At 47.9% G+C, this 71,939-nt stretch overlaps 1 protein-coding gene, 1 long non-coding RNA gene and 1 other non-coding gene across 3 annotated transcripts; 2 read left to right on the top strand and 1 right to left on the bottom strand.

The window, feature by feature from the left end:
• The first annotated feature begins 23,469 nt into the window (after nt 1-23,469).
• Nucleotides 23,470-26,122, top strand: LOC109770600 (uncharacterized). Its single transcript, XR_012181748.1, has 3 exons — nt 23,470-24,056; nt 24,161-24,462; nt 25,251-26,122. It is a non-coding gene; the product is annotated as an uncharacterized protein (transcript).
• Nucleotides 26,123-31,424: 5,302 nt separating this feature from the next.
• On the top strand, nt 31,425-34,776 carry LOC109766201 (uncharacterized). The gene is made up of 2 exons (XR_012181747.1): nt 31,425-32,410; nt 33,199-34,776. It is a non-coding gene; the product is annotated as an uncharacterized lncRNA (long non-coding RNA).
• Nucleotides 34,777-39,972: 5,196 nt separating this feature from the next.
• LOC109770599 (mannose-6-phosphate isomerase 1) lies at nt 39,973-45,213 on the bottom strand. The gene is made up of 4 exons (XM_020329312.4): nt 44,467-45,213; nt 43,070-43,282; nt 41,022-41,288; nt 39,973-40,619 (listed from the first exon to the last, which is right to left on the bottom strand). Exons 1-4 carry the CDS (start codon nt 45,046-45,048, stop codon nt 40,299-40,301), a joined length of 1,383 nt encoding a protein of 460 aa, XP_020184901.1. The 5' UTR covers nt 45,049-45,213; the 3' UTR covers nt 39,973-40,298.
• Between the last annotated feature and the right edge of the window lie 26,726 nt (nt 45,214-71,939).

Raw genomic sequence — 71,939 nt, 5'->3', positions numbered from 1 at the left:
GATTATCTTTATTGACACCCGTCCTAATGGCGTGTCAAGCTAATAGGAAGTAGGTGGATAACAGGTGCATCACCCTTGTCGGGGTTCACCCTCCATGCGACACCTAGTAGTGCATTTAATGCGCTTTTGTCCTAACTAGCAGAGTTAGATATGATAGATCTGCATCAGTCTGATCACCCTGTAATGACCTTTTGCCATTGTGGTTACCCCTTGAGCTATAAAAGGAGGGCCAGGGCAACCTTTACGAGGGTTCGGAACCTTGCAACACACACGCATAGGTATCCGTGTAGCTGCTCACTCCTAGTGACTTGCCGGGAGAGAGTGCTCCATGTACTTTCTTCCACATTCACCCAATACATACAAGCAGGAGTAGGGTTTTACGCTTCTCTACAGCCCGAACCTGGGTAAAAATCATAGTGTCTCTTGTTGTGCTTCCTCTTCGCGCCAATCGACCCCCGCCGAACCAGAAAAGGGGCAGCCCTACCCCATAGATCGTCGGCTCCATGCCGACAGTTATATATATGGGATCAGATCATTTGTTGAACTCATATTTACACATGTGCTTTACAAATCTATCTTCTTCTAGGTGAACTTTTCAAATAATAAGGCGAGCCGTATGAAAGTGAAATTCCAACAGATGACCGGATCTCGTAGCTATATTGCACACTGCGAGGCTCTTGCAACTAGATGTTGTTTCACTCTTTTCGTTGTGCCATATTATCAAATCTATATTGACTTGTTCCAAATGCAAAGGAAATCCTGCAATGACCAAAAAGTACTTGGACCAAATGCGGTGGAAATCTTCAAGGATTGTCGCGCCAGCAAGACAAAGGGCATGACTACACCTGTCAAAGCCGCAGTTGTAAATCCTTAATCATCATGCCTTTGAACTACTAGTTACTCTGACTTGTGCATTAAACTGCGCGGTTTGCAGCCAATGTCTATTACTCTTTTCGGTTTTATACACAGTTGTCTTAACGTATCATTGCACCTTACAAGGTTTAAAAGAGAGGAGTGATGTTCCTTTGCTCTTGATCTGTAATCTAGTTCCGTGCTAGGCTTGCCCACACAATGTTACAATTGTTTGTTTGTCTGTTCTATGTTGTTTTGATATGAATGATGTCATACTATGCTTACCGTATTATAAACTTTTTCTCTTTATCCTTAGCTGTCAATGCAATGTGTAGAAGTGGACAATACATTAGCCATGGTACATGGTCATATGTTTGGAACATGGTTTTATTATGTACTTTGCAATAAAATACAACTAATATTTTACACGGGTTCACCAAATAAGTTTTGTATATAGACCAAAGATATTACGTTTGGTTTTGCTCCCTCATTAATAACTAATGTTCTGGTACTACTAATGTACAAAGTCAACTTTTCAGCAAGCTATGGAACAAATGGTGGAACCGCCACCTCCTGAAGATGACAAGGCAACCATAACCGCAATGTCACCTCTTGCTGCAGTGGGTTATCTCTCCACTAACAGTGCCAAAAGCACCTTCCTACGTAATACTGGGTTGGTTGTTAAGGAAACGTCATCCAAACTGCCTCATGATCAAGATCTGCAAGCTCAAAAGAATGATATATCTGCGCTCCAGACACAAGTCCAATCCCTAATAGATACCCTTTTTAAATAACGACATCCATTGTTCGATGTCGCCAAGATATGCATGGTTTTGAAACCAGACTATCAGGCATAAAATTTTCTATGTTGTTCAGGAGCCTAGCATAAATGAAGGCAAAGGTTATGGTGCTCCATCAGACACTACAGCATGAAAACGTAACATTCAAGTCAAATGAACTGAGCTTCTGAACTTCTGATGGTGCATTTATCCGCCGGACTGTTAACTTTTACGCCAACCCTCCTTTTGTTATATGGTTGTAATTTGTTTTGTTGCGATACAACATTTGTTCTTAACGGGTAGCGACCGGGTGAAGAAAACAGGAAGCAATTTTCATATAGTGTAGGGTGTTCCCTATATTTGCACTGGTGGCAAACTTTGATGCCAAGTCGATGTAATCTGTGCAATCGCGGTAATAGTCGAGCATTAGTTGCTTGCTTATTTATTTCCTTCACCTTTGTTTTCCTCTGTTTGCTAGTGGCCGCAATAACCATGGGCCACATACGAACCTTGGTAACCATGGGCCTGCTACCTGCTATAGTAACCATGGGCCATCTGTGTCCCGTAGGATCAATGGGCCTCCTACGGGCTATACAATCCAAAGGCCTTTTGTGGTCCAAAAGTGGACTGCAATATGGGCCGTAAATGGGCCAAATTGGTAACCGTCCATTTGTGAGCCCGCACTTTAATAAGCCATTAACTAGCTTGAAGACAGCAAATTTTTAATTCTATTGACATATATTATGGGCCGTTATTGGGCCGCAATATTTTTCGGGATGAAAACGACCCAATGGTTTAATGGGCCACAAATGGGACGAGTGTATCCACTGGCTGAATTTGGCCCATTAGCCGAGCAGGCCAGTAACGGACCATGAGTAATCAAGGCCGGAAATGATCCCAAGAATATATGGCCCGTAGAAGGCCGAAAGATAACACGGGCTGGAAACAGCCCAACTGAATCATGGGCCGTTAATGGGTATTGTTTATTATGGGCCGGGATCACAAAGGGTCGTTAAAGGGCCTAGAGATACAAAAGGCCTCATATGGGCCAAAAGACGACAAGGGCCAGACATGGGCCGAAAGTGACAATGGGCTGGAATTATATTGGAAGGCCCACATGACGCTACTGGACCGAATTCAAAAAGGTCATAATGGTCCGTGAGTTAACGGGCCGTAAATGGGCTATATGCGATCAGGCCGTTAACAGGCTTTCCATGGGCCGACCCTCTAACTTTTGACCAAGCCAAATGGACCGGCCTTATAAACTAATTGGGCCACTGTTGGGCCGTGTGTCACTTTTTCATAGGCCCGTCTCGTCCATTGAATGAATGACATCTGTCATGACTTCGAGTTGACACGTTCTAGGATCAAAAGTAGGTCTCGAGGGGGGTGATTAGATTACTTGACAAAATAAAAATCTAACATTTTCCCAATTTTAGTTGTGGGGAGATTTTAGCTATTAGCACAAGTCAAGCAATCAACCAACACATGCAATTCTAAGAGTGTAGCAGCAGAAAGTAAAACTTTGCATATGAAGGTAAAGGGAAGGGTTTAGAGAGTGCAAACGCAATGATGACACGGAGATTTTTGGCATGGTTTCGATAGGTAGTGCTATCATAACTCCACGTTGATGGAGACTTCAAACCATGAAGGGTAACGGTTGCGCGAGTCCACGGAGGGCTCTACCCATGAAGGGTCCACGAAGAAGTAACCTTGTCTATCCCACCATGGCCATCACCCACAAAGGACTTGCCTCACTCGGGTAGATCTTCACGAAGTAGGTGATCTCCTTGCCCTTACAAACTTCTTGGTTCAACTCCACAATTTTGTCGGAGGCTCCAAGCGACACCTAACACTACTAGGGAAAACCTTATACACAGAACTTTAGCAGTAGCGCTGGACCAAACAGGGCGCTACTGCTATTTAGTAGTAGCATTTTTAAATAGACCGCGCTACTGCTACTACTTTAGCAGTAGCGCGTTCTTCCAAAGCGCGCTGCTGCTATATTTGTACTGGGCGCAGATGGCTAGCCCCACTTAGCAGTAGCGCGTACCACTGACAAGCGCTACTGCTACGGAACGTAGCAGTAGCGTGTTTCTCTGAAACGCGCTACTACTTACTTACCTTATCCTGGAGCGGTTCACCCTCTCACACTCACTCCCTCTCGCTCGCTCTCGCCCGCGCCGAACCCGTACGTCGTCCGCCGCCGCCGCGCTGCTCCTCGCCGTGGTACTCCCTCCTCCCCTCCCTCTTCCCCCTCCTCCTCCTGCCGCCCTCCTCCCACCGCCCCTCCCTCCTCCTCCTCCGGCCATCCCCTCCCTCCTCCTCCTCCGGCCGCCCCCTCCCCCTCCACCCCCCGCCCCATCCCTCCTCCTCCTCCGACTGCCCCCTTCGCCTCGTCCCCCCGCCCCCTCCCTCCTCCTCCTCCCCCCCCCCCTCCACCCCCCGCCCCCTCCCTCCTCCTCCTCCTCCGGCCGCCCCCACCCTCTCTTTTTTTTCTATTTTTCACTGTAGTTTTTTACTATTGTATAATGTAGTTTTTTTACTGTTTTTAGTAAGTGTTTAAAATAATTAGTAAGTAAATTAATAAACTAGTTGAACTAGTTTAGTTTTAGTAAGAACTAGTTGAATTAATAGAACTAATGTATTTTTAGTAAGAAAATTAATATAACTAGTTGAACTAGTTTATTTTTAGAAAGAACTAGTTTATTTCTATTTATAGTAAGTTTATATTTAGTAAGAACTAGTTGAATTAATAGAACTAGTTGAACATGTCACATTTGTTGTTATTTCTTAGTCTAAGCAATTATTCCCGCATCGACGTCAACGATGCCTATCCCGCATCCTCGTCGTCGATACCCGTCGTTCGCTAGGGTTTTAGTTGTATTAGTGATGTTATATGTATGATGCTATTCAGGATGTATTAGTGATAACTTATAGGATTTTTGTTTTTGCAGAAATCAAGGAGCCCCTCCATCATCCCCGCCGTCATCCCCGTCACCGACCCCTTCCAGCCTCGAGGTGAGACCAGCCAAATCTCCATGTCAATATGAGTCCTATAAGATATGATGTAGATAAACTTGTGTTGCTCAAATAGGATATGTGGTTGCCCAAGTGGCCGGTCATGTTCAGGTTACACCTCCGAGTGGCCTATGTTTTGCTGGAGTGTTGATTAATTTCCGTTCCGACAAATCCGCGCTCGATATGTCCTGTTTTAGCAAAGGTCATGCCAGAATTTTCCGTGAATTTTGGCATGACTTGTGCTAGAATATGTAGGAAATATCGAGTGGCCTGGATTTTCTAGAAAGATAATTAAACGATATTTCGGGTTGACTTTAAGTCTGTCGAGTCTCCACCATATATGAGAGGACAAAGAATCCCGACTGTTGTCGTGCGGGTAACTTCTCCTTCGTTCCCGTGTGCTAGACAATTTGGTGTAATGCACTCGAGAACGAAAGGAGGAGCTACCATCACCGACGGTCGAATCTATCCACCACGTGAGCTGAGAGTTTTCAAGAAAAGACTCGACAGACCGATAGTCAACCCGTGATGAATAATGAACAAGCTGAGAGTTTTAATTGTACAAGTTTAATCTTTGAATTATGAACATAGGAAATGTCGTCGGACGAAGAAGGTCCCGGGGAGTGCTCCTGGTGCGGCGACAACCGGAGTTTCTGCGACAGGCCTCACCTGGAAGAAGGTCGGGGCTTCAGCATTAAGCTCAAGGAGGCCTTCGATTGTGATATGGTAAGCTACGACGCAAAGTGTTTTTTTCGTAATTAAGCTCGACTTCTACTACTTCAACATGTAATTTTCGTCTTTTACGATTCGACTAGCTTATCTCATGCCATGCAAGACGCTATGTCTTCGAGAGGATGGGTTTTGAAGATCGTGAGAGGAATGAAACAAAGAAAATTAACCTAAGGACCCATCATGGTATGGATTTTGAGGTAAATCTATACAATTCTGAGAGCGTATCCCATTTTGGTTGCCCGGGTTGGGAAGCACTTTGCAAGATGTATGATTTTCAAGAGGGTATGTTTGTCACCATGGATCTTGGTGATCCTGACATCGACCAAGACAATTTGGACATTTGGATCCTTGTTGATACGCTTCCAATTCTACCGCTATGTGAGTTCCTCAAACATAGTTATTAAGTAATTTATATTGTTTATTTCAAAATAGTTGACAGCTTATTTCCGTTGATAGCTTACTTTCATTCTTCAAAGAATGTGTGGAACATGGTAGACAGAACCAACTACACCGATGGCTCTGAGTTAACTTATCAGGAGAAAAGTCATCTGGTCGCATATTGTACTTATCTTGAGAATTACAATGCCTTTTATCGAACTCCTCCAAATTATGGTCAATACGTGCCACTAGTGCACGTGTTGAACCACGATAACTTCCATGGAGATATCCTGGTAAGATTTTATACTATTATGACATCCGTGCATCTTTTGCATACTTCTAAAACTAGTACATCATTGCTAACTACGAAGTTATTACTATGTTTTTCAACAGAGAATCCCGATGGATTGTGTGCCTCATTTGATGTATCAGAATGGTCGCCTTGATGTTTTGAGCATACAGCCAGGTCATCCTACGAATCTCACCTGTCCATACCGGATTTCTAAAACCGGTGAACACATGCTAAAATTGAAAAATGTATGGACAGTCGTAAGGAGGTTCTTGGAAGCAACATTGTGCGAAAGGCAAGAATTGGAGACAGGATAATCTCCATTCTCCATAATGGAGAGTCAGGGGCTATCTTGTTTTATGCTATTTTACCTCAGATAATATAGTAGGTCCTAAGAGAATGTAGTAGGTCCTATGAGGTACAATATGTTTATGAGAGTTGATAATGATGAGTAGTTGTGATTATGTCTAGTGACCAACTTGTATGTGATGTCTCATTGATGAAAACGATGATCATGAGGAGGTGTTATATGACAATGATGTATTATGATGATAAGTTGTTAATGATATGATGATGATGATATATTATATCATTGGATGAAAGAACCGCGGATTAGTTTCAAGTGGATGTCTATCCACTTGAAACTAGTCCACGGTTCTTTCTCCCAGTGATGTAATAACTCATTATGATGTAAAACCATTCTCTAAATTGCTGCGGTATGAAAACTTGTATAAAAGTGTATGAATACAACATGAAATAAAAAAGAAATACGGAATAATAGTAGTAGCGCGTGCTAGGAGAAGCGCTACTACTAATTACAAGTAGCGCTCATAGTATAAAGCGCTGCTACTAAGTCGATATAGCAGTAGCGTGGTCCAACCCACGCTACTGTTAACCTTTAGCTGTAGCGCCTTACTAGTAGCGCCGCACCCCGCGCTACTGATAGGCTTTAAATACGCGCTACTGCTAGGGTTTTCCCTAGTAGTGTAACCAATCTAGGAGACACCACTCTCCAAGAGGAAATAGATGTTGTGTTGATGATGAACTCCTTGCTCGTGTGCTTCAAATGATAGTCTCCCCAATACTCAACCCTCTCTCGCAGATTTAGATATGGTGGAAAGATGATTTGAGTGGAAAGCAACTTGGGGAAGGCTAGAAATCAAGAATCTTGTGGAAGGATTGGAATTCCTTGATCTCAACACATGGGTAGGTGGTTCTCTCTCATAAAATGTAACTTGGAACTGTAGGCACGTTCTGATGGCTCTCTCACTTATGGAGAAGGGGCTGGAGGGGTATATATAGCCTCCACACAAAATCCAACCGCTACACACATTTGACCCAACTCGGTCAGAACGAATAGAAGAACTCGGTGAGACCGATTTAGTTCAAAATGTGAACGTTAGGAATCTCGGTGGGACCGACTGGAACAACTCGGTGGGACCGACTGGAACAACTCGGTGGGACCGATGTGCTAGGGCTTAGGGAAAACATCAACTCGGTGGCGCCAATTGCATCAACTCAGTGAGACCAAAGTGAAGCAATAAGGCAATAGAGAACATGTCAAGCCAACTCGGTGTGACCGATCGCAATTTCGGTGAGACTGGAATAAATGCAATAGGTAATAGAGAGTTTGTAAGGCCATCTCAGTGAGACCGAGATCTGTATCGGTGTGACCGAAGTGTTAGGGTTTCTGGCAGTGGCTATGCCATATGAACTCGGCGGCGCCGAATAGGAAATATCGGTGGGGCCGAGTTTGACTATGGGTTTTGGACATATTTGGAATGAGAAAGTGGTTGAGGGCTTTGGAGCAATATCACTAAGCAATTTGAGAAAGTAGATCATTAAGCAACACCTCATCCCCTTTTAATAGTATTGGCTTTCCTATGGACTCAATGTGATCTTGGATCACTAAAATAGAAATGAAGAGTGTTGAGCTTTTGCCAATATGTGTCCTTAGCATTTTAAGGGGTCCACATCTCTAGTCCATGACATGACATTCATTGAAGTTTTGAAATATTAGATTTGAATGGATATTAGTTCAATGAGTTATATGTTCTTATGAATTACCAAAACCACCCAGGGATTAGTTGCACTTTCAATCTCCCCCTTTTTGGTAATTGATGACAACATATAGATCAAAGCTTCGACAAATGATAATATGAATTAAATACATCATCGCTTTGAGAAGTATGTGATAAGTAAGATCTCCCCCTAAATTTGTGCATTATTTAAAATTTGCGTTTGAATGCAAATGCACAATCGATTAGGATCATGGGTCACTCTTCCATGTCACATACATCTTGGTGGAGCGCCCAAAATGATAAGAATTAAGTAACATGCACTCATCACCAAGGATACAAGTGATTGATCATACATAAACATGCAAGGATATAATCATGCAAGCACACATTAAGCATAATATGATCAAACACATGATCAAATAAGTATCTCATGAGCATAACTCAAATTGTAGCAAAGGAAGACAACCAAAGTAGCAAGAGTAGCAAGGCAAATGAAACAAACAAAAGGCAAAAGGCAAAAGGCACTCTCTCTCGAAGCCTATGATCTATACACTTTCTCTCCCTTTGGCAACAAGTTACCAAAAAGTTCGAAAACGTATAGTGCTATATGGCACTCTAAGCACGATCTTCGGGAGCTCCTAAAGGGGTCTTCTGGCTTGTCGCTCCGGTGTGCGTAGACGGCATGGAGACGAGTCCATCTACAAATGCCTTTGAGGAAGTATGTGGAGCTGGAGGAGTTGACACTCGAAGGGCAACTGTGGCAGTGGCTGCAGGTGCTGAGATGGTAGTCCTGGGTCTCTCACAACTGGCACAACTGATGATCTTTGTGCCCTTGGCACTCTCTGGAATGTATCTATTGTGGGTCTATCATCACGGTCTCGGCATCATCCCTAAGATTCTCCACAACTGTCTGAATCTCAGTGACCTTCACAATAAGGTCATGTATCTTTGTCTCAATGATCCTTTCAAGACTCTCCTGATTTTGAGACAAGGTGGCCAAGCTCTTCTCAGTTCTCACGGTAGCCTCAAGTAGATAACTGAGTTGATCTTGCTTGGTCTTGAGATTCACAACTGAAGCATCTGAGGCACTTGCTACCTTTGCTGCTTTTGCAGCCTTAGCTCTCTCAATCTTCTCCTGGGCTAAATAGTACACTACATTGTCTCTTGAGTTGAAGCTCTGGCTTTGGACATTGGAGTCCTCTTTGCAGGACCCTTTTTGGAAAGGCCTGGCTTGGTAGCAGCAACAGTAGTAGCATACTCCTTCTTGAGCACCTTTTTCTTGGAGGTCACTTCCTCCTCAATCACAAAGTCTTCATCTTCACTGACAGAGTTTCTCCAGAAAGCATTTTGGAGCTACGGATTTGACAAACTAGGTGACACCAAAGCACTAACAGAGTCTAAACATGCAGTTTCGGTCAGACTAAGACACAGTTCGGTGACTCCGAGATGCTAGGGTTTCACCGAGAAAGCGATTTCGGTCTCACCGATTTGTACACTTCGGTCAGACCAAGTTGTACTTAGTGCAACGGCCAGGGCCAATCGGTGTGACCGAAATCTTCAGATCGGTTGGTCCGAGATGGGTTCGGCGGAAACCTAAACCTAAGTTTTTGCATCAAATCTATTCTAAAGGATTTCTTTGCTGGATAGATTGATTGCATACGTGGGAGGAATACATGCAATGTACTTTGTGCAAGAATTGGAGTAAAGGATAGCACAAAGGGGTCGAATCCGTACCCTAACTCGGTGACGGTTCGCTACGGTGGTGAAGATACCCGTTGACGGCGGCAGAGACCAGTGGCGGAGGCTCACTAGCGGAGATGGCGACGATCCGAAGACCAAGGGGCGGCAGTGCTGGGGAGGCGTGAGCGAGAGTGTTTGAAGAAATTTCCAAACTTCGAGCCGCGGTATATATATACCTAGACGCTGTCGGTGGCGCCGAGTGGAACGTCTCGGTGGCACCGAGATGCAAAACTGCTAGTAGTTGCTGCAGCTCGGTGAGACCGAATTGTTCTAATCGGTGGCACTGAGATGAAAACCTAGATCAACTTACTGATTTCGGTGAGACCGAGTAGGATGAGTTGGTCTGACCGAAAATCGCTAAGATGTTTTGGAAGTTAGCCCTTGACGGATCGGTGGCTCCGAGTGCTCCTCACCCGGAGGGTCCGAAAGTGACTTGTTCAAATTTTTTGATGTAGCATGAATAGAGTTTGAGACGAGAAAAAGCATAGATAGCTAGAGGGAGTACTTAGGCATTCTTGTCCATCCATTTGGCAAAAGAAGAACCAAACAATCAAAACTACAAATGGATGTCCTCGAATGGATAAAATTATGCAACCAACATGCTCACACAATAAGATAGCAAACAAAACATGTGGCAAAGCATGCACATATACTCTAGCATCTATCAAGCAATTGGCGATGACTAGGTCATCTATATATGAGTATATTGACTTAGGAGTCAAATGAAATCATTTGATCATAGGTCATACTGATTATTGTTTAAGCACAAGTGGGGTTACCACTTTTACGTAAAGCATTGTTGTGTTCACATCATTAGAGTTGCTTCAGCTCAATTTTTAGAGCAAAGCTCCCCCTAGATGTGATATCCCCCCTAAGAGTGATGAACTAACCTTGGGTTTTGTCGATGATGACTTCATGTAGATGTTGAAGATGTGGATTCTTAATGTTGATGTAGATCTTTTGGAGCAATCCATAGGAGTGTTGCACTTTTCCATACCTACATGGGTTAGTCCCACAAGGAACATACAACGATATCCATAGACATAGAGTGAAACACACATATGATGATGCCCGTGAAAGCATTAGGTTACCTTGTCCCTTGTCTTACAAACAAGAGGGTTTGTGACTCCATGAACTAGTGCAAGATATGAAAGTTGATTGCACTTGTCCTCGCCAAAATGAATACGAGTGAAGTATGTTGGCAGAGTCACCCTCAAGAACATTCTGGTTCTTCTTCTTTGGGATCCACATCAACTTGATGGGAATCCTTGGAGTTGTAGTCGTACTTGATGAAGTAGAACTTGATGTAGTCTTGGGAACCCACTTGACCATGGCCTTAGGAGCTTCTTCACATGAATCAATCTCTTCTGAAGCTTGTCCTTCCCTTTTAGCTTGTGGTCTTGTGGTGGAAGATCATCTTGAGCTTGTGTTCCCTTTAAAGAAGTGGGGTCATACTTCTCGTGTTGAGGAACAAACTTCATCTTGGGGTATTTATCTTCTTCCCACTCAACTCCATTGGCATTGAACTTTCGTTCAAAACCAACACCTTGATTCTTCTGGTATCTTCCTTGCTTGCGTACAGTTTCCTCAAATTGCTTACTTCCGGTAAGGCTCGTGTAAACACCTTTTCTATAATTCCCTTCAATAAGCTATTTTCTTGCTTAAGTGTAACTTGGCTAAGAGAATCATTAGAGGAATCAAGAGAACTACTAGAAGCAACAATATTGGATTTAACATGGTTATTGTTACTACTAGAGGAAGAATCTTTCTTGTTCTTATTGCTAGATTTTACTTGTGGCATGTAAGTGGACAAGACCAGACGTTTGGCAAGATAAGAAGAGCTCTTCTTTCGAAGATCATCATTGGTATCTTTTAGGAACTCATGCTCTTGCTCTAAAGTTAGCTTCTCGAAGCGTAGCTTCTCATGAGTATTTAGGAACTCTCTATGATCCTCTAGAGTTGTTTCATGAGCTAACTTAAGAGTGTTTAGTTCTTTAGTTAGACGCTCAATCTCCTTCTTATCATTGTCATTCATTTCATCTTGATTAGCATGAATACTAGAAATTTCATCATAGTTTTCATCACTGGTGTTCTCAACAAGTAAATCGTCATCACCTAGCAAATCATCTTCAGCACTATCGAAATCAACATACTCCGGTTGTGATACCTTAGGGCCTTTAAACATGAAGCATCTTCCAATTCCTTCATTTGGTGAGTCAAATATGTCATAGGAGTTGGATGACACAAGTGCAAGACCGGCAACACCTTCATCTTGAGTATATTCAGAGTCGGAGTGATAGCTTCTTGATACGTCTCCAACGTATCTATAATTTATGAAGTATTCATGCTGTTATATTATCTATCTTGGATGTTTAATGGGCTTTATTATACACTTCTATATGATTTTTTTGGGACTAACCTATTAACCTAGAGCCCAGTGCCAGTTTCTGTTTTCTCCTTGTTTTAGAGTGTCACAGAAAAGGAAAACCAAACGGAGTCCAATTGACGTGCAACTTGACGGAGATCATTTTTGGACCAGAAGAAGCCCACGGAGTACCGGAAGTAGGCCAGAAGAGTCCCGGGCTGCCCACGAGGGTGGGGGCGCGCCCCCTGCCTCGTGGACAGCCCGGAAACCCCCCTGACGTGAAATCAACGCCAACACCTCTCATATATACCCAAACTTCCAGAAAGAAACCTAGATCGGAAGTTCCACCGCCGCAAGCCTCTGTAGCCACGAGAAATCAATCTAGGCCCTCTCCGGCACCCTGCCGGAGGGGACCATCATCACCGGTGCCCATGGAGGAGTATCCCGGAGAGGCCATCATCGCCATGAAGGCCAAGGACCAGAGGGAGAGCCTTTCCCTATCTAGGGGGGAGGCCATGAAGGAGGAAGCACAAGGGGGAGAACCTCTCCTCCTCTCTCTTGGTGGCGCCAGAGTGCCATCGGGAGGGGAATCATCGCCGCGGTGATCGTCTTCATCATCATCACCATCCTCATCTCTTTTACGCGGTCCACTCTCCCGCACCCCGCTGTAATCCCTACTTGAATATGGTGCTTTACGCCACATATTATGATCCAATGATGTGTTGCCATCCTATGATGTTTTGAGTAGATATCCTTTGTCTTTGGGTTGATTGATGATCTAGATTGGTACGAGTTGTATGTTTTATTTTGGTGCTGTCCTATGGTGCCCTCTGTGTCGCGCAAGCGTGAGGGATTCCCGCTGTAGGGTGTTGCAATACGTTCATGATTCGCTTATAGTGGGTTGGTGAGTGACTGAAACACAAACCCGAGTAAGGGGGTTGTTGCGTATGGGATAAAGAGGACTTGATGCTTTAATGCATGGTTGGGTTTTACCTTAATGATCTTTAGTAGTTGCGGATGCTTGCTAGAGTTCCAATCATAAGTGCATATGATCCAAGTAGAGGAAGTATGTGTAACACCCCGGATGTAACTTTCCATAATTGTAACTCCAACTCTGCCATTTTCGGCTATGCGTTATGATATTCCCTCTCTGGTCGGGTTTTGTCTTTCGTTTCGCATTTTGTTCATGTCATGCATTTCATATCATGTCATCATGTGCATTGCATCCGCATACGTGTTCGTCTCATGCATCCGAGCATTTTCCCCGTTGTCCGTTTTGCTATCCGGCGCTCCTATCTCCTCCGCTGCACCCCTCTTGTTTTCTTTCGTGTGCGGGTGTCAAACGTTCTCGGAATGGACCGAGACTTGTCAAGTGGCCTTGGTATACCACCGGTAGACCACCGGTCAAGTTTCGTTCCATTTGGAGGTCGTTTGGTACTCCAACGGTTAACTGGGTAACCGCAAAGTCCATTTGTGTGTTGCAGCAAAACCCCCTCTCTAAACAGTCCAAAACCCACCAAACTCTCTTCCATTCTCTAGGTCGTTCGATCACGATCGCGTGGGCGAAAACCGCACCTCATTTGGACTCTCCTAGCTCCCTCTACCTATAAATATGTGAGACCTCCCGTATACTTTCGCAGACGAAACCCTAACCCACTCCTCTCCGCGGCCGGACACGTCCAGCCGCCGCCGGACGAAACCGCAGCGAACCAGCGCCCGCCACGTGGCAGCCGCGCCACCGCCCGTACCCCGCGCCGCCACGGCCCGCCGAGGCCCGGGGCCAGCCCCCGCGGCCCGACGCCGCCCGCGCGAGCCCGCGCCTCCGCCGCGCCTCCTCCGAGCACTCGCGCCTCGCCGCCCGCCGCCTGTCCTCTCCCGCGAGGCCCCGCGCCGCCGCCGCCCTCCACCGCGCCGCCTCGCCGTCGCCGCCCGCAGCTCACCGTGCACCGCCGCCGCGCCCGAGGACGAGCCGCCGCCCGGTGCTGCTCCTCCTCCCTCCGGCCGCCTCCTCGCCCCCGCCGTCCTCTCCTTCCCCTCCGCCGCCTCCCCGCACTCCGGCGAGCTCCAACTCCGGCGGCCCGAGCTCCCTCGGCCAGATCCGATCTGGGATCCCCTACGGTTGACTTTTCCCGAACCCTAAAAATCCTCCAAGTCATTTTATATTCCAGCAAGTGCCCATGTTCATAGCATCGTATCTCTCTGCATATAGCTCCGTTTCGCGCGTGTAATATACCGAATTGTTCGCCTCGTGATGCTCTACATTTTTTTCAATTGCACCATGTTCATTTGAGGCCATATTGATGCCCAAATCTCTGTTGCAAGAGTGCTAGTTGCTGTTATCTTCTGGTTCTTAGCAGAACTTGGAGATTTGTTATTTTTGTATCTTTTAATCTGTGCATCTTATGGGCATGAACTCTACATGTGTTTTGTTGTATGCCATGCCATCTTTCCAATGGTGTATGCCATGTATTTTTGTGATCTCTGTGGTGACTAGCACAAGCATGCAAACTAGGCTCCGTAATGTTTCTGATTTCAGGGACTTGGTGATTTCTCTAAGTCTTTGTCTGCTGTTATTTTGTTGCCATGTAAACTTGATGCTACAGAGAGATCCATGCATATTTTGGAGATGTTCAGTAAGGATGTTTTGTAGATATTATTGTAATTCATCCATTCCTGCCCTTGTTTGCAATTATGGAGTGCCATAGTATGACTCAATCGTGCTCTACTTTTGCTATAAAATATTTCTAGCAGATTGTTTACGTGTTATTCGAATTTGCCAAGCTTATTGTAGTTGATCCATACATGCTATGCTTTTGTTCTTGCCATGGATAGCTTCATAAACATGCCATCTTTCTGTAGGTATGATTTTTTTGTCATGCATTACTTTGTGGTGACTGCATCAAGCTCACCAAGATGCCCTCATATTATTGTTTCTGTCATGCTCTGTTTTCTGCCAAGTCTGAAACCTGTTAACGAAACTTGCTATGTTTACGGGGTTGCCATCATATCTTCTGGTCCTTTTTGGCTTATGGTCAGTAAGTGACTTTTGTAATATGCATTTAGTAGAACACAGCCATGCCTTGTTTTTCTATGTTAAGTTCCTGTAGCATGTTTATTTCGTGCTCTGAACATTGCTACCTGATGCTGTTTTCTGCCATGTCCAGTAATTTCACAAGTCTGTGAACCTGTTATCTTTTGCACTTTTGCCATGCTTGTTTGAGCTTGTTATGTTGTGATCTAGCCATAGCTCAGTGTTCATCTTTTGTCAAGCATCTCCTGTAGACTACTGTCATATGCTTTGTTGCTATGTTGGAGTGTTGTAGCATTGTTACTTGTTGCATTTTAAGTGCTATCATGCTGTTAATCGCAGATTCGTGTCATTCTCGTTTTGCTTGCCGTTTGCAAACCGTGCATCCGTTTCCGGTGATCTTTATATCGATTTCGACCGAAATCATCTCATCTTTCCAGTGGCATGCTTGGTTTGCCAAGTTACTGCCTTGTTCATCATTTTCCTCCCGGAGCATGCATACGCACCGCATATCATATCTTGCATATCATACATGTGTTGCATCATGTTGCTCGTGCATTTCTCGTGATTGATTGTGGTTCCGTTGCTTGTGTTCTTGTCTTGGGTAGAGCCGGGAGACGAGTTCGTGAACGAGGAACCTGTTGAGTACGCTTACGAGGATCAAGCTTTCGACAACTCTGAGAACCTTGCAGGCAAGATGACCACCCCTTGAAATCACTTCTATCTTTGCTTTGCTACTTGTTCGTTCTATTGCCATGTTGCGCTACCTATCACTTGCTATATCATGCCTCCCATATTGCCATGTCAGCCTCTAACCATCCTTTCCTAGTAAACCGTTGTTTAGCTATGTTACCGCTTTTGCTCAGCCCTTCTTATAGCGTTGTTAGTTGCAGGTGAAGTTGAAGTTTGTTCCATGTTGGAACATGGATATGTTGGGATATCACAATATCTCTTATTATATTAATGCATCTATATATTTGGTTAAGGGTGGAAGGCTCGGCCTTATGCCTGGTGTTTGTTCCACTCTTGCCGCCCTAGTTTCTGTCATACCGGTGTTATGTTCGTTGAGTTTGCGTTCCTTACGCGGTCGGGTGATTTATGGGACCCCCTTGACAGTTCGCCTTGAATAAAACTCCTCCAGCAAGGCCCAACTTTAGTTTTACCATTTTCCACCTAAGCCTTTTCCCCCGGGTTTTCGCGAGCCCGAGGGTCATCTTTATTTAAACCCCCGGGCCAGTGCTCCTCTGAGTATTGGTCCAACCTGTCAGTCGCCGGTGGCCACCAGGGGCAACTCTGGTCTGGCCTACCGGAAGCTTGGACAATCCGGTGTGCCCTGAGAACGAGATATGTGCAGCTCCTATCGGGATTTGTCGGCAGATTCGGGTGGCTTTGCTGGTCTTGTTTTACCATTGTCGAAATGTCTTGTAAACCGGGATTCCGAGACTGATCCGGTCTTTCCAGGAGAAGGTTTATCCTTCGTTGACCGTGAGAGCTTATGATGGGCAAAGTTGGGACACCCCTGCAGGGTATTATCTTTCGAAAGCCGTGCCTGCGGTTATGAGGCAAATGGGAATTTGTTAATGTCCGGTTGTAGAGAACTTGTCACTTGACCCAATTAAAATACATCAACTGTGTGTGTAGCCGTGATGGTCTCTTCTCGGCGGAGTCCGGGAAGTGAACACGGTTTGAGTTATGAATGACGTAAGTAGGAGTTCAGGATCACTTCTTGGTCATTGCTAGATGACGATCGCTCCGTTGCTTCTCTTCCCGCTCTCATTTGCGTATGTTAGCCACCATATATGCTTATTGCCTGCTGCAGCTCCACCTCATTACACCATCCTTTCCTATAAGCTTAAATAGTCTTGATCTCGCGGGTGTGAGATTGCTGAGTCCTCGTGACTCACAGATTCTACCAATACAGTTGCAGGTGCCGACGATGCCAGTGCAGATGATGGGATCGATCTCAAGTGGGAGTTCGATGAGGAACGTGGTCGTTACTATGTGTCTTTGACTGATGATCAGTAGTGGAGCCCAGTTGGGACGATCGGGGATCTAGCATTTGGGGTTATCTTATTTTTCATTTGGATCTTGACCGTAGTCGGTCTATGTGTGTATTTTGTATGATGTATGAATTATATTTATGTATTGTGTGAAGTGGCGATTGTAAGCCAACTCTTTATCCCACTCTTGTTCATTACATGGGATTGTGTGAAGATGACCCTTCTTGCGACAAAACCACAATGCGGTTATGCCTCTAAGTCGTGCCTCGACACGTGGGAGATATAGCCGCATCGTGGGCGTTATAGTATGTTAGCTTATGCCTCTCCCTCATATGAAATTGCAATGATGACTATTGGTCTTGTTAACAATTGCCTAGGACAATTCCGCACACCGATCCACCATTATTCCACACTCGCTATTTATAATATTTAGTAATATATTCTAACTTCATGATAACAGCACCTACTTTTATATTTTAGCTCTCCGATATCGTACAAAGATATCCTCTTCATACCCACAACATAGTTTTATTTCTCGTTTCTAGTTGGAAGCAAACGTTCGGTGTACGTAGAGTCGTATCAGTGGCAGATAGGGCTTGAGAGAATATTGATCTTACCTTTAGCTCCTTGTGGGTTCAACACTCCATACTTATCACTTCCACCTTTGGAAATTGCTACGATGATTCCCTACACTTGGGGATTATCAAGCTCTTTTCTGGCGCTGTTGCCGGGGAGCAATAGCTTGGGGTTGATATTCTTGTATGTGCTTGTTTGCTTTCTTCACTAAGTAGATTTTGTTTTTTCCTTTTTGTTTCTGTTTAGTTGTGGGTGAAACATAAAAAAAATTAAAAGAATGAAAATACAAAAAAAAATATTACTTGCCTCTCATGCCTAAAAAGTTTTTCAAAAAGAGAAGTGATTGGAAAGTTATGCATTGAAGAAGTGAGGGTCGACCTTGAGCACTTGTGTTCATGCTCACCGAAACAATGTAGAATTTTTCATGGAAGTTTCTCTGTAAATAATTATCCCCTTGTATATATCCATTGTATTATAAAAATAATGTGCCAAGCTTTGGTTTTAGGATGATTAGATTGCTTGTTTACTATGTGCAGAACAAAAACAGAAACTTTGGCTGTAGTGCATGAATTTACATTTTTTACTGGAGAGTCAAATGGGTCTGAAACGTTTTGCACATTACTTCTGTACAAATTTTTCAATTTTTCAAATTTATTTCATAATTTTAGGAGTTACAGAAGTTTACCAAACTTCCAGATTACTACAGACTGTTCTGTTTTTAACAGATTCTGTTTTCGCGTGTTGTTTGCTTATTTTGATGAATCTATGGCTAGTATCGGGGGGTATGAACCATAGAGAAGTTGGAATACAGTAGGTTTAACACCAATATAAATAAAGAATGAGTTCATTACAGTACCTAAAGGTAGTGATTTGCTTTATTACACTAACGGATCTCACAAGTTTTTGTTAAAGTTTTGTGTGGATGAAGTTTCCGAAGGTCGAGGAGCTATCAATATGAGAAGAATAAAGAGAGGCAAGAGTTCAAGCTTGGGGATGCCTAAGGTACCCCAAGTAAATATTTCAAAGTATACTCAAGCATCTAAGCATCTTTCTTCTTCAACAAATATCGGTATACCTCGGTTTTTGTTTACATGATTTGTGTCCTTTGTGTTTTTGTTTTTCCTTTAAGAACCATGCTAGCACGAGATAGCCCTTAATTTATTTGTAGAATACTTCATTTGCTTCACTTATATCAAGTATGACCTTATAGAATTACTCTTTGTGCTTCACTTAAATCTTTTGAGTATGGTTTTATAGAATGCTTCGTGTGCTTCACTTATATATTTTGAGCTTGGATATTGGTTAGTCTATGTTAATTGTAGAATAATCCATGAACTTCACTTATATCTTTTGGAGTATGAATAATACTATCATTTAAAGTGGGTTTGGAAGAGTGTCAACTTTAGGAATTAGTGATCCCACTATTTTGGAGGTGTTGAATCTTAGTGTGATATTTATGAAAGTGGATTTGGAAGAGTGTCAACTTTAGCTAGTAATGATTCCACTATTTCGGAAGAGGTTCCAATTAAGTATGAGAACAAAGTTGCTATCCATGATGCTACTGAAAATTATTATGAGGGAGGAATACATGCTTGTAGGAGTTGCAATAATATCAAGTTTCATCTCTAAGTGCTTAAAGTTTTGAAGTTATACTTGTTTTGCCTTCCTATGCTAGTTGATTGTTGTTCTTATAAATGGTGTGCTCACAAAATGCCTAGGCATAGGAAGTGGGTTATGTTTAAATGTGCTAGTCATATTCTTCATGATGCTCTCTTTATGTTTCAATTCTTTTCTTTTATGTGAGCATCATTAAAATCATCATGCCTAGATAAAAGGCATTAAAGAAAAGCGCTTGTTGGGAGACAACCCAATATTTACCCTTACTGTTTTTGTGTGTTTACATTATTAAGCTACTGTATTAATCATGTTTTATAGCTTTTGTTTCAATAAAGTGCCAAGTAAGACCTTTGGGAAGACTTGGGAGAAAGTTAATGTGATCTTGCTGTAAAAAACAGAAACTTTGCGCTCACGAGAATAGATGTAATTGTTTAAAGAAGAGTGCTTTTGAGTTGATTCTTTTTTCAGAAGATTAATAGACAAATTCCTCACGTCCACCAATTTATTTAATAATTTTTGGAGTAGCAGAAGTATGGTTATTGTTCAGATCATTACAGACTGTTCTGTTTCCGACAAATTCTGTTTTCATTGCATAGTTTGCTTGTTTTCTAGTTTCTATGGCTTATATTCCTCAATATAAATTGTAGAAATGATATGGTACAGTAGGAATTATGTGAGAACAATTATGAACCTTGTCTTTGACAGTACCAAAGTGAATGGTTTGCTCTTTATCATACTAACCTATCTCACGAAGTTACGTTAAGTTTTGTGTGATTGAAGTTTTCAAGCTTTGGGTGAGATATCAATATGAGGAGAATAAGGAGTGGAAAGACCCTAAGCTTGGAGATTCCCAAGGCACCCCAAGGTAATATTCAAGGAAGACTCAAGCACCTAAGCTTGGGGATGCCCCGGAAGGCATCCCCTCTTTCGTCTTCAAAACTATTGGTATATCTTACTCGGAGCTATATTTTTATTCGTCACGTGATATGTGTTTTGCTTGGAGCGTATTTTCAATTTTACTTGCTGTTTGAATAAAATCATTGGATCTGAAATATTAAATGAACAAGAATCATCCCATGGCTAGTTAATTATTTGACTACTCAGTGTTCTTCACTCATATCTTTTGGAGTAGTTTGTCATTTACTCGTGTGCTTCACGTATATCCTATGAGTAAATGGTTGAATAAATTGAATGTCATAAACCTAAATTTATATATGTTTCATATGCTTATAACAGGGGGAGTAATGACTTCACACATAATAAGTATAGGTAGTAAACTTATTGAAAGTTAGCAAACGTAGAATTGGTCACTTGAACAATTCATGAAAGAATATCGAAGGAAGAAAGATTTCACATATAAATATACTATCTTGGACATCTTTTGTAATTGTGAGCACTCATTAAAATATGACATGCTAAAAGGTTGATGTTGGACAAGGAAGACAACGTAATGGGTTACGTTTTCTTAAATCTGAAATAAAGTATATTGTCATGGATCGCCCAACACGTTGATCTTGCCTTTCCCCCTCATGCTAGACAAATTCTTCGCACTAAGTAGAGATACTACTTGTGTTTCCAAATACCCTTAAACCCGGTTTTGCCATGAGAGTCCACCATACCTACCTATGGATTGAGTAAGATCCTTCAAGTAAGTTGTCATCGGTGCAAAGCAATAAAAATTGCTCTTTAAATATGTATGATTGATTTGTGTGGAGGAAATAAACTTTATACGATCTTGTGATGTGGAAGAAATAAAAGCGACGGACTGCATAATAAAGGTCCATATCACAAGTGGCAATATAAAGTGATGTTCTTTTGCATTAAGATTTTGTGCATCCAACCCTGAAAGCGCATGGCAACCTCTGCTTCCCTCTGCGAAGGGCCTATCTTTTACTTTTATCTCTTAACCTTATGCAAGAGTCATGGTGATTTTCACCTTTCCTTTTTACATTTTATCTTTTGGCAAGCACCTTGTGTTGGAAAGATTCTGATATATATATATCCAATTGAATGTAAGGCATCATGAACTATTATTGTTGACATTACCCTTGAGGTAAAAGGTTGGGAGGCGAATCTATAAGCCCCTATCTTTCTCTGTGTCTGATTAAAACTTTGAACCCATAAATATCGCGTGAGTGTTAGCAATTGTGAAAGACTAAATGATAGTTGAGTATGTGGAGTTTGCTAAATCAAAGCTCTAACATAGACTCTTCCTGAAAATAAGATGAATTGTAATTGTTTGATGACTGATAACACGGTTTGTTAGTTTTCAAGAAAGTTTATGATCTATACTTTAACATGTGAATAGCTTGTTACTTGATCATGAAAAGTTTTATGAGATGAGCTACTGTTATGACATATAATGATGCTAGAAAAAGTGATTGGAATTATCATTGATCAAACTTAAGCACTTGCTAGCATTCACACTTCATAAATTAATTCTTTTATCATTTACCTAGTCGAGGACGAGCAGGAATTAAGCTTGGGGATGCTGATACGGCTCCAACGTATCTATAATTTATGAAGTATTCATATTGTTATATTATCTATCTTGGATGTTTAATGGGCTTTATTATACACTTTTATATGATTTTTTTGGGACTAACCTATTAACCTAGAGCCCAGTGCCAGTTTCTGTTTTCTCCTTGTTTTAGAGTATCGAAGAAAAGGAAAACCAAACGGAGTCCAATTGACGTGCAACTTGACGAAGATCATTTTTGGACCAGAAGAAGCCCACGGAGTACCGGAAGTAGGCCAGAAGAGTCTCGGGCTGCCCACGAGGGTGGGGGCGCGCCCACCCCCCTAGGGCGCGCCCCCCTACCTCGTGGACAGCCCGGAAACCCCCCTCACATGAAATCAACACCAACAGCTCTCATATATACCCAAACTTCCAGAAAGAAACCTAGATCGGAAGTTTCGCCGCCGCAAGCCTCTATAGCCATGAGAAATCAATCTAGGCCCTCTCCGGCACCCTGCCGGAGGGGGCCATCATCACCGGTGGCCATGGAGGAGTATCCCGGAGAGGCCATCATCGCCATGAAGGCCAAGGACCAGAGGAAGAACCTTTCCCCATCTAGGGGGAGGCCATGAAGGAGGAAGCACAAGGGGGAGAACCTCTCCTCCTCTCTCTCGGTGGCGCCGGAGTGCCATCGGGAGGGGAATCATCACCGCGGTGATCGTCTTCATCAACATCACCATCATCATCACCATCCTCATCTCTTTTACGCGGTCCACTCTCCCGCACCCCGCTGTAATCCCTACTTGAATATGGTGCTTTACGCCACATATTATGATCCAATGATGTGTTGCCATCCTATGATGTTTTGAGTAGATATCCTTTGTCTTTGGGTTGATTGATGATCTAGATTGGTACGAGTTGTATGTTTTATTTTGGTGCCGTCCTATGGTGCCCTCTGTGTCGCGCAAGCGTGAGGGATTCCCGCTGTAGGGTGTTGCAATACGTTCATGATTCGCTTATAGTGGGTTGGTGAGTGACTGAAACACAAACCCGAGTAAGGGGGTTGTTGCGTATGGGATAAAGAGGACTTGATGCTTTAATGCATGGTTGGGTTTTACCTTAATGTAACGCCCCGAGACCGATGCTCCAGACGCCTTCCATCTTTTTCGTTATCGTTGTGTGTATTTATTTGTTTGTTGCATTCATCATCGCATCATCCGCATTGGGTCGGCACCTCGTTGCCGTCGTTGTTTTTAAAACTTGCATCCGCTCGTAGTTGCCGCTCCTCGCTTTTCTCTGTTGCGTTCGTTGACCATTCTGAGTCTAACCGGATTTTCAATTCTCTCTTGTCTGACCGTTTGACCCTCTCTGCACAACCACCGAGCCCCTCGTGTGCGCTTCCGAAACTGTCCCGAACTCGAACCGTTCAGTCATCACCGTTGCATACAAATCATCCCCAAACATCTACAAAACATCTCCGTTTTCTTAATTGAGCTCCCTAACCTAATTTTCCCGGACCGTCCGATGATGAACGGAGGGACCGGATACCCCTAAGCTATCCCCTACCTATATAAATAGTGGGCAACCCTAGATACTAGGGATCCTGTCCCATCCATCCATTTCGTGCCCGCCGCCGCCACTCTGTCCAATCTTCCTCCTCGGGATCCCTCCTGATCCTCTCTCCTAACCAACTGACACCCGAGGCCTCCCCTCGATCCACCCGGCCAACCAGAGGAGCTCCTCCTCTCCCGCTCCTCCCGCAGCCAGCTCCTGTCCCAAGCGCCTCCTCTGCTCCGAGCGCCTTGGCCATCTCCTTCCTCGGGCCCCTGCACGGATCCAGCCAGCCCGCTCGATCCGGATAGGACCGAGGCAGCAGCCTCCGTCCTCGAGCGCGAGAGGAGCTCGCCCGAGGCTTCCGTGACCATGACCTCGACTCCAGGCCGCCCCTCTGCTCCCCGCGCCTCCCCGTCTTCCGCCGAGCCGCCCGCCTCCTCTCCAACTCCGGCGCCGACCTTCGCCGCCGCCCCGTCGCCGGTGCGCCTCGCCACAGCCACCTTCCTCCGCAGCAACCCAGTGCCGCCGCCCATGGAGCTCCTGCCTCCGCTGCCGTCCGTCCGCGCGGCCGCCCCACTTCATCTCCGCCTTGATCCGATGCCGCCGGACCCGCTCTTTTCCTGGCCTCCTCGCTGCCGAACCGTGGGTTCTCCTCAGGCCATCGCGCGCCCGTCGCCCTCGCCTTCTCTCTTCTTCCCCTTTCCGTTCTGGTTCTCTGAATATCTCTCTCTCTGTCCTTGCCTCGAACAGGAGCACCAGCCGGCGCCACCATCATCAGAGATGGGCTCCCCCCCCCCCCCGGCCGGATCCGACGCCCTGGAGACCCGCGCCCCCGCCGGACCTCCTTCCTCCGCGCCAAGTCCGCCCGTCATCCCCTGTTTCGCCTGGTCCTCGGCCAAGGAGGACGAGCAGCACTGCTGCCTGCTCGATCCGCCCGCATGCGCGCCTCACGCGTTGACCGCTTTCACTCCACGCGCTTGGGCCTCATCCACAGCGCCAAGGCCCAGCCTCCCCTCGGCCCATCCGCGCGAACCCAGCTCTGCCAGCCCACTGTGAGCAGCCGCCCTAACCCCCACTGTGCACTGTTGGGCTAGCCAGTTTTGGCCCGAGACATTGTTTTTTTTCATGGACGAATTTGCTAATTAACTGAGTAGTTGCTGTTTTACAGAAAAACCCATGTTCTTCATGCATTTAATAACTCCACAACCGTGCATCGGATTAAAACAAACTATATATGAAAAACACTTAGAATTTTGTGTAGATTAATAATATGCCACTTTCATCCCATGATAAAATGTTTAACGTGATGTTTGTGTTTATTTTGCATAATGCCATGCTAAAATGCTTTAATTCATAACTAAATAACCGTAACTCGGATTTTAATAAACTTCATATGTAAATGGGGTAGAAAAATGCATAGATTAACATGGTGCACTTCATTTTGCTGTTTAACAATATTAAAATTGCGTTTATGGCAGAACAGTACCAATCCCAATATATGGACATGAGGATTTTCCGGAATTGTTGTTGTTTGTTACCGGCCTCATTTAACTTGCTTAAATAGGTAGTTTCCTTATGCTTCACCTCTTGCCATGGTTAACAACATTTAACATTGTTGGGTACATAACGAGAGAGAACTAAATAATTGATGTGGTGTTTCGTCAATATGCAACTCGTTGCATATTGAGCTCCACTTAATTTGTAGTGTTGTTTGTTGCACTTTGCCATGCCATGCCTCATTAAACCGGACATGCATCATATTTGTTTTGCATCATGCCATGTGTATGTGGTGGTTGTTTACTATGTTGTTTGTTTCTTTCCGGGTTGCTTCTCTCGTTAGCTTCGGTTTCGTTCCGGAGTTGTGAGGATTCGTTCGACTCCGTCCGCTTGTCTTCTTCATGGACTCGTTCTTCTTCCTTGCGGGGTCTCAGGCAAGATGACCACCCCTCGAAATCACTTCTATCTTTGCTTTGCTAGTTGCTCGTTCTATTGCTATGCTGCACTACCTACCACTTGCTATATCATGCCTCCCATACTGCCATGTCAGCCCCTAACCTTTTCACCCTTCCTAGCAAACCGTTGTTTGGCTATGTTACCGCTTTGCTCAGCCCCTTCTTATAGCGTTGCTAGTTGCAGGTGAAGATGAAGATTGCTCCATGTTGGATTATGTTTATGCTGGGATATCACAATATCTCTTATTTAATTAATGCATCTATATACTTGGTAAAGGGTGGAAGGCTCGGCCTTATGCCTGGTGTTTTGTTCCACTCTTGCCGCCCTAGTTTCCGTCATACCGGTGTTATGTTCCTTGATTTTGCGTTCCTTACGCGGTTGGGTGATTTATGGGACCCCCTTGACAGTTCGCTTTGAATAAAACACCTCCAGCAAGGCCCAACCTTGGTTTTACCATTTGCCTACCTAAGCCTTTTCCCTTGGGTTCTGCAGAATCAAGGGTCATCTTTATTTTAAACCCCCGGGCCAGTGCTCCTCTGAGTGTTGGTCCAACCCGTCAGTCGCCGGTGGCCACCAGGGGCAACTCTGGGCTGGCCTACCGGAAGCTTGGACAATCCGGTGTGCCCTGAGAACGAGATATGTGCAGCTCCTATCGGGATTTGTCGGCACATTCGGGCGGCTTTGCTGGTCTTGTTTTACCATTGTCGAAATGTCTTGTAAACCGGGATTCCGAGACTGATCGGGTCTTTCCGGGAGAAGGTTTATCCTTCGTTGACCGTGAGAGCTTATAGTGGGCTAAGTTGGGACACCCCTGCATGGTATTATCTTTCGAAAGCCGTGCCCGCGGTTATGAGGCAGATGGGAATTTGTTAATATCCGGTTGTAGAGAACTTGACCTTAATTAGAACGCATCAACCGCGTGTGTAGCCGTGATGGTCTCTTCTCGGCGGAGTCCGGGAAGTGAACACGGTTTCTGGGTTATGTTTGACGTAAGTAGGAGTTCAGGATCACTTCTTGATCATTGCTAGTTCACGACCGTTCCGTTGCTTCTCTTCTCGCTCTTATTTGCGTATGTTAGCCACCATATATGCTAGTGCTTGCTGCAGCTCCACCTCATTACCCCATCCTTTTCCTTTAAGCTTAAATAGTCTTGATCTCGCGGGTGTGAGATTGCTGAGTCCTCGTGACTCACAGATACTTCCAAAACAGTTGCAGGTGCCGATGATACCAGTGCAGGTGACGCAACTGAGCTCAAGTGGGAGCCCGATGAAGATCTTGTTCATTGTGTTGTTCTTTTCTTGTTGATCAGTAGTGGAGCCCAGTTGGGACGATCAGGGATCTAGCAGTTGGGTTGTCTTCTTTTCTTTTGGTTCCGTAGTCGAACCTATGTGTGTATCTTGAATGATGTATGACTTATTCATGTATTGTGTGAAGTGGCGATTGTAAGCCAACTCTTTATCCCATTCTTGTTCATTACATGGGATTGTGTGAAGATGACCCTTCTTGCGACAAAACCACAATGCGGTTATGCCTCTAAGTCGTGCCTCGACACGTGGGAGATATAGCCGCATCGTGGGTGTTACAAGTTGGTAATCAGAGCCATCCCCGACTTAGGAGCCCCCTGCTTGATCGAATCGCTGGCGTTGTTGAGTCTAGAACAAAAATGTTTTGAGTCTTAGGATTATATATATCGGAGAGTAGGATTCTTTTTACTCCTCAGTCCCTTCGTCGCTCTGGTGAGGCCTCCTGACGTAGAAGTTTTGACTTTTCTCTCCTCAAATTTCACTCAATTTTTTTTAGGATCACGCGGGTATCTTGGAATCGTTCCGATGGTTTTGTGACGAGAACATTGTTCTTGGTGCCTCCTGACATTTAGGGGTTGTGGCAGTGTCCTGGGGAGTTGAGCTCCGAGGTGTTGTCGTCACAATTTTATCGTTGCAGTTCTGGAATACCTGAGTTTCGCCGACATCGAAATCTCTTTTATGCAGTTGTTGGTGAGATCACCTCGACGCCACCCAGTACTGGGGCGGGAGTTCGGGAGTATTGCCATAACTTGTATAACGGATGTTTTTCGAAGGTTGAGGTAAATGATTTCCGAAGGTTTCTTGGTTATGTGTTGAAGGATGGATACAGCTGGATCTAGGTATTGTTAGTTTGGGTGATATATTTTGTGTCCCCTGTATCCCCAACACCAGATTGCATAACCAGAAAGTTTCGGGAGTTTATAAGTGGGAATTCAAGTAGCCTTAGGATATCTTTCCGACAGACGCATGATATGAGATTGGGGTTCGACGTCTAGTGGTCCGCCTGTACACGGTTGATTTTACAGTGGTCTCGTAGTGTCTTAAAGAGTCCATGGCTATGCCGACTCGGGGACGCTTCGTATGTCATGTGCACAGCCTTGTACATGATGGTGCTGTACGGTTGAGCCCGTGTGGGCCCCACCACGAAAACTTCGGATGAAATATCTATCATATGTTTGTTCCGGCTTATTCTGCAAGCCAAATCCTTTGTTTTGTTTTATTTGTGGTATTCGAGTTGCTTCAATGACAAGTGTTGATTCCATACCTTATTCTGAGTGGTGTTCTCATATTTCTATGTGGATGATAATCCTTCTTGATCATCGAGGTCGTCATGTTAATTCTTTTCCAACCGGAGTGCTTCTCTTCAAGATGATCCCATCATTCTCCCCATCCACAAGATCAATTCTAAGTTCTCTCAATGATGTCTGTTTCATTCATCCCAAGTTGCCTTTGTTTTCCCGCCCTCCCACCCTCTTTCTTCAAGGACTCAGATGAATTAACCAAGTATCCATTTTATTCACGTGAAGTCCCTTCATTCTTTTCAATCAATGTTCTTACCCGGTGGTTCTCATGAAGATGTTCTTCAAGTTTATTATTCTTCGTTCTTTTTCTTCTCCGGTGGATTCAATTCAAGCTTTGTCGATCATGTCCTTTCCTCGTTTCAAATGTTTTCTCATGCCGGTGCAACTCTTAATCATTCCCCGCTTGCTATTCAATTGTTCCAGAGTGTACAAGATATCTCAGAAGATTTGTGTCTCCATTATCAATCTGTTCAAGCTATTTTGAGGTTCTTATCTCATTAAAGCCATTTAATTCAACCGGTGTATTCTATCTTTCAAGCAATCTTTCCAACGGTGTTTCTTTTGAGTGGGCCCTAACCCACAGGTCTTTTTCCAAGATCTTACCTAACTCTTCTAATTCTTTCCGGAGTTATTCTCAAATTCATTGCAAAGTTTTACGTAAGAATGATTTAACATCGGTCAGATTTCTTTCTCCAAGATCTTTCAAATTCTTTTCATCGTTGGTTCAACCTTTCTAATTTTTCATCCCGGAGTACCTCAATAATTCATGGTGGTGTTTCTCATCATCATTCTCCACATTTGAAGACCGAAGAAGAATTTCTCCTAAATCTTGATCCGTTCTCTTGAAGATTCATAGTTCTAGATTATGCCATCCTCTCATAATTGTTTTGATTGTGAGAATTCTTTTCACCCACCCGGAGTATTTCAGAAAGTCTTTTCGGTTTGATTCTCCGGAGCCCATCATCTCAGAATTATTCATTCAAGCTTTCAGCTCTCGTTCTCCAAATCATACCGGTGCATCACTCAAATATCCTCTAGTCAGCTCGTGATCTATTCGTTCTCTTGTATCTAATTTCCCTCGAGTATTTTCGCGCGTTCTTTAATTCTTACGGTGTTTCGTCCTCTTTTCTTCAATTGTTTTCAATTCTCGCGGTGGTTCGTTCAAGATTTCTCTTCCTTCGTTATCATATCAATTTATTCGTTGTTTCAATCCTACCGGTGGTTCGATGAAGACCTTCCCAAGTTTGCGCTATGTCTATCTTAATCCTTTCTACGGGGATAAGTAGTATGACAAATCCATTGCTTGTCATCAATTAATTGGTGAAGGATGAGCATAATGTAATTCTTATTCTTGTTTCATCCAAGTGTTTAATCCTTGCTTTTGGAGTTCGTTCATGATATCAAATTCTCGGCTCCAAGTTGTTCATCTTTTCTTTCCGGAGTTCCAAGTTTTCTCGGTTATATCATTTCAAAGCTTCATCTAATCATTGCAAGGCTTCTCCTGGAGTTCTTTTCAACTTTCCATTTTGTTTGATCATTCTTTTATTACCGGAGTTCTTCATGGAGGCTCTACATGGTGGTTCTTCAGGGATTCTTTTCATTATTCAATTGTTCTTCAAGATTTTCTCGAAGTTAAGATCCGTCAAGCTATACTCTAAAAAAAGAACATGGTGCTCAACACATGTTTTGTTTTTGCGGAGTTCAAGCATTTTTCATCTTGCATTCTAAAGTGCAATTCGTTCTACCCTATATTTTGAGGTGGTGTTATGTCATTCTTGACAATTTGAGTTCGCGTTTCTTGTTTCACATGATTGTCAAGAATGAGATATTTTAAATCCACCAATCTCTTTGTTGGAGTTATCTTGTGTCATGTTTCACCTAAAGCCTTCCCTAAGGAATGTAGCTATTTGTGGTGCTTATCAATGATCCAAGTTTTCTCCTATCCTCTTGGTGAAAAAAGCTTTTCATCACCTTGGTGCTCTCACTCAAACCATTGGCTTCCTTTAGTGGCCGTTCGTCACCTCATAATTTTGAGATGTGGTCCATAAGCCCACTACTAGCTTGTTCTTTTGTTGTTGGGTTTTCCAAACAACTCCGTTATAACCTTCTTGGAAGGATGCTTTCCAAGCTCATTTGTGGTGGAAGTTGTCATTTTCTTCTCCATTCTTTATTCCAATGATCTATCTTCTATTTTTCTTTCGGAGGCATTGTGATGTTGCTCTCTTCACTCATCTTCTCGGTTTGTGAGGACTGTGTTCTTTTCGTGCTTATCAATTTCCAACCGGAGTGCCGTGCCCTCTTTTCAAGTTCTTCCCATTCTGGCAAGTTTTGCCTCCCTTCTCAACCGGAGTGTTGTCTGAAATCTTTCTTACCCCTTGTGCCATTCTTTCTTTAGTCCCGGAGGCAGTGTGTTGTTAATTTCATCGAGTATCCTCTCATCTTGTCAAGATCATGTTCAATTCCTTCCATTTTCAGTCGGAGTGCTGCCCAAATTATATCATTCTCATTCCTTCTTTATCTTGTTTTAACCGGAGTGTTGGTGTCTATCATTCCTCTTCTAACCGGAGTCTCATCCAAGTGCTTTCATTTTGCCAAGTCCATATTGTACCCCCCCTTCCATTTTCCAACCGGAGCGTTATCGTATTTGATCATTATCGTTCCTTGTACATCTCGTTTCAACCGAAGTGCTTGCATGTATTTCTCGTCCATTGTTCTCGTCATTCATAGCTTTGCAAACTCCAAAGTTCACATGGTGTTCCTTGTTTTCCGTTTACTACGGAGTGCTCTCAATTCACTTATCTCCGTTGTGTCATTTCTTTCGATTTGTTCAACCTCTCAAGGTTCTTTGGTTTCACTCTTTTGTCAATGAAGCAACTTAGTTTTACCTCTTCTCTTCCTCTTCCGTTTCTCTCCGGTGCAATCCTAGATCTCGGGACGAGATCCTCTTGTAGTGGTGGAGTGTTGTAACGCCCCGAGACCGATGCTCCAGACGCCTTCCATCTTTTTCGTTATCGTTGTGTGTATTTATTTGTTTGTTGCATTCATCATCGCATCATCCGCATTGCGTCGGCACCTCGTTGCCGTCGTTGTTTTTAAAACTTGCATCCGCTCGTAGTTGCCGCTCCTCGCTTTTCTCTGTTGCGTTCGTTGACCATTCTGAGTCTAACCGGATTTTCAATTCTCTCTTGTCTGACCGTTTGACCCTCTCTGCACAACCACCGAGCCCCTCGTGTGCGCTTCCGAAACTGTCCCGAACTCGAACCGTTCAGTCATCACCGTTGCATACAAATCATCCCCAAACATCTACAAAACATCTCCGTTTTCTTAATTGAGCTCCCTAACCTAATTTTCCCGGACCGTCCGATGATGAACGGAGGGACCGGATACCCCTAAGCTATCCCCTACCTATATAAATAGTGGGCAACCCTAGATACTAGGGATCCTGTCCCATCCATCCATTTCGTGCCCGCCGCCGCCACTTTGTCCAATCTTCCTCCTCGGGATCCCTCCTGATCCTCTCTCCTAACCAACTGGCACCCGAGGCCTCCCCTCGATCCACCCGGCCAACCAGAGGAGCTCCTCCTCTCCCGCTCCTCCCGCAGCCAGCTCCTGTCCCAAGCGCCTCCTCTGCTCCGAGCGCCTTGGCCATCTCCTTCCTCGGGCCCCTGCACGGATCCAGCCAGCCCGCTCGATCCGGATAGGACCGAGGCAGCAGCCTCCATCCTCGAGCGCAAGAGGAGCTCGCCCGAGGCTTCCGTGACCATGACCTCGACTCCAGGCCGCCCCTCTGCTCCCCGCGCCTCCCCGTCTTCCGCCGAGCCGCCCGCCTCCTCTCCAACTCCGGCGCCGACCTTCGCCGCCGCCCCGTCGCCGGTGCGCCTCGCCACAGCCGCCTTCCTCCGCAGCAACCCAGTGCCGCCGCCCATGGAGCTCCTGCCTCCGCTGCCGTCCGTCCGCGCGGCCGCCCCACTTCATCTCCGCCTTGATCCGATGCCGCCGGACCCGCTCTTCTCCTGGCCTCCTCGCTGCCGAACCGTGGGTTCTCCTCAGGCCATCGCGCGCCCGTCGCCCTCGCCTTCTCTCTTCTTCCCCTTTCCGTTCTGGTTCTCTGAATATCTCTCTCTCTGTCCTTGCCTCGAACAGGAGCACCAGCCGGCGCCACCATCATCAGAGATGGGCTCCCCCCCCCCGGCCGGATCCGACGCCCTGGAGACCCGCGCCCCCGCCGGACCTCCTTCCTCCGCGCCAAGTCCGCCCGTCATCCCCTGTTTCGCCTGGTCCTCGGCCAAGGAGGACGAGCAGCGCTGCTGCCTGCTCGATCCGCCCGCATGCGCGCCTCACGCGTTGACCGCTTTCACTCCACGCGCTTGGGCCTCATCCACAGCGCCAAGGCCCAGCCTCCCCTCGGCCCATCCGCGCGAACCCAGCTCTGCCAGCCCACTGTGAGCAGCCGCCCTAACCCCCACTGTGCACTGTTGGGCTAGCCAGTTTTGGCCCGAGACATTGTTTTTTTTCATGGACGAATTTGCTAATTAACTGAGTAGTTGCTGTTTTACAGAAAAACCCATGTTCTTCATGCATTTAATAACTCCACAACCGTGCATCGGATTAAAACAAACTATATATGAAAAACACTTAGAATTTTGTGTAGATTAATAATATGCCACTTTCATCCCATGATAAAATGTTTAACGTGATGTTTGTGTTTATTTTGCATAATGCCATGCTAAAATGCTTTAATTCATAACTAAATAACCGTAACTCGGATTTTAATAAACTTCATATGTAAATGGGGTAGAAAAATGCATAGATTAACATGGTGCACTTCATTTTGCTGTTTAACAATATTAAAATTGCGTTTATGGCAGAACAGTACCAATCCCAATATATGGACATGAGGATTTTCCGGAATTGTTGTTGTTTGTTACCGGCCTCATTTAACTTGCTTAAATAGGTAGTTTCCTTATGCTTCACCTCTTGCCATGGTTAACAACATTTAACATTGTTGGGTACATAACGAGAGAGAACTAAATAATTGATGTGGTGTTTCGTCAATATGCAACTCGTTGCATATTGAGCTCCACTTAATTTGTAGTGTTGTTTGTTGCACTTTGCCATGCCATGCCTCATTAAACCGGACATGCATCATATTTGTTTTGCATCATGCCATGTGTATGTGGTGGTTGTTTACTATGTTGTTTGTTTCTTTCCGGGTTGCTTCTCTCGTTAGCTTCGGTTTCGTTCCGGAGTTGTGAGGATTCGTTCGACTCCGTCCGCTTGTCTTCTTCATGGACTCGTTCTTCTTCCTTGCGGGGTCTCAGGCAAGATGACCACCCCTCGAAATCACTTCTATCTTTGCTTTGCTAGTTGCTCGTTCTATTGCTATGCTGCACTACCTACCACTTGCTATATCATGCCTCCCATACTGCCATGTCAGCCCCTAACCTTTTCACCCTTCCTAGCAAACCGTTGTTTGGCTATGTTACCGCTTTGCTCAGCCCCTTCTTATAGCGTTGCTAGTTGCAGGTGAAGATGAAGATTGCTCCATGTTGGATTATGTTTATGCTGGGATATCACAATATCTCTTATTTAATTAATGCATCTATATACTTGGTAAAGGGTGGAAGGCTCGGCCTTATGCCTGGTGTTTTGTTCCACTCTTGCCGCCCTAGTTTCCGTCATACCGGTGTTATGTTCCTTGATTTTGCGTTCCTTACGCGGTTGGGTGATTTATGGGACCCCCTTGACAGTTCGCTTTGAATAAAACACCTCCAGCAAGGCCCAACCTTGGTTTTACCATTTGCCTACCTAAGCCTTTTCCCTTGGGTTCTGCAGAATCAAGGGTCATCTTTATTTTAAACCCCCGGGCCAGTGCTCCTCTGAGTGTTGGTCCAACCCGTCAGTCGCCGGTGGCCACCAGGGGCAACTCTGGGCTGGCCTACCGGAAGCTTGGACAATCCGGTGTGCCCTGAGAACGAGATATGTGCAGCTCCTATCGGGATTTGTCGGCACATTCGGGCGGCTTTGCTGGTCTTGTTTTACCATTGTCGAAATGTCTTGTAAACCGGGATTCCGAGACTGATCGGGTCTTTCCGGGAGAAGGTTTATCCTTCGTTGACCGTGAGAGCTTATAATGGGCTAAGTTGGGACACCCCTGCAGGGTATTATCTTTCGAAAGTCGTGCCCGCGGTTATGAGGCAGATGGGAATTTGTTAATATCCGGTTGTAGAGAACTTGACACTTGACCTTAATTAAAACGCATCAACCGCGTGTGTAGCCGTGATGGTCTCTTCTCGGCAGAGTCCGGGAAGTGAACACGGTTTATGGGTTATGTTTGACGTAAGTAGGAGTTCAGGATCACTTCTTGATCATTGCTAGTTCACGACCGTTCCGTTGCTTCTCTTCTCGCTCTTATTTGCGTATGTTAGCCACCATATATGCTAGTGCTTGCTGCAGCTCCACCTCATTACCCCATCCTTTTCCTTTAAGCTTAAATAGTCTTGATCTCGCGGGTGTGAGATTGCTGAGTCCTCGTGACTCACAGATACTTCCAAAACAGTTGCAGGTGCCGATGATACCAGTGCAGGTGACGCAACTGAGCTCAAGTGGGAGCCCGATGAAGATCTTGTTCGTTGTGTTGTTCTTTTCTTGTTGATCAGTAGTGGAGCCCAGTTGGGACGATCAGGGATCTAGCAGTTGGGTTGTCTTCTTTTCTTTTGGTTCCGTAGTCGAACCTATGTGTGTATCTTGAATGATGTATGACTTATTCATGTATTGTGTGAAGTGGCGATTGTAAGCCAACTCTTTATCCCATTCTTGTTCATTACATGGGATTGTGTGAAGATGACCCTTCTTGCGACAAAACCACAATGCGGTTATACCTCTAAGTCGTGCCTCGACACGTGGGAGATATAGCCGCATCGTGGGTGTTACACTTAATGATCTTTAGTAGTTGCGGATGCTTGCTAGAGTTCCAATCATAAGTGCATATGATCCAAGTAGAGAAAGTATGTTAGCTTATGCCTCTCCCTCATATGAAATTGCAATGACGACTATTGGTCTTGTTAACAATTGCCTAGGACAATTCCGCACACCGATCCACCATTATTCCACACTCGCTATTTATAATATTTAGTAATATATTCTAACTTCATGATAACAGCACCTACTTTTATATTTTAGCTCTCCGATATCATACAAAGTTATCCTCTTCATACCCACAACATAGTTTTATTTCTCGTTTCTAGTTGGAAGCAAACGTTCGGTGTACGTAGAGTCGTATCAGTGGCAGATAGGGCTTGAGAGAATATTGATCTTACCTTTAGCTCCTTGTGGGTTCGACACTCCATACTTATCACTTCCACCTTTGGAAATTGCTACGATGATTCCCTACACTTGGGGATTATCACTTCTCTCGGAGTAGTTGTTGGAGTCGGAACCGGATACCCATTCACCAACATGAGCTTGATGTCTTCTTCTTGTGTAGCTCTTTGATGACTTGTCCATCCTTTCCGAATCCTCGCTTCTACGAGAGGGTCTTCGTTCATAACGATCATCTCTACTCCTTCTCTCTCTTGGTGGTGATTCATCTCTTTTACTTCTCCTTTTTGGTGAATCTTCTCTTATCTTGTAGGGAGTCGTACACTCATTGGAGTAGTGTCCGGGTCTTCCACAATTGTAGCAATTATGATCATAACTAGAAGATCTTTTATCATTGTAGGATCTTGACTTGGAGCTTCTCTCTTTGCTTCTATTCTTGTAGAACTTGTTGAAGTTCTTCACCATTAAGCTCAATTCTTCACTGGAAACTTGTTTCTCACTTGATGTTGTAGGAGCATCACTTGAAGCTTTGTAAGCACCACTTGACTTGTTGTGGAGCTCTTCCTTATCCTTGAGTGACATCTCATGAGCAACAATTCTACCAGTGACTTCCGTGGGCTTGAGATCTTTGTAATTGGGCATCATTTGGATCAAGGTGCACACAATATCATATTTTCCATCCAAGGCTCTTAGGATCTTCTTGATGATGGATTTGTCAGTCATCTCTTCGCTTCCTAAGCCGGCAATCTTATTTGTGAGAGAGCAAGCCTAGAGTACATCTCAGTGACTCCTTCACCATCCTTCATCTTGAACTTGTCAAGTTGCCTTTGAAGCACATCCAATTTGGACTCCTTGACGGACTCGGTACCTTCCTTCATATCAACCAAAGTATCACAAATTTCCTTTGCATTCTCAATGCGGTTGATTTTGTTAAATTCTTCAGGGCACAATCCGTTGAAGAGAATATCGCAAGCTTGAGCATTGTATTGCAGCATCTTCATTTGTTCCGCGGACGCTTCATGATCCGGTTCTTTTCCATCCTCGAAGAAATCACCTTGCAAGCCAATGCGCACAATAGCCCAAAACAGCGGGGTTATGACCAAGAATATGCATTTTCATCCTATTAGTAACATCAAAATAAGGACCTCTACGGTAGTAATTTCCCTCGCTAGACGACATACTCTCCTAGGTTGTGAAACCAAGGGTATGATCACCAAAACTATGGAAATCAAGGAAAATGGAGACCAAAGCTCTGATACCACTTGTAGGATCGAAAGTAGGTCTAGAGGGGGGTGATTAGACTACTTGACCAAATAAAAATCTAACCTTTTCCCAATTTTAGTTGTGGGCAGATTTTAGCAATTAGCACAAGTCAAGCAATCAACCTACGCATGTAATTCTAAGAGTGTAGCAGCGGAAAGTAAAACTTTGCATATGAAAGTAAAGGGAAGGTTTTGGAGAGTGCAAACACAATGATGACACGGAGATTTTTGGCGTGGTTCCGATAGGTCATGCTATCGTACATCCACGTTGATGGAGACTTCAACCCACGAAGTGTAACGGTTGCGCGAGTCCACGGAGGGCTTCACCCATGAAGGATCCACGAAGAAGCAACTTTGTCTATCCCACCATGGCCATCGCCCACGAAAGACTTGCCTCACTCGGGTAGATCTTCACGAAGTAGGCGATATCCTTGGCCTTACAAACTTCTTGGTTCAACTCCACAATCTTGTCAGAGGCTCCCAAGTGACACCTAACCAATCTAGGAGACACCATGCTCCAAAAGGTAAAATATGTTTTGTTGATGATAAACTCCTTGCTCTTGTGCTTCAAATGATAGTCTCCCCAACACTCAGCTCTCTCTCATAGATTTGGATATGGTGGAAAGATGATTTGAGTGGAAAGCAACTTGGGGAAGGCTAGATATCAAGAATCTTGTGGTAGGATTGGAATGTCTTGATCTCAACACATGAGTAGGTGGTTCTCTCTCAGAAAATGTAAGCTGAAAGTGTAGGCACGTTCTAATGGCTCTCTCACTTATGGAGAAGGGGGTGGAGGGGTATATATAGCCTCCACACAAAATCCAACCGTTACACACATTTGACCCAACTCGGTCAGACCGAATAGAAGAACTCGGTGAGACCGATTCAGTTCAAAATATGGACGTTAGGAATCTCGGTGGGACTGACTGGAACAACTCGGATGATTTTGATATAAAAATCGTCTTAATCCAAGGTCGTATGCAAATGATACGGCCAAAACTATGCGTTGCAACAGTGTTTGGCTGGATCATTCGGCTGGAGCCCAGACGAACGACCCGGACGTACGGGCTTCATCCGAGAAGGGCAACAGAAGTTTGAACGCGAAGCCGGAACATCTGGAAGGAGTCCCGGGTGATCCGGGTTGGACGTTCGGACATTTTTTTCCTGCAGCGGACTTTATAAAACAGCCGAAACCCACCTCAAGATGATCTCAAATCGAAAAGTGTTTAACATCAAAGTTATGCGTCTCATCAAAATGGTTGATTTTGATATGCAAACCGTCTTAATCCAAGGTTGTATGAAAAAGTTACAGCCTCATCAATATGCTGCTGTCAAAAATCTTGGCTTGGCCGCATCATCCGAGCCTCCAGCCGGACATCCGGGCCAGAGATCGTGAAAAGTCCGTGTTGGTTAGTTTTTTATGATTTGGACAATAAGGCAAGTCCTTTTCTTGTACGGGAAGTCCATCCGCCCCTTATATAGACAGGAGACGACCGCCGATTGAACAACACACAATCGCAACGCATCTACCATTTTTTTTTCATCTACGTTTTGTCCCTCCCTCGTTCTTCATGATTCTTCATGTTGGAGAGCTGCGAATCCCGAGGCTCTCATGGCGGCTTGACCGACTTAGGGTAGCCCATAGCCGCCGCACTCCCCAACAGAGTCCCTCCCAGGCGTGTGGGGTTTCGGGTCTTCAAAAGTTCTCTCTGGTTGTGGTGAACAGGGCGCATCACCCCCGGCATCGAGGGTAGACGTGACGTGTTCGTGTGCGAACACACTTTTTCGTGAACATTTTTTCTAACTGTGGCTCAGTTGCCCCTTGCAAGCGACGCACCCTGTAACAGATCAGTAAATATATTCATTCCTTTTAACAAGGCAAAACCTTAGCCAACATCTGTGTAGCGAAAGAAGAGAGTAATCAAAGTGGAAAATGACGCATAAAGCTCCCCAATGTGTTGACACCAGATTTTTGCATGGCCAAAAGCTCAATTAAGATGGCCTCGGATGAAAAAAGTTTCAACAGCGAAGTTCTTTGTCTTGTAAAAAAATATGATTTTGATATAAAACCATCTTAATCCAAGGTCGTATGCAAAAGATACAGCCAAAACTGTCACCGCAGTAGTGTTAGGCCAGATCATCTGGGCCGGGATCCGGATCATCCGGCCGGTGCCCGGACGAACGACCTAGACGTATGGGCTTCATCCGAGAAGGGCAACAGAAGGTTGAACGTGGAGCCGGATCATCTGGAAGGAGTCCCGGATGATCTGGGTGGAGGCCGAACGATCCGGGCAAGAGTTCGGACGTCCGAACAAAAAAGATTCTGCTGCAAACTTAGAAAACAGCCGTAAACCCCCTCAAGCTGACCTAAAAACAAAAAGTGTTCAACATCAAAGTTGTGTGTCTCGTCAAAATGGTTGATTTTGATATAAAATCATCTTAATCCAAGGTTGTATGCAAAAATTACAGCCTGATCAATGTGCTATTGTCAGAAATCTGGGCTTAGTCACATCATCCGGGCCTCTAGCCGGACATCTGGGCCAGAGATCGTGAACAGTCCGTGTTTGGTTAGCTTTTTATGATTTGGACAGTAAGGCAAGTCCTTTCTTTACGGGAAGTACATCCGCCTCTTATATAGACAAGCCTCTTATATAGACAAGAGGTGACGGTCGATTGAACAACACACAATCGCAACGCATCTACCTTTTTTTCATCAACGTTTTGTCCCTCCCTCGTTCTTCATGTTCGAGCGCTGCGAATCCCGAAGCTCTAGGTGCGGCTTGACCGACCTAGGGCAGCCCATAGCCGCCGCACTTCCCAACGGGGTCCTTTTCGAGCGTGTGAAGTTTCGGGTCTTCAAAAGTTCTCTCCGATTGTCTTGCGAATCGCGTTTCTAGTAAGACTCCTTCAATGTGAGCTGCGATTCATCATCTTCAATTTAAGGGTACACGTGACATGTTCATGTTCGAACACACTTTTTCATGAACATTTTTTCTAACCGCTGCTCGGTTGCCCCTTGCATTCACGTGCGAACACACTTTTTCATGAACATTTTTTCTAACCGCTGCTCGGTTGCCCCTTGCAAGCGCACCCTGTAACAGATCAGTAAATAGATTCATGCCTTTGAACAAGGCCAAACCTTGGGCATCATCCGTGTAGCGAAAGAAGAGAGTAATCAGAGTGAAAAACGACGGCATAAAGCTCCCCAATGTACAATTGAATTGGACGTGTTGCACGTACACCATTACTAGTTACTGAAACGAGCGAAGCGAGAAGCTGTCCTCCTTCATCGTCCTTCTTATCCCTCTCCCTCCTCCCAACTATTACTTGCTCGTGAGATCTACTAGATCGGTCCTTTACAATGAGGCAGGGAAAGACCTCTCTTGGGACCAAACACATGCACGAAACGTTTTCAAACACTATTAAGCACGAGATAACGAGGCATTCATTTTCCTTCCCAATTTCCATGTACACATATAGTTGAAGCTCAACTACAGACTGCATTTTCTCATCCCAGCTTACTGAAAATTAGATGCCTATGAATACGTAAACATGATTAAGATATGAACGAATGGACTCAACTCACGACTTGCCTATACACTATGATAAACTTTGGCTAACTAACCTTACAACAAGTTCAGTATTCTTGATGTGCATGTAAAAACCTGGTAACGTAGTGCGAACACCGGATGATCCCTCTTGGAACAACCATGGCCCTTGAAATTACCCATCTGCAGGGTTATCCATGTCAACAGAAGAATCTGCTGTTTACTCCGGCTCTGTACAGCTGCAAGCACCCAGGGCCAGAAGCGTGAAGCTTCACCTCCGTGCGTGCCGGCACAAAGAAAACATCCCCTTCTTTTGCTACTCCTTCGTCAGGCATGCCATCAGCCTGGATCTCGCCCTCCCCAGTCATGACGAGGAAGATGGATGGGCCAGGCACTGGTAACATGGTAACCGATTCACCTTGAGGTAGTAAGTAGCGATCAACTTCAAACTCATCGAATGGGGGTGTATAACGAATTACATATGGCTGAACCAGAACACCTTGCAAAATTTCGGGGAACATCTGCATGCACAAGATCAAATGTGTATTACTTAAGGGAATAAAGCATAGTGTTTTAGAGAATATTTAAGCAACATATGTAAAAGCCTCATTGGCCCATCGGTTATTCCAGCCAAAGTTTCTCAATGTGATCAAACTCCAAATGTTCTCAAAAACCACTTCTAATTGCTAAATTATGTTACAAACAACCGATTTTAGCACACTAGCATGTAACAAAATAACCAATTACAATTAACCTGCAGCAAAAAATAATCAGAAACACTATTGACTGCCGATAGATGATGCTAAGCTGCATGCTGACAAAAATGAACACAATATGGCAAATAAAGAAACCGCATGCCAAAAGAATTGAGATTATAAACAGGACACTAGACGTACAAATGAAAGGAACACAAAAAAACAAACCTGCTTGTATGTCAGCATGGAGCAAAGAGTTTGGACATCTTTGTACTTAGGAGTCAGACCAGCACGAATTACATTGTCTGAGGTAGCCATACATTCAACACACTCTCCTGATAGATATGCATGTGGTTCGTTGGCACCAATGTAAAGTGCTTCACCAGGTCTGAGCTTAACATAGTTAAAGAAAAATGCTGATAAAACGCCAACATCTCCTGGGTACTGCTGCTCTAGTGATAAAACTAGTTGCTCCTTCTCTGTAAAGGTTCTAATCTGAATGGGAGAAGACATTATCAGTGCAAATAGTTGAATTACAAATACTAGGTTTTCCAAAACATATTGACTCTTTTCTTCAAACCAGCAATAGCTGCATATGTATATTCCTAATGGTGTGATGATCCTGACTCAAGTAACACAAGACAGCAAAATGAAAGTAGCACAAAATGAATCAATGTGCTGTGAGGAAAAGAACAAAGACACCAATAACAAAGATATCTTATGCTTGCAATAGTTTTCAGATTATATGGTGGCTCCATGTATGCAAAGTAAAACTTCATAAAATTTTCAATTAGGAAAACTCCTCCACAGGGAAAGCAGCAGTGCAGAAGTTAACAGTCTACTTGCATGTATCTTAGCGAGATTTTCAACAACCTAATTTGTACTGAATACTTGGGACATGCATTACCAGATGATGCTGGCTGCCCACTACGATATAACTGAATAATTAGCTTCAGCAAGCAGTGATATCGCTTTGGTGGCTACAACCAAACGATGATTACTACCTAGTTAGCTTGATTGTCCCATCGTTAATATTCACAACCATCACCTTCCAAATTAAATACCCAGCTTAATACTTCCAGAATCTTTTTGAGTTGAAATGAATGCTGCTTGGTGTCTACGTATTCCATAGGTAGGATCCTAGAGCAAACTCAATTATACCCAGACAACCATCAACTACACTAGTGCGTAGTTATAGCAATCCTACTCCCACCAGGGCAGCTCCATAAATATTGGTACTTATGCATTCCCTTCAGCGCATTGAGATGTTACTCTCAAGCAGCTATCGAAATTCATGTTTACTTATTTATAGCATAGCACATACATAGTTTATACGTGCACAGTCTTCAAGGACAAGTAAGTAACAATTCAAATTCAGATCTATTCTTCTACCTTATCCAGGTAGTCGACAGCTATTCACAGCTACCACCTTACACCAAAGAAGAGTTCGACCCAATGTTTTACTTCTGTCTTAGTAAAACCCGATTCAACACTAAAAGTATATTGACTCTTTCCCAAGACTTGTTCCTGTAAATACTGCATATTTGGTTCCATCCATAAATTTACTTTCCCTCCTATGCTCTGAGTTCCAGTGTCGATAAGAATTTGAGTTCTTATTGTTCTTATGTTATGGTATGAATATACCATACCAATTTGTTATGTATGGATGATGGATGAGATTCCATGGATAGAGAGTCAGTTTCAATAGACTTATGGAACGTTCCCGTTCGTGTGCATCCAGCAGGAATTGAACCAATAATTTACCAATTATGAGTTGGTCGCTTTAACCATTCAGCCATGGATGCTTAACAGGGATCATCTTACATCATAAATAACCAATTTTCATATATAAAGACATATCATAGAAAAATGAAATCAGTTACTCATATTTACTATATTTTTTATACTGTACAGTTGGCCTAAAATAATTTTTAGACACTGGAACTGTAAGAAAGCATTGAATAGCCAAGTGTAGGTCTCAAAAAATTACTGTGTCATCTACGACAAGATTGACCTACATGACTCTCTGGTAGGCAGCATTCAACTATGCTTTTCCTAGACATTTCCTATGACTTTCACTTCCACCATTGTTTAGAAAGAAAATAAAAAATGGAGGAGCTGCTTATGGTTGATACACAAACATGGACAAAACAATTGCAGATACTAGAGCACTAGGAAATGAGAGATACTGACATCAACCTCCCAGTGAACACAATCATAGGTAATTCAAATGAACATGAAATTGTCTATGGCAATAACCCAGCAAAGATATTTACCTTTATCTCCCCATTCAAGCGACTCCTTAATTTGGAAATTGCTTCAGCAACTGCTTCTTTGCTTGTTGCCATTAGCTTAGTAAAAGCTGATTGCAGATATGACCTTACTCCAATACCTCCATCGTGCTCTTTGGCAGTCATAAGCTTCACAACATCTTCTTTGCCAACTAACATTCGAACCTCAGGTACAGTCCTCAAAACATCCTTGAGCTCCTGGACCACAGTATGAATAAATCAGTACTTGATTCTAAAATGATCGACTGTTAATTTCTTACAGTTCCAAAAGCTCATAGTCAATAACATAGCCCACATTTTCAACAACCGAGTGTTTGCGCTATCTGGAACACCATGCATCCTTTTTGGAAGAATATAACCAATGCAAGGTAGAATTTGAAGTATCTAAAAAGAGGCAAACTGTACTTTCTACAAAACAGGATAGTTCTTCCAAAATGAATATAGCAAAGGTTTCTCTGCTCCATACTTCCCTCCCTAAATGTACGTATCTAATCATTAGTCAAGAAAAGAGGAGTGCCTCTTACAATACTTTAGCTACACTAACCATTTAGCCAACAAGAATCTAAACTTCACCGTAAATATTTTACAAGAGTCTAGTAGTTATCCTAATAACCCTTATTTACCCATCTGGTATGCAATAAAAAAAACTATTGCCACATAGCAAATTCAGTCGAACAAACATCAGGCAACGCCAATTGCACAGCGGCTTTGACTATCCATAAATTTCCTGCCACCTACCTAACCAGCGAACTTTTCCAACCACATCGCTGGATGTGATTTGGACAGAATGTGTGCATGGGGCCAACAATTAAGATGCCAATGCCGCCGAGGGATATCCAGGACAACTTGCTGGACGCCATCACTATCTTCTGAACAAGGACCACGGTACCTCATGTAAGGCAAGTGATTTGCCAGCATGTTCATACTCTGTTTTTAAACTCTTCTTCTGACAAAATTTCTAAAAAAGAAACAAGGGTTGCTCACATAAATGCAGATGGTACTTTGGCGAATAATCAGACCTTGATCGTTGGGCTGTCAGTGAGCAATTACACTATTCTACAGTTACAAATCTCTATTATTATTATCAAACTCGTTAGCAGCCAGATCCACACCCCACTTGGTATTTTGACATTGGTCAGCTCATCCCACCAACCCATCAGGAATCATATTGGGAATCTGCTTGCCACGTCGAATAAACAATCCACCTACCGCATCAAACTTCGCTAAGTAACTAACTCAACGCATCAGCTGACCCTATTAATAATTCCAGGTCAACCAAACCATTAGAACAATCGCAGATCAGCGTAAATGGAAATGAATCGGCCATTCAACACAGAAGCGATTCAACAGTGCGTGCACGCAAGGAATGCAGGGGCACAAACCTGGACGCTGACGAAGCCGCAGAGGGCGCGGAACTCGGTGACGGCAACGGCCATTTCAGGCTTGTGGTTGGCGTCGCGGTACGTGGTAGGGCGCAGCGCGTGGAGCGCCCTGGCGAGCTCCCTGTCCGGATGCGCCTGGATGGAGAGCGGCTTCGCCACCGACAGCACCTTGAATAGGAAGGGGAGGTCGCCGTCCCAGCGCGCGGTGACGACGCGGCCGAGGAGCGCAGCGGGGTTGCGCGCCAGCCACTCCCTGAGCGAGACCGCGCCGCCGTCGTCGGATGCTAGCGACGACGGGGCAGCCGGGTGGGTGCCCATCCAGAGCTCGGCGCAGGGGCGGCCCTCCTCTGTCTCGCCGGCGAGGCGCGCGACGAGGGAGGCGTCCCCGCGGCTGCCCCACTCGTAGTGCTGCACGGCGCCGCGCAGCCGTAGGACGCCCTTGGGGGGAGAGCACGGCTCCAGCTCCGGGTCGTGTTCGCGGTCGGCGGGGAGGAGGAGCCCCAGGCCACCCATCGCGCCTAACCCTAGCCCGAGGCCGAGCCCCAATTGGGCGGAGGAGGAGGCGGTGGAGGAGGACGCCATCGAGGCAGCGAGGGCGTCGTCGGCGGGAAGGAGGAGGGTTTGGTCTGCGCGGCCGTTGGGTGGGGGGCGAGTGGGCAGTTGCGCGGTTGGGTTTTATGGAGGGAAATGCGAACGGAAGCGGTGAGGGGAAGAAGAAGAAGAAAGAGGAAAGGAAGAGGCGACGACGACGGGAGGCGAAAGCGAGAGGTGAGGTCGGAAAGGGTCAAGCGAGGATGGTAAGCCATACCGCGGCAGTTTGGCTCGGTTTGCGGTGTGAAGGCTGCGGATCCGGTCGTTGGGCCCGCAAGTCAGCCTAAGTGTGTCTCCGGTTTGGAAGGACCACATGTGAGTGACTACTAGAGGCTGAATTTCCAGAAAATCAATTCGGCTCCCCGGTGCATTTGCACCCGGGGCCATTTTTTATTTTTTCAAATGGCGAAAAAATTGAGACAAAATGTTTTTGTCATCTTTGTCACATACAAATGCGATCTGTAAATTTTGAGACAAAAAGGTTAAGCACTTTGGCTTGCGCAAAAAAAAACAAATCAAAGACCAAATGTCACCCCAAAATGTCATCCAAAATTTGTTTTTTCGCCGACGAAACACCGCTGCTCCATTCCGCATGAATTTTGCCAAGCATGTTTGTGTCACCAACATGATCATCTACAATTTTTTTCACAATTTTTTGAAAACATTTAATTTATTTTTTCGGGGTACTGTTCATCCGAGTGCAAATGCACCTGGGAGCCAAAACGCCTCCCCCTGAATTTCGTGTTTTGACCCTTTTCTGGTATAATTTCAGGAACTAACCCCGTGTCAACAAATTTCGGGATTTGACCCTTTTGCCTACCGCCATGGGTGCTGGCGGTAGCCCCACATCCTACCGTCGGGGCACCTGGCGATAGGCAACGTGACGGCGCCTGACGGCCGTCAGCTGCAGCTGACATGAAAAAGGGCCCTACCGCCACATATCCTGGCGGTAGGCTATTGGAACCTACCGTCAGGGGCCCTGGCGGTAGGGTCCTGGGATGGATAAGGTTGGGAGGGGCTGGTGTGTGGGCCCCACTGTCGGTGTCAAAACCGGCGGATCTCAGGTAGGGGTCCGAACTGTGCGTCTGAGGATCGAAGGTAACAGGAGACAGGGACACGATGTTTACCCAGGTTCGGGCCCTCTTGATGGGGGTAATACCCTACTTCCTTCTTGATTATCTTGGATGAATATGGGGTTACAAGAGTTGATCTATCTCGAGATCGTAATGGCTAAACCCTAGATGTCTAGCCTGTATGATTATGATTGTGTCTCTATGGACTAAACCCTCCGGTTTATATAGACACCGGAGGGGGCTAGGGTTGTAAAGAGTCGGTTCAGAGAGAGGAATATTCATATCCGCACGCTAAGCTTGCCTTCCACGCCAAGGAGAGTCCCATCCGGACACGAGGGAAGGCCTTTTATCTCGTATCTTCATGGCCCACCTGTCCGGCCCACATCACGTAGCCCGGACACCCGAGGACCCCATAATCCAGGACTCCCTCAGTAGCCCCTGAACCAGTCTTCAGTGACGATGTGTCCGACGCGCATATTGTCTTCGGCGTTGCAAGGCGGGTTCCTCCTCCGAATTCTTCAAAGTAGTTGATCATCAGTACTATATCCGGCTCTGTACAACAGTCATACCCCTGAATTAGAATACAGATAAGTTCTGTCCTCCGAAGATTTCACTGGTGAGACGTTATGTCCGGCCATTCTATTATTTCAAACCATTTTTCGGCCTCCTGTTTCGCGTTTCGAGATGCAACCACCGACGACACGTCTTGTCAAGGCAGAGATCGTGCCCCCTTATTATGGGATTCTCATCAATGCGGGTATGGGGAACCCAACCGTGTCGTTTCGCACGACCCCTTGAAAATAGGCGAGCTTTTAAGGCTCGTGGGGGACGCATGGTATTTACTTCCTTTATAAGGAGATAAGATTCCCCCTTTTACCCCATGCCTTCCCCTTCCTCAGTCCATCCGCCCTCAAGCTCCAGCGCTCAAGCTTCGATCACTCCGTTCCCAGAAAGTACTCCAGCCATGTCCGGATCCGGAGCGCATGGCAAGTGGATGGCCTCCTCCGTCACGGAGAAAAACATCAAGGAACTCCGGGAAGCGGGGTATCTGGCCAAGGAAATCACCCACCGGCTTCCAGCCAAAAAGCAGATCATCCCCACTCCAAAGCCCAGTGAGAGGGTAGTGTTCATCCCTCATTTTCTTCACGGACTGGGGTTTCCCCTTCGTCCTTTCGTCCGCAGCCTCATGTTCTACTATGGGTTAGATTTTCATGATCTAGCACCGAATTCTTTCCTCAATATTTCGGCGTTCATCGTCGTATGTGAGGCCTTCCTCCGTGTTTCCCCCCACTTCGGCCTACGGCTCAAGGTCTTCAATGTGAAGCCGAAAGTGGTGGACGGCCAGCACGCGGATTATGGTGGCGCTATGGTGAGCAAACTGCCCAATGTCACTTGGCCCAAGGGTACCTTCGTGGAGACCGTGAAGGGATGGCAGCAAGGGTGGTTCTATGTCACAAAGCCCCGTGACTCCACATGGGCTGCTCCCATGGAGTTCAAGTTCGGGCCCCCAATGCGGCTGACATCCTGACTCAGCAAGGGCCTGGACTGGGCGTCGTCTAATGAGGTAACTGAAAGCACAAGTGCTCCCTGGGTGTTTTGGTAATTAATGTCAACATATCTCTTGTTGGACTAATGCTTCTACCTAGTATGTTTCAGATAAGTTCAACAATGGAGTGGCATGGGCTAGAGGATGTGGAACCTCTTGAAGTTGCTGAGGACAAAGGATTGGCTCAAGCTCAAAGCTCAGGACTCTACATTTTCTATTTTAGTGATCCAAGATCACATTGAGTCCATAGGAAAGCCAATACTATTAAGAGGGGATGAGGCGTTGCTTAATGGCTTGCTTGCTCAAAGTGCTTAGTGATATGCTCCAAAGCCCTCAATCACTTTCTCACATCCACATATGTCCCAAACCAAAAGTCAAACTTGGCCCCACCGAATCTTTCTATCCGGCGCCACCGAGTTCTCTTGACATAGCCACTGCCAGAAACCCTAATCAATTCGGTCGCACCGATAGGGATATTGGTATCACCGAGATGGGATTGCAAACTCTCTGTTACCTATTTGCAATAATTTCGGTCTCACCGAAATATGCAATCAGTCCCACTGAGATTGCAATGCAAACTCTCTGTCACCCCTTCGTAACATTTTGGTCCAACCGAGATGAGCGGATCGGTCCCACCGAGTTTGCCTGACCAACTCTCTGTTTGTCTATTACCAAAATCGGTCTCACCGAGTTTGTGTAATCGGTCTCACCGAGATTACGTTATGCCCTAACGCTAACGAAATCGGTCTCACCGAGTTGACATGTCGGTCCCACCGAAAACCCTAACGGTCACATTATGAACTAAATTGGTCTGATCGAGTTTAACTATTCGGTCCCACCGAGTTTGGTAAATTGTGTGTAACGGTTAGATTTTGTGTGGAGGCTATATATACCCCTCCACCCACTCTTCATTTGTGGAGAGAGCCATCAGAACATGCCTACACTTCCAACATACATTTTCTGAGAGAGAACCACCTACACTTGTGTTGAGGTCAAGATATTCCATTCCAACCACATAAATCTTGATCTCTAGCCTTCCCCAAGTTGCTTTCCACTCAAATCATCTTTCCACCAAATCCAATCCTATGAGAGAGAGTTGAGTGTTGGGGAGTCTACCATTTGAAGCACAAGAGCAAGGAGTTCATCATGAACACACCATTTGTTACTTCTTGGAGAGTCGTGTCTCCTAGATTGGCTAAGTGTCACTTGGGAGCCTCCGTCAAGATTGTGGAGTTGAACCAAGGAGTTTGTAAGGGCGAGGAGATCGCCTACTTCGTGAATATCTACCCGAGTGAGGCAAGTCCTTCGTGGGCGACGACCATGGTGGGATAGACAAGGTTGCTTCTTCGTGGACCCTTCGTGGGTGGAGCCCTCCGTGGACTCGCGCAACTGTTACCCTTCGTGGGTTGAAGTCTCCATCAACGTGGATGTACGATAGCACCACCTATCGGAACCACGGATAAAAAATCTCTGTGTCTCCAAATTGCGTTTGCACAATCCAATCCCGTCCCTTTACATTCTTGCAACTTGCATGCTTTACTTTTCGCTGCTCATATACTCTTGCCATGCTTGCTTGATATGTATTGTGAATGTTTAAACTTGTGCGAAAACTCCACATCAACTTAAGAAAATTAAAAACTGCAACTTTTCTTCTTAGAGTCTATTCACCCCCCCCCCCTCTAGACACCTCTTCTCGATCCTTTCACTAACGATGCTGGAGAAGCGCATCAAGAGCATGGTAGATAAAAATACCAGCCTCGCCAGCATGATACAAGTAATGCTCTTCCGCCGGATACTCCCCTGTAAAGCGCGTCAAGAGCCCATGTGGAAGTTCAACCCGGCCGGTCCCCGGACCCTGCAGCGGTTCTTTGGCACGAAGCACAAAGACATGTGGAAGCTGCTCTTCAAGAACCAGAAGTCATGGCCGGAGACAACCGAAGACCTCGGCTACGACAGCACCCACGCTGCGACCCCCGTAAGTTCTTTAGTAACATTACTTTGCGAGCCCAAGGAGCACACTAAACTCTCCATTTTCTTTTGCAGGGCTGGACCACGAAAGCGGAACGGATTCATTGTCCGGCTCCGCTGCCCGAAGACGAAGCTATTCCTCTGTTGACGAGGATGCTAGTCCCAGCGCCATACCAGGCGCCGGAAAAGAAGGCCAAGGAGAAGGGCAAGGAGGCCAAGAGTGGCCTCCGTCGTAAAGGTGCCTCAGACGTAGTGTCCGAATACACCGAAACCCTCTCCTCCCCTGGTGAAGAGGAAGAGGAGGAGGAAGAGAGCGATCCCCCACCCAAGGGGGAGAAGAAGAAGAGGGTGTTGGGGATCGTTGTAGAAATTAAAAAAAATCTACGCATCACCAAGATCAATCTATGGAGAGACTAGCAACGAGAGAGAGGGGAGTGCATCTTCATACCCTTGAAGATCGCGATGCGGAAGCGTTACAAGAACGCGGATGAAGGAGTCGTACTCGTAGCGATTCAGATCGCGGTTGATTCCAATCTAAGCGCCGAACAACGGCGCCTCCGCGTTCAACACACGTGCAGCCCGGTGACGTCTCCCACGCCTTGATCCAGCAAGGAGAGAGGGAGAGGTTGGGGAAGACAACTCCAGCAGCAGCACAACGGCGTGGTGGTGTTGGAACAACGTGGTACTCCGGCTGGGCTTCGCCAAGCACCGCGGAAGGAGGAGGAGGTGTTGGAGAGGGGGAGGGCTGCGCCTTGGATGTGGTGCGGCTGACCTCCCTCCACCCCTCTATTTATAGGGCGAAGGGGGAAGGGGGCCGGCCCCTCTAGATGAGATCTAGAGGGGGGCAGCGGCCAAGGGGAGGGGGCTTCCCCCCAAGCCAAGGGGCCCCCCTTTAGGGTTCCCTCCCCAACCCTAAGCGCATGGGCCCTAGGGGGGATGCCGCCCAGCCCACTTAGGGGCTGGTTCCCTTCCACATACAGCCCATAGGGCCCTCCGGGGCAGGTGGACCCTCCCGGTGGACCCCCGGAACCCCTCCGGTGGTCCCGGTACAATACCGACAAACCCCCGAATACTTCCGGTGACCGTATGATGACCTCCCATATATAAATCTTCACCTCCGGACCATTCCGGAACTCCTCGTGACGTCCAGGATCTTATCCGGGACTTCGAACAACATTCGGTAACCACGTACAAACTTTCCCTATAACCCTAGCATCATCGAACCTTAAGTGTGTAGACCCTACGGGTTCGGGAGGCATGTAGACATGACCGAGACATCTCTCCGGTCAATAACCAGCTGCGGGATCTGGATACCCATGTTGTCTCCCACATGTTCCACGATGATCTCATCGGATGAACCACGATGTCAGGGATTCAATCAATCCCGTACACAATTCCCTTTGTCTACCGGTATGATACTTGCCCAAGATTCGATCGTCGGTATTCCTATACCTTGTTCAATCTCGTTACCGGCAAGTCTCTTTACTCGTCCGTAACACATCATCCCATGATCAACTCCTTGATCACATTGAGCTCATTATGATGATGTCCTACCGAGTGGGCCCAGAGATACCTCTCAGTCACACGGAGTGACAAATCCCAGTCTCGATTCGTGCCAACCCAACAAACACTTTCGGAGATACCCGTAGTGCACCTTTATAGCCACCCAGTTACGTTGTGACGTTTGGCACACCCAAAGCATTCCTACGGTATCCGGGAGTTGCACAATCTCATGGTCTAAGGAAATGATACTTGACATTAGAAAAGCTTTAGCAGACGAACTACACGATCTTGTGCTATGCTTAGGATTGGGTCTTGTCCATCACATCATTCTCCTAATGATGTGATCCCGTTATCAATGACATCCAATGTCCATGGTCAGGAAACCGTAACCATCTATTGATCAACGAGCTAGTCAACTAGAGGCTCACTAGGGACATGTTGTGGTCTATGTATTCACACATGTATTATGATTTCCGGATAACACAATTATAGCATGAACAATAGAATATTATCATGAACAAGGAAATATAATAATAACCATTTTATTATTGCCTCTAGGGCATATTTCCAACAGAGGGCAGCTTCCGCCGATCTAGCGGCGGAAGTGTCCAAGAAAGGGAGGACCTCCCTTACGGATGACTCCGAGTCGGATGCCAATGAGTGGCGCCCCAGGCCGAAGCCCCTGGCCGAAGCCCCTGGCTGGATTGTAAGTACCCACAGGTATATATATGTCCGAATTTTCTGGCTTATAGTTGTAATGCATTTAAATTGTATGCTGCAATCCGGTTAAGGTCCTTCCCCAGTGATCCTCCTCTTCCAGGAATTCGCTGGGTACGAACATGATGGAGAGAGATTCCCCTCCACCAGCTTCCTCCCCCACTGCCGCGGATAACACCGAGGTGTCATACCAAAGGACCCTTCCGGGACAAGGAGAGGTGCCGGAGGCTGCCAAGAACATGGGGGAACCGACCCCCATGGAGACAGGAGACGGGGGCCATGTCCAGTTTGGCCCCCAACCAAATGTCATTCCGGAAACACACACGGTTCCAGAGTCAGAGGAGCAACCCTCTTCGCGAGAAGGGGGCGCGCCTAATATACCGGTGACCTCTGTCAACGCGGAGGCGCCGGACACTTTGGTGAGAGCGCTTCAAAGCGCCACCATTGTGGAAGAACATCGTACCCTTATAGGTATGGTGATTGAAAAGGTTCAGTCCACGAAAAGCGGACTGAGCGAAGCCTACACCAGCCTTTTAAGAGGCTTTGAGGTATGTGCTTTACAGTATCTTTTAAAAGAATGCGTGTGTATAGATAGTAGCCCCTGAGACTATGTTCGGTGTTCGGAAAGAAAACCGAACAGAGGATCTAATAACTCATGCGGGAGACTAACGCACATATCTGTTTGAACAAGCAGGCAACGAAGGAGGCGTCGGCTACCCATGCCGCTGAAGCATCCGAGCTAAGGCGGAAGCTAGAAGAAACACAAGGTATGTAATACCGAAGCACGTCTGTAACGATGCCGGCTATGATGTAGCATCTCAATGAGTTTCATAATTATGTTTGCAGCTGACACGTCTGAGGTCGAGGCCCTCAAGAGTGCGCTGGCAAAGGCCAAGAAGGAGGCAGAGGAGGAACGAGCCTCCCACCTCAAACATGAATCGCGGGTGGGGGAAGTCCAGCAAGAGCTCAAGGACGCCATAGGAAAATGCGAGCCCTTAGAGCGCAAGAGTTTGGAGCAAAATTCTGAACTTTCCAAGGCACTCCAAAGTGCACAAGAAGCCTGGGCCGAAGCCCAAAGCGCTGTCCGGGAGATCCAGGAGGCAAGGCAAATTGCGGCGGGTAAGGCCTTTAACCTGTAGAGCAAATTTGTGAAGAAAAGGTACATCTTTCTAACCTGGGTTTGGAGTTCTACAGGGGTGTTTGCAGACCTGCCCCGGAGTGTTGCTGATGCCGCGGAGTTCTTCTGGGCTGAAGAGGGGAGATCAACGGAGAAGCTATTATGGTCGCAATACCTTGCGCCAGAGCATCTTGTGCCCCTCAGCGATCAGCTGAAGCAATGGACCGAACTGCATAGGGTGGCTGAATTGGCCATGAGGGATTTGATAATCCGTCTTTGGCCCGCCGAACCCATGCCCAGCAGCTACTTCGGTCTCGTCAAGCGGCTAGTCAGCGGCTGCCCTCGGCTTGATGTCGTGAAGTGGTCGGTCTGTATTGAAGGAGCGCGGATGGCCTTCGCCTGCGTCAAGGTGCAATGGGTGAAGATGGACATCGTCAAGCTTGCGATCGAGGGACCACCCGCTGGCAAAGAGCACCGAACGCCAGAGTGGTACTTTGATGATGTCCTGAAAGGATCCCGCATTGTAGAAAGCCAATGTTCGAAGGACATCATTTTTGAGTGAATGTATCTATGTTGTCCAATCCTGTATCATGAGACAAGGCTTATATATGATATATTTCTTATTTTACTTTAAAATATATCCTCCTATGCGGCCGTTTATGATATCTGAGAGTTGGCCAGTCGTCGGCTTCAGCCCCCACGTACGTAGTACGGGGGTGTTCGGAATAAACACTTAAACACACTTGACCCAACATACTGGTCCGTGAAGGAGGTGTTAGTGCGGCAAACCAGGCAATCGGACTATGCGGCTTTATCGCCCTCACTTAGCCATATGAGTTTTATAATGGGAGAGCGTGCGCAGCCCCTAGTATTGTTCGATTATCCGAACTCGGGTGCTGTGAATACCCAGCCGGGTGGAGGCCGGCCTATCGCATAATGCGGAAAAAATCGCTAGAGATTTATACTTAGTCAACGAATAGCTGACCAGCTCTCGCCGCATCATGACAGTCAGTTTTCGGCTTTCTCTACTGAGGTGTTTGTCCGGGTGAACAAGAAACACAATCACAGTAGTTCTCCCTTTACTACCCTAGCCGATCAGACGGAACATAGGGTAGCAAGCACAGGAGCCGGGCAACCCAACTATTAAACAAAGACATGATTCGGAGCCAACGCATATAATGCTATATTCGGGACGCCGAATTGCACTTGTGAAAGTGTTCAGACTTGTTTTAATATTTAAAAGATGTACGCGGCTTAATAAAGCCCCTGGCAATTTAGGCCATACCGAGGTGTACATGATAATCAGACAAAAACAGGGAAACATATGTTAAAAGATAAGCCAACGCCGTGTAGGTTTGGGCTAAAAACTATTTCCATTGTAGTCTGATTGATACGTCAAAACGTATTGATACAAATAGTGCAATAAGCAACAAGGCTATTTTACATGCCGAACACAAGGGGAAACCATGCGTGCGTCCTAAAAGCGGAGGAGGTGATCTTTAAGGATCCTTTAGGTACTCTGGCACGCGTCTATGCTGCTTTTCTCCTTGGTGTATTGTCCTTCGAGAGGATCATCGACCGGTGTTTTCATAAAAGACCACGGAAAAAAGGCCTTGGTACTGTCGAAAGGGTGATGTGGTTTGAGGGAACCTGAAAGAAAAATAAAATGAAAGAAGAAGGAGAGGAATGTGAGTTTCCTGGTAGGGTCTGGCCGTATTGCAGGCATTGTCCTTATTGTGCCGCCATCCTTTCCCATGGTATTTTTAGTGCGTAATTATGTACGCGTGGAACATATGCCACAATTCGGTAGGGGATGTGATGGGGGCTGGATTGCTAATCGAGCTCCTGACGAGCTGGACATTCGTACAATGGGGTAGTCCGGACTCGTGTGACAGTGTCCGAGGACTTGGTGGCCGACGTAATAGTTGGCTTAATGAGGCCACCCTGTACTTCCGCTGCCAGGGCCGCGGTGTGCTCCTCAGTGCGGAGGGAGCGTTCCATGTTTCCATACACTGTTATAACACCGCGTGGTCCGGGCATCTTAAGTTTGAGATAGGCGTAGTGTGGGACTGCATTGAAACGAGCGAACGCGGTTCGTCCGAGCAGTGCATGGTAGCCACTGCGGAAGGGGACGATGTTGAAGATCACGTCTTCGCTGCGGAAGTTGTCCGACGAGTCGTAGACCACTTCCAATGTGATTGAGCCCGTGCAGTGGGCCACTACACTGGGTATCACTCCTTTAAAGGTAGTTTTAGTGGGCTTGATTCTTGACGGATCAATACCCATCTTGCGGACTGTGTCCTAGTAGAGCAGGTTAAGGCTGCTGCCGCCGTCCATGAGGACTCGCGTAAGGTGGAATCCGTCGATGATTGCATCGAGGACTAATGCAGCCGATCCTCCGCGACGGATACTGGTCGGATGGTCCCTGCGATCGAAGGTGATCGGACAGGCTGACCATGGGTTGAGTTTTGGAGCGACTGGCTCTATCGCATAGACGTCCCTTAGCGCGCGCTTGCGCTCCCTCTTGGGGATATGGGTGACGTATATCATGTTCACCGTTTTGACTTCGGGGGAAAATTTCTTCTGACCCCCTGTTTCTGTTATGCGAGGTTCCTCGTCATCATCCTCACTGGGCGACCCTTTCTCCTTATGTTCGGCATTTAACTTGCCGGCCTGTTTGAAGACCCAACAGCTTCTGTTGGTATGGTTGGTGGGCTTATCAGGAGTGCCGTGGATCTGGCAGGGTCGATCAAGTATTCGGTCCAGGCTTGATGAACCGTCTTTGTTTCATTTGAATGGCTTCTTCCGTTGACCGGATTTGGAGCCCCTGAATGCGGCGTTAACTGCTGTATTATCTGTATCATCATTGTTGCTCCGACGCTTATGTTTCTCGCGTCGGGGCCTTCCGTTGCCGTTTCGGGCTTCGGAAGTGCCGGGGTCGCTGGTACTATTACCGCTATGGGCTAGCCAGCTATCCTCGCCCGCGCAGAAGCGGGTCATTAGTGCTGTAAGGGCTGCCATGGACTTCGGCTTTTCTTGGCCGAGGTGTCGGGCGAGCCATTCGTCGCGGATACTGTGTTTGAAGGCCGCTAGGACTTCGGCGTCCGGACAGTCGACAATCTGGTTCTTTTTAATTAGGAACGTGGTCCAGAATTTCTTGGCCGACTCTCCGGGCTGTTGGACTATATGACTGAGGTAATCGGCATCCGGAGGCCGGACATAAGTGCCTTGGAAGTTGTCTCTAAAGGCATCTTCCAAGTCTTCCCAGCTTCCAATAGAGTTTTCTGGGAGGCTGTTTAACCTGTGCCTAGCTGGCCCCTTAAGTTTTAGGGGAAGGTATTTGATGGCGTGTAGATCATCACCGCAAGCCATGTGAATGTGGAGAAGAAAATCTTCAATCCATACTGTGGGATCTGTTGTGCCGTCGTATGATTTGATGTTCACGGGTTTAAACCCTTCAGGGAACTCGTGCTCCATTACCTCATCGGTGAAGCATAGGGGGTGTGCGGCGCCTTTGTATCGGGCCATGTCACGACGCAGTTCGGATGGAGTTCGTATGCGGTTTTCAGCCCGGGGTTGGTTGTGTTTATTGCACCAGGCTTGATAGCACGCCTCTCGTGCCGGAGCATGCCCCCGCGATCCGTAGATTGACCTGGTCTGACCCGCCCTGTTTTCTAGGTCCTGTCGTAGGTCGTATCTGTATCCCCGAGCTGTTGTTTCTCTGCTTTTGCAGCGAGGTGGTGCGGGCTGGTGTTCGGCTTGAGTTGCCGCTCTGTCCCGGCCACGTGGTGGTCTATCAGATCCGTCAGCCGCATTACGCACGGGTGGTATGGGCTCCAACACCTCATCGTCGAATTGGGGTAGCAGCTTACGCTTTGGGTAACTCTTTGCTGGGAGTTCAAGGCCGTATTCTTCGGCTGCCAGGATGTTAGTCCACCTGTTGTTGAGCAGATCTTGGTCAGCTTGAAGCTGATGCTGCTTCTTTTTCAGGCTCCTTGCAGTGGCTATTAGCCTGCGCTTAAAGCGTTCCTGCTCAAGGGGTTCCTCAGGCACGATAAAGTCTTCGTCGCCGAGGCTCACCTCATCCTCGGAGAGTGGAAGATAATTACTATCCTCCGAGTCTTTGTTTACAGCCTGTTCATCAGGGCCAATTTGCCTGTCTTCCCGATCGTCCTGTTCGGAGGTTGGCTCGATGGGGTGTTCTTGGTCTTCGGAGTCGTCCGGAGTGTTGATGTCCCCGGTGCCGGTATTGCTGTCTTTTCCACGGCGTGATTTAGAGCGGCGCCGCTGATGTCGCCGCTTTGGTTGTGTCTCAGGAGGTTTATCCTCAACAGGCTTTTTCTCGTTATCGCTGTTACCCTCTTTGGGTGTATCCACCATGTACACGTCATACGAAGAGGTGGTCGTCTAGCGTCCGGTAAATGACGGGTTTTGGGCCTGCTCTTCTCCTGCCTCGTCGTCCATACCGTCGATGTCTTTGGAGCAGTAATCGAGCATGTCGGTTAAGTCCTCGGCAGTGGCTATGAAGTGGGTGGTGGGTGGGACGTAAAATTCCCCGCTCTCAGCCCCTAGTTCGGGCTGGGCGTAGTTTGGACGTTGCCCCTTTGTAATGACGAGAGATCGCATTAAGTCCAGAGCCTTGCTTAAAGGTGAGGTTTAGCCAGGGAGAAAAGAGTCCGAGGAGTACGGCGGGAAGAAAACTCCTTGGCCGAGCTCACACGATGCTGACTCCGAGGGTTCAGAGCCAGTGTTCGGAGAAGAGTCCGGCTTCATGATGATTTTCGGTGGTGCTGCTTCCTTTGGCTCTACCGTACCAGGCTCGATAGCCGCAGAGAGTCCGATGGGCTCGGGAATCCCGTCTTCGGACCTGGTGATGTGCTCCGAATCTAAGGCCCGAGCGTAGGTTGGGGTCGCGAACCCTTGGAAGATCAAGTCTCCTCAGATATCAGCGACATAATCCAGATTTCCAAAACTGATCTGGTAACCTGGGGCGTAGCTATCGATCTGCTCTAGATGGCCAAGCGAGTTGGCCCGCAGTGCGAAGCCGCCGAACACAAAGATCTGGTTGGGGAGAGAGATCTCCCTCAGGGCAGCATTGTTGTAGATGACTGATGGAGCCATCGAACCTTCTGGCGATGACATAGCAGAACTCTCAATGAAAGCACCAATGTCGGTGTCAAAATCGGCGAATCTCGGGTAGGGGGTCCCGAACTGTGCGTCTGAGGATCGAAGGTAACAGGAGACAGGGACACGATGTTTACCCAGGTTCGTGCCCTCTTGATGGAGGTAATACCCTACTTCCTTCTTGATTATCTTGGATGAATATGGGGTTACAAGAGTTGATCTACCTCGAGATCGTAATGGCTAAACCCTAGATGTCTAGCCTGTATGATTATGATTGTGTCTCTACGGACTAAACCCTCCAGTTTATATAGACACCGGAGGGGGCTAGGGTTGTAAAGAGTCGGTTTACAGAGAGACGAATATTCATATCCGCACGCTAAGCTTGCCTTCCACGCCAAGGAGAGTCCCATCCGGACACGAGGGAAGGCCTTTTATCTCGTATCTTCACGGCCCACCTGTCCGGCCCACATCACGTAGCCCGGACACCCGAGGACCCCATAATCCAGGACTCCCTCACCCACCACTACTCTTCTTCCCCATTCTTCTTCTTCTCTGTGGTGAGCTCCTCTCCTCTCTCTCCCCCACCCAAACACCCCCTAGATCCACTCCATTTGCTTGAGATTTCACCGGTGGATCCGGAGCATTTTCATCACCCAAGGTACCGCTCTCAATTCCTCTCATTTTGATTGGTTGAAGTCTTGGTTTTGTGTGCATTTGCTCAATTTATTGCAAACCCTAGGTGTTGATCTTGTTGTGTGCATTTATAATGCATTGATGGCACATTTATGATGCATTTATGGCTATGGTTGTGCTTGCCTAGGGTTAGGGGTTATAGTGGTTGTGTTAGGGGTTAGTGTTAGGATTATAGTTATGGTTAGGGTTATGGTTAAGGTTAAGGTGAAGTTAACTATGAATAGAAGTTATTTGTCCAATGTGTGCATAAATTATGTTATTGCTCCATTTGAATTGGTTGGATGACATATATGGATGACTTTATTGTTTCCATTGTTCTTAGATGCATAAGCTCGTAAATGTTCATTATTTGGACAAGATGACATTTATGAATGAAAATGACGAGGAAGGGAAAGAGGCTATGGTTTTTGACACAAGTCCAAGCTTTGATGATCTTGTAGTGAAAGTGAGAAGCGCCTTACATTGGAATGACCCAAATGTCATGGTTAATCTTATTGGGAGGTATGGCGTTGGATTGGGAGTAAAATCCTGATTAAAGAGTATGTCCATGACCTCCCAATTGCATTGGAATGTGTACAAGGACAGAGTAGACGCATCACAAGACAAGTGTCTTGAGATATTTTCCACAAAGGTTGATCCTCCTCCCTTGCAAATTGATTTGAACCGCAATGTATCCTTCCCAATACATGATGGTAGTGCCAAGGTGTATGTCCCCAATTATTCTAACCAACCACCAAGTAGCCAACCCAATGAAGATCATATCAATGCTAGCGCCATAGTACTCCGAGATTATGCTATTCCTCTTGTTCAAGAAGATGCTAGTGATCATGTTGATGATGATGCTATTGTTGCTCAAGAGGATGCTTACATGGAGAATGAAGAGATTCATTACAATGCCATTGGTAACTTGGATGTCATTGTGCAGCAATAAGACATGGATCGTACCTTCCCTTACAACCGTATGTGTGGGTATGACTTCGATGACGAGGGTCCAGAGGAAGAATTGGATGAGGATGGGTTGACGGCGCAAGAAAATGAAATCTACAAGAAGGTGACAAGCAAGGAAAGAGGGCCGTCGTTGTTTAGGGATGTGAGTCTTGCGGACAAGGTCGTTATTGATGGTGGGATGAGATTGGGCTTGTTTGAGCCAACACCGTGCCCCAAGGTCGGTGATCCTCAGCCAAAAAATGATGATGAGAATGCTCATTTGAAGAAAGGAATCAAGTGTGGTTCTTTGGTAGAGTTCAAGATATGGTTGTGTGACTACGCCATTAGGAACCAGAGGCCGTTTGTTGTTGGTCATTCCAATCAAAATGTTCGGTACGCAGTCAAATGTGACAAAGAAGGTTGCCCTTGGAGGGTTCATGGAAGAAAAATCAAAGAAACCAGGCAATGGGTATTGAAGAGTTGTGTTGCCACTCACACGTGCGTACCCCCAGACAAGGCCGGCCGAAGCAATGGACACCGTCAACTCACGTCTGAGTATCTAGGCTACAAATTGTTGAATCAAATAGCACATGTTCCAACCGTGAAGGTCAAGTTTCTCATGACTTCGATTGAGGAACTATTCGGATACCAGGTCAAGTATGGGAAGGCATGGATGGCCAAGGCAAATGCTATTAGGAAGTTGCATGGTGATTATGAGGACGCATATAACATTCTGACGAAGATGTTGGTAGCCATTGCTCATCGGAACCCGGGCATGCGCCATCGGGTCAAGTCAATTGAGGGAGTATTCACTGGTACAACGAGGTGCTATACAAACGGTTTGTTACCCCTTTCCGCGACGGTGTTTCGAACCGTCGCCATGTGAGTGACTATGATGGGGGGGGGGGTCCTTCCCACACGACCCAGAAACCGTCGGGGATAGGCCCTCTTGGCACACACGCTCGACAAAATGAGGTCATGTGCGACGGGCGAGCGATCAAATATGGTTATACGTATAGTTGTGCTAAAAAAATACAATTAATCAGGCCAAATCGTTTTTTGGTCGTAAGTACATCCCACAAAGTCAGTCCCGGCTAAACGTTTCCGTTCGTATGTACATTCTACACAGTCAATCCAAGGAATACGTTTCTGTTAGTATGTACATCCCACATAGTCAATCCAAGAAGTATGTTTCCATTCGTATATACATCCCACACAGTCACTCCAAGGAAAACGTTTCCGTTCGCATGTGCATCACACACAATTTTCCCTATTAAATCATTTGTGATAGCGTTGCCATTGCACACGATATTAATAATTTTATCGTTTGCGTTATTGAATGCATCACACTACGTTGAAGAAACTGTGTGGCAAAGGTTGTCCATCACACACATTTTTTATGTGGTAAACGTTTGCTCAAGGTGGCCTAACGCAAAGAGTTTTGTCGTGTGTGATTGTTTATTGATCCAACATGGATTATTCCTAGAAACTGTGTGTGTTGCCTGAGGTCATCGCCCACGGTGTTTTCTCAATAACCGCTTGCAATAGAAAAAGCCAATTAGCAGGCTAAGTGCCTGTCCATCCTTCGCCCTCTTCAGGAACACTTCAATATTGAATCGTGGGTGTTGTATGAATACCTTCCTCGCCTCCCGACCATATAGGTGGTTTGAGAGGTAATCATTAGTGAGCTGCTTTGGAAAGGCGTGAAAACAAGGATATGCATAAATATCTTCTCTAGATTTGAAATGGCGCAAAGGAATTAAGAAGACAAGGTATAACAGTTAGTACCATCCTATAGTGAACTGATGTCTTCTTCATTGTGCAGACAAAGATCTTGTTGTTTTTTGTCGCTTATTTCTTTATCGTAACAATCTTTCTGAGTTTCTTCACTTGACTGATATTTATGGACAACTCATTTCCACATATGCAAAAAGGGTCAAACAGTGGGTCAAAACCTCTGACAGCAGGACCTACATGTGCAAGACCAAATTGTTAAAAACCTAATATTTAAAAACAAGAAGTTGAAAGGTGTGTTATTAACTGCAACATGCCTAATATTTGAAAACAAGCAAACATAGTCATTCAAACTTGTATTGTGTGGGTCTAAGTACACTAGTTATTGGCCCTATTTGGATCCATGGGTTAGAGTTAGTTTGAGCTAGTTTGGGCTCAAATAGCCCTAAAGTATCCAAACATGAGGGCTAGTTTGAGCTAGTTGCGTCTAACCCACCCAAAACAACTATCCCACCCAAGAGGTGCTGATTGGGGCTAGTTCTCCTAGTGCATTTATTGTCAATCTAACACTGTCATCCAAACATCTCTTTGGCTAGAGTTAGTTCAGGGTTAGTCATTGTTGAGTATCATTGTTATTTAGGAAACATAGGATAGCTTAGGATTTATTATACCTTGACTTGTACTCCAAGATGACCATGTACTCCTATATATATATGCCCACGAGGCTCAAGCAATACAATCAACTATTCCACCAATCTCTCTCTCCCTTTTAACTGTCATGAGCTAGAAAGTAACTCTAACCTCTAGCTAAGTTAGTGTATCCAAACAGTGCCATTGTTAAATCAAATGGAAAGGCTTGGTAAATACTCCCTCCAGTCCTTTTTACTATGCATATAAGAATTGTCTGAAGTCAAACTTCATAAAGTTTGACCTTATTTATATGAAAAAATATCAACATCTACCATGCTAAAGTTATACAATATGAAAATTTAAGTCATGACACATGTACTGATATTGATTGCATATTGTGAATATTGGTATTTTTTTCTATAAAGTTGGTCAAACTTTACGAGGCTTGACTTTAGACATCTTATATGGGAACTAAAAAGATTCGGAGGGAGTTCAACATGCTTAACAACAACCAAATATAGTCATTCATAGAGCTATTGTTAAAATTGGTATTGATGAAATTGAACTGCACAGTTCATACTAGCACATATAGAACATCACACTGTGGATAGCTGAAATAAACAAGGCATGCTACGAACAACCAAAGATGGCAATTGAAACTGGACATATGCTAACTACAAACAACCGAACAACCTTAAACCGTAGAAATAAACAAGGCGTAATGCAAACAACCAAATATAGCAATAAATACTGGATAGGTTCTCACTACAAAAGGGGTTCGAGAAAACAAATCATGGGTTTCCTCACTTGTCACTATCGGCGTTCTGGGAATGGGGGTCCCCAGACTTGCCTGCCTGCGGCCCACGGCGTGGTTAAATTAGTAGGCCTGTACGACCCATCTTCATCAACAAAGCATTCAAGACCCTCGCGAGGGGCCAAGCCTCGCGAGGCGGACGACGCAAGACTTCCTCGGGAGCGGCCTCACCAGGCTACCTCACGAGGAGCGGAGATATCAAGGCGAGGCAAACCTCACGAGGCTCTCATGACGTGAGCCATGACGATCGACACCAGGCGGGCGCCAGGCGGGCACCAGCGTGCGCAGCGTCCTTGTTTCCTCTTTGGTGCAAAGGAAGCAAGTGCAGGCGCGGAGTACCGAGGCATCAGGAAAAGGTTTCGATATGGGTGCAACGAGACCAAGACCAGCCGGCCAGCAGGACGGAGGTCGCCGTGGAGCCCAAGACGGCGTCACCACCAGACCCTTTCGCAGGCGAAGACCGCTTTTGTCAGGATAGCTTGTACTAGCTGTCCCCTTTCAAATTTGCCTGCCGTTGTTGGCTCCCTTCCCGCTCAATATTTGGGGGGAGGACCAAGGCCTATATAAGTAGAACTAGCCGCCACGGTAGGAGGCATCTTGATCTGAGAACGCACTCAGGTTAGGGGGATCCAGAGCCATCTCACCCACACAAGTCTGCTGAGCACAAGAACACCTCAACCTCAGGAGGCTGTTCTTCCCCTTGTACTGTCCTTCATCAGCCCAAGAGGCAATCCACCACCACACACTGGAGTAGGGTATTACACCACAACGGTGGCCCGAACTAGTATAAATATCGTGTCTTTCTGTGTTGTGAGTTCGTCGAGTTTGTCCGCGAGATCTTAGTGAGCTAGGGCGTGGATTGGTAGGAGGGAAAGAACTTCGCGCACACCCCAGAGTTCGAACCTTAAGGGTTTTGCCGGAACCCCACATCCGACATTTGGCACGCCAGGTAGGGGTGCGCCGTAGCTTCCGTTCCGTTGATCCGTCGCTCCGTCGTCTCCATGGCGGACGCTCGCCACGCTTGAGGTGAGCGCTGGGCTGCCCTCACCGCCCGCGTCGCTCAGACGGCTCCCGTCGCCAGCCCACCTCGTCATTCCCTGTCACCCGCCGCCAACGCCGCCACCGGCCCGGCGGGGAACGAGCAGCAAGCGTCCTCGCTGCACCCATCGGTGCGGCAGGACGGCCGCACCGCCACTCCTTCGCTGACCCCGGCCGGTTCCTCGTCCCACGCACGTCGCACTCCCATGGACGCGCAGGCCGCGCTCCTCATGGCGAACGAGCTCCTGCGCTATCGCCCAGTCGACGACCTCTACGAGGACTGGCTCGACCGCGTCGCCGAGCTCGTCCGCGCCGCAGGGGGCTCCCCGGCGCCGTCCCTCTCTCTGCCACGCCCTCCGCCAGCCACGGGCGACCTGGCTCTTGGAGCGCCTCCACCACCTCTGCCCCAAGACGGTGCCTTGGCACCAAGGCGCGCGGCCCCACGGCGTGATCCACCACGCCCGGTGCCCGCGCGCGAAGAGAGAAGCTGCTAAGAAATTCCTCGGCTGCGAGAAGCTGCACCTGCGCTCCCCCGCGCCACCTCGCCAAGACCGCGCGCTACCTACGGTGGCAGCACGCGGGCCTCACCAGGACCAAGATCCACCTCCGAGACGGGCCCCGGCAACCACGGCCGGCTGCCGCGCCTTCACCCCCGAGCTGCGTAGTGTCGCCTGGCCAGGCAAGTTCAAGCCGGATCTGCCTCCTCGCTACGACGGCACTGCCGACCCCGCGGAGTTCCTGCAGCTCTACGAGCTGAGCATCGAGGCGGCCAACGGCGACGAGAAAGTCATGGTGAACCGGTTTCCTATGGCTCTCAAGGATGGTACCCGTTCGTGGCTCCTGAACCTGCCTCAGGGCTCGATCTCCTCCTGGGATGAGATGCACGACCGCTTCGTCGCCAACTTCCAGGGCACTCGCGACCGCCCGCCGGCCGCGGGTGACCTGCGCCGCATCAAGAAACAACCAGGAGAGACCCTCTAGAAGTACATCCAGCGCTTCAACAACACTCGCCTCAAGATCCCCAAGGTCACGGACGAGGCCATCATCTCCGCGTTCTCTGACGGCGTCCGCGACATCAAGATGAAGGAGGAGCTCGCTATCCACGAGGAGCTGTGCAAATCTCAGGAGCTGTTCAACTTGGCGACCAAGTGCGCGAGAGCTGAGGAGGGGCGCCTCTCCCTCCTCGAGCTGCCAGCTGCGGGCGCAGAGGAGAAGAAGGCCAAGGCCAAGGACGTGAAGCGCAAGGAAGCAGCCGTGCTCGCCGCGGAGCCGGATACCAAGCGAGGTAGGGACCAGCCCGAGTCATCCAAGGGCAGCCGACCTTTCTGCGCCTTCCACAACCTGAACACCCACAACACCAGCGACTGCCAAGAGCTCAGAGCCATTCGCGAAGGACACTTCGGTCGACGCCACGAGCGCAGCGACCGGGGCTACGGCCGAGGAGGAGGATGTGGAGGAGGACGCTGGGACGACCGTGGCCGGCGCCAGGAATGGCGCGACAGGCCTCGTGAGGACCGTTGGCAAGATCACCCTCGCGAGGGTGCCTGGAGGGACCAGCCTCGTGAGGATCTCCCCCAAGGCAACGCGGGTCTTCCCCCGCTGCCGCCACCACCGAGAAGGAACGACGATCACCATCAAGACGAGGGGGCTGGGGGCTTCCAGGAGCCGCGTGCAATCGCCTGCATCTTGGGTGGCGCTCAGGCCCCAGCCTCGCAGTGTCTCTTCAAACAGTTCGCTCGTGAGGTGAATGCAGTCTTCCCCAAGATCGAGGCCACGCGCCCGCTCAGGTGGTCCGAGTGCGCCATCACCTTCAACTCGGCAGATCAGCTCAAGTGCACAGCCACCACTGGCGCCCTCCCGATGCTTTGTTCACCAGTCATCAGCAATGTACAAGTTACCAAGACCCTCATCGACGGCGGTGCAGGGCTCAACATCCTGTCCGTCGACACATTCGACAACCTCCAAGTCCCGTATGAGCAGCTTCAGCCTACCAAGCCTTTCTCAGGAGTGACCGATGGTTCCACCACACCGATAGGGCAGGTCCGCCTGCCTGTCACCTTCGGGGAACGCAAGAACTACCACACCGAGCTCATTGAATTTGACATCGTGCACATCCGCCTGCCATACAACGCCATCCTTGGGTATCCGGCCTTGGCCAAGTTCATGGCGGTCACCCACCACGGCTACAACGTCCTCAAGATGTCGGGAAGCGGCGGAATCATCACGGTCCCATGTGAAGAGCGAGATGCGGTGTGCTCCCTCGAGCGCGCCTTCCAAGCTGCAGCAATCGACGACCCCAACAGTAAAGGCGAGGGCCCTCCCGAGGCCCTCCCCAAGAAGAAGAAGCTGCGCTGTGCAGGATCTCAGGAGGGTGGTGACGCACCTGGAGCCTCGTCAGGATCAACGCCCGCTCCAGGGGTGCCTCCCTCCATCGCATAGGAAGGCGTGCCTAGTGCCCTCCTCGGGCAGGGCTCGGGGGCTCTTTTCTGGAGGGCCTCAGACCTTGCCAACCTCACGAGGGAGGCGCTTGGGCACCACTTGGAGGCGTGCTTCGCGGCACGTTTCCCTCAGAAGAACACAGGGCAAGGAGTTCCCACCACTCAGGAGTTCATCACCAAGACCACCCAGGAACTGCAAGACGCAAGGGCCATGCGCGGCGACCGCCGCTCACCAGGCGTAGCTCGCCATCCAGGCGAGGATGCCGGGCGGCGCATCTGCATCGACGTCCCAGGGCTCAACAGGGCCGCATCTCAGGAGCTTTTCTGGCCTTCGCGTGTGGGCTGTTGCGAGGGTCCACCACACAGCTTCGTTCGCATGCCCTTCGGCTTGCCAAGCGTGGTGTCAGCCTATCAGCGCAACATGCGGCGTGTCCTGGCGGCTCAGGAGGCCAGGTACCACACCGTCCTGGCAAAGATGGAGATGGCCTTCAGGGAACCACCCGAGCCCCCAGATCCTCCCGAGGCTCAGGGCCCCGGTGGCTCGTGAGGAGCCATTCCTTCGCCGCGTACCTTCAGCTGCCCCAACTCTCCTTCGTCAACAGAACCAGGTGACATTTTCCAAGTTCGTTTAGCTGGGAGCGCCCCTCAGGCTGCATTATTCCCAGGCCGCGTGGGTCCGTCCCTGTGGCATGTATCCCTTTTGCTTATGTCTTTAGCTTACCTTGTTAGGGGCACCCCTCGGGCTGCATCATCCCCAAGCCGCTCGGGCCAGACCCAGTGGCATGTATCTTTCTGCATTTACCCAAGCTGATTTGCCTTCCATGCTTAATCTGCCTATGATTATCACCTGCTCGATTGCCGCCCGCATGGGTACATCCCTTCGTCATGCAATTCTCTTGCGCATTAAAAGGGGGGCTCCTGAGCATAGCGAATCAGGAGCTCTTACTGGCTCTCCAGCCCTCACCCACTGGCCTTGACCACGGCCTCGTGACCTGGCATACCAGCGGCGGCTGAGCTCGCTCGAGGGCCGGGACCTGAGGACGTAGAGCGCTTGCACCTAACCGTCTCGCAGGAACGCACAACTATCAGAGACTCAAGACCAGGCGCAACCCGCCTTGAGGTAGGGCCTCGTGAGTCCCGTGCTGGCTCACGAGTGCCCAGATACACCTCGCAGCCCTGCCGTGCAAGCCACGTGTCAGGGCGGGGCTGTACACGCCCCGAGGGCTCCTCCCGGAGGGCCCCCCTCCCACGCACAAGTGGAAGCACCATGCTCCACGCTGGCCGTCGACGCTGCCGAGGAGCGGCTATGCCCGTGCACAAGCGGAAGCACTATGCTCCGCGCTGGTGATAAACAACTGAGGGCGGCTCCACGGTCGTACCAACCTCAGGGAGCCCCAGAGCTCAGCGTCCGGCCTCACCGCAATGCCTCCCCTCGGGAGAGCCGCGCGAGGGGCTGGGCACGGGGGCTGCGCTCGGGTCATGCCCAAGCGTACGCCACCCAACCAGGTCTCCTGGGCTTGGGGGCTGCGCTCGGGTCACGCCCAAGCGCATGCTGCTCAAACAGGTCTCCCGGACCTGGTCGTCGCACGCCCCTCCCGAGGCCTCAGCGAGGGCAGGTATGGAAATTGTTTGCACGTCAAGGGGGACTCCTGAGCATCGCGACTCAGGAGCCTAACTGTTCACGTAGCCCCTCACTCCTTGGTCCGTCCTGGTCTCCGGTCGGCCCAATGGCGGTTGAGGTATGCGCGGGGCCGGGCTCTGCCGACGTAGAACATTAATCTATCCTCGCGTACTCTCCCTATAAGCTGTTTGCGCGTCAAGGGGGACTCCTGAGCATCGCGACTCAGGAGCCTAACTGGTCACGTAGCACCTCACTCCTTGGTCCGTCCTGGTCTCCGGTCGGCCCAATGGCGGTTGAGGTATGCGCGGGGCTGGGCTCTGCCGACGCAGAACGCAAAGCAAATAGGAAGGAAATCGCAAAATCTCGAAGCAAATATTACAAAACATATTGTCCTCACAATACCAAATGAAAGGTTTAACGCCTCCACGAGGCCTGATGCATATTACAGGAACGAAACAGGAGAGTAGCCGCAGGTCACCCCTGGACACCGCCATTGCCTGCAGAAGGTGCTCCTCCTCGGGTAACGACGTCTTCACCTGCACCACCAGCCGCAGGATCGGCAGCATCACCGGACAAGGGCGCGGAGGCAAAGCCGCGGAACTTCTTCAGCAGGGCCTCCACCTGACCTTGCACGGCTGCGGCGGCGGCTGCGCAGTGATCATTAGTCACAGGCTCCAGCAGCTCGCCAAGACGAGCACTGGGGTCGCGAAGGTACAGATGGCTGAAGACATGAGTCAATGCAGCTGAAGACAGGACGCGAGCTTCTGCCTCCGCCATGGGGCCGATACCATCCACGACTTCCTCAAGCGCCTTCACAGGAGAGGAAGCAGCAGGGCGGGGCCGTCCTCATTTGTGGTCAGTGGCCTCTCCAAGCTATGCTCATAGAGCATCTTCAGTGCCTTGCGAGACCTCTCCTCGAGATCGGCAAAGGCCACGCGGTCTTTGGCCAGGACCTGCGCCTTGGCGTCGAGATCGGCCTCCCTCTCCTTCACCTTCCGCTCCAGCTCTTCCAGCCGGCTGCGCTCGGCGGCCTGCGTCTTCCCCAACTCCTCTAGCTCAGCGTCATGGTTCTTGACGGCGTCCTCCTGGGCCTTCATCTCCTCCTCCTTCACCAGGCGGCCGCGTGCTTCTTCGGCGTGCTTGTCGTGCAGGCTCTTCAGCTCATCCTCCAGCTCTTGGCAGCGGTCGCGGGCGGCCTTGGCGTCTTTTAGTGCTGCCTCGCGATCGGCTGCGGCATTGGCGGCGCTCTGCTTCTCCTTATCTGAAGACGCCGCGGCCTGGCTCAGCGTCGCGCGGACCGCCAAGTCAGAGTGAAGCCAGCCAGAGGCCAGTTCCAGGCGCCCGGCCACCAGGTGCGGGTCCGCGCTCAGGAGATCTGCCTGCAGCTGGGTCATCTCCGAAAGAGCACGCTCCAGGACAACAGCAGGAGCAGAAGAACCTGGGAGTGGAGGTGCAGCAGTGGGAGGAGGCGACGCCGTCACCAGGGCTTGGGAGACTGCGGGTTCCGGAGCAGTCGGGACCTCTTCAGCCGAGCCAGACGCCGGCACTTCAGGAGCCAGAGGGGCCATGGGGGCTGACTCCTCCCGGCGATGCTCTTCCTGGCCTCGCGAGGGCAACCGGGGTGGGGAGGTGCGGGTGCTGCTGCCTCCTTTCCCTGCGGAGGGAGGCGCGGCCGCCGTATCCCCCTTCCTTTTCTTCGCCGAAGGTGTCGGCCTAATCAAGGGTGAACGTCAGGAAATAACAAGTACATGCAGGGACAAGACGAAGCTCAAGGCACTTACCGATCCACCGTGATGTATTCCACCTTCCGCTTGGGGAGCATGAAGCCCGAAAGCACCGGGGCATGGGAAGTGGGCGTGCGGGCCCCGACGACAGAAGGCGGCGTAGCAGGAGAGCTGGAGACAGCCCCAGGCGCCGCCAAGGTGGAGGCAGCATCCCAAGGGATCAGTGACTACCTAGTTCTCGTCGGGACGACGGGCAGCTCTCCCTCCTCTTGGCGGGCCTCGACTTCGGCGTCGTCAGGAAGGGCGCGGAGGATTTTAGCTTTGCTCAAGGGGGAGTTTCCCCCCATCTCTTCAAGGGTCGCCTCCGAGTCCCCCTCCTCTTCCTTCCCCCTGCCGGACTCGTCGGAGGACACCTCCACTGACTTCGGTGCTGCAGGGGCTCCGGAGAGCGCAGGCGGCACCAGCCCGCGTGCGTCGAAGGTCGGCCTGGAAAGCACAAGTGGCTCCCAGTCCTTGCGGAGGAACAAAGGAGTGAAGGCGCTCGGCGGGTACTCCTGGTTGTCCCCAACCAGGAGGCGCAGGACAGCTGCCAGTTCGTCGCCAGGCAGGGCCCCCGGCCTCAGGCGGATCTTGTCTTCTCCATCTCCAAGCTTCCACAAGGGGCGCGATCGCGCCTGGAGCGGGGCGACGCGCAGCGTCAAGAATTCCCTCAGGAGCATGGCCCCTGTGACTTTCGCCGCCTTCGCGTTGCCTGGCTTCAGGTCGGTCTGCATCTGGCCATACACAAACAACACCCGCTCATCAGCGAGCTTCGCGCAGGGCCACCCTTTGTTGAACTGGGGCGCCTCCATTGGCAAGGCAAAACGCGGATGGGCGCGCTTGGCGTCCATCATGACCCATTTGGCTCGGATATTGTCGGCCCTCTTCCCGGTGCTCGAGATTGAGTTGGCCTTGCCAGATGCGATGAAATTGGCACACCCAGAGATGTGTCCCTCCCTGACGCGAAGGAAGAAGAACTGGCGTAGAAGCGCCACGGATGGCATCACACCAGGTACGCCTCACAGTAGTAGGCGAAGATGGACAGGAGGAGGATAGAGTTGGGGTGGAGGTGCAACGCCTGCAACCCGTAGTGGTCAAGGACCTCATAAAAGAAATCGGAGAAGGGGGGAACCAACCCGACGACGATGCTGCTCGAGAAGAAGGGGAAGAAGGTGCTTCCCTCAGGCTCCGGCACGTCGGAGGCAAGCCGGAGCTCCGTCTTTCCCCCTTCATTGCTCTCCCGCGCCATCAGTAGGCGCACGGAGGCAAGGCTCTTTTCTGTGACAGTGGGTGCTTCCAGAGCTGGCTCGTACCAAGCCGGCACCGAGGAGGGCTTGGTCTTGCGCGGCGCCATGGTTCGCAGATGCGGAGCAAGGTTGGAGCAGATCTGGAGGTTTCGGCGGCGAGGAGCGAGAAAGGGGATCTGGAGCAAGGAGAGGAAGAAGCACTGAAGGCAAGCGCTGTCTGCGCCAGCCTTTTGTCAGGACGGGCAGTTGCCGAGGCAGCATGGGGAAGTGGAGACGCCCATGTCCAATCAACCGCCACGCGTCGACCAAGGCCGTAGGCTTTTGGGGCCCGCGACGCTCCGTACTTGACCTTTGGCTTTGCCTCGAAGCCAAGCCCGAGCGTGCCTTGGGCCCGGGGGCTACTGTCGGCGTTCTGGGAATGGGGGTCCCCAGACTTGCCTGCCTGCGGCCCACGACGTGGTTGCGTTAGCAGGCCTGTACGGCCCATCTTCATCAACAAAGCATTCAAGACCCTCGCGAGGCGAACGATGCAAGACTTCCTCGGGAGCGGCCTCACCAGGCTACCTCGCGAGGAGCGGAGATATCAAGGCGGGGCAAACCTCACGAGGCTCTCGTGACGTGAGCCATGACGATCGACACCAGGCGGGCGCCAGGCAGGCGCCAGCGCGCGCAGCGTCCTTGTTTCCTCTTTGGTGCAAAGGAAGCAAGCGCAGACGCGGAGTACCGAGGCATCAGGCAAAGGTTTCCATATCGGTGCAACGAGACCAAGACCAGCCGGCCAGCAGGACGGAGGTCACCGTGGAGCCCAAGACGGTGTCACCACCACACCCTTTCGCAGGCGAAGGCCGCTTTTGTCAGGATAGCTTGTACTAGCTGCCCCCTTTCAGATTTGCCCGCCGTTGTTGGCTCCCTTTCCGCTCAATATTTGG

This window comes from Aegilops tauschii, chromosome 4, assembly GCF_002575655.3.
Source record: "Aegilops tauschii subsp. strangulata cultivar AL8/78 chromosome 4, Aet v6.0, whole genome shotgun sequence".
Classification (NCBI taxonomy): domain Eukaryota; kingdom Viridiplantae; phylum Streptophyta; class Magnoliopsida; order Poales; family Poaceae; genus Aegilops; species Aegilops tauschii.
This window is presented reverse-complemented; position numbering and strand designations above follow the sequence as displayed.

Bases quoted from the DNA above. Each gene is read 5' to 3' on its own strand.
- LOC109770599 (XM_020329312.4), bottom strand. From the start codon at position 45,048: ATGGCGTCCTCCTCCACCGCCTCCTCCTCCGCCCAATTGGGGCTCGGC. The intron at 43,283-44,466 runs GTTTGTGCCCCT...ACTGTGGTCCAG, and splicing joins GCGGCTTCGTCAGCGTCCAG to GAGCTCAAGGATGTTTTGAG. The intron at 40,620-41,021 runs GTTTGTTTTTTT...TTGTGCATGCAG, and splicing joins CCATGCTGACATACAAGCAG to ATGTTCCCCGAAATTTTGCA.